The following is a 72,089-nucleotide window of genomic DNA, read 5'->3' as shown; positions in this document are numbered from 1 at the left end:
TCCTATAAGCTCTGTTATTTTTAGGGCCTAATTTTGCAAAAAAACAACGATTTCCAGTAATTGACTTATAGCTGAAACAACTGAATCTGACATTTTCAGTTCCTGTCCCAAGAACAGGGCTCTGTCAGCTGGAAGAAGCAGGTGCAATGATTTGTTGGGTAGAGGTCAGCCATGCCCGTCTCATAGTGCATATGGACATAACTTTACTCTCACAGGTTCAATATTTGACATGATGAGAATGGTTCAGAAAAAGTAAAAATTGCTACAGGTGAATGTGGAAACTGACAGTTTAATGTAATTGGTAGTAGATTGTCATTCAAGTGCAATTTGTATTGTTACTAACAGATTTGTGTACAAGGTTTGGGAAGGATTTGTGGCTCCTCCTTTGCCATCACGTGGATGTAGGAGAGGGGAATGAGAGGCTGGTCAACCAGATTAGCAAAGCCTTTTTATCTATGCACAGCAGATCTTTGAGCAGACCCAGACTACAGAAGCTGCTTGGAAATGTGGAGATGAGGATTCACCGGCCAATGCTTAGGCATTCTAGGGGAATTTTTGGAGTGGGGGATAACTGCGAACACCCAGACAGGCCACAAGCATCCAGAAGTAGCTTTCCTTGAAGGAAGCTAGAGCATATTACACATGAGCCAGCCTGGGAAACATGAGTCATATAGTCCCCCCAGCCTGACCTGCCCCCGGATAGCAGAACCCACACTGCTGGGCCACAGGGAGTAATTGTAGGTTCTCCATAAGGCACTTCTCTGCATTCAGCCAACTGAGAGGAGAGAAATATCATCAATCTTGATTTAAATAGAAAAATATCTTTCACAACTCCCTTTAGCAATTACCTAGATTCTTCTTAAAGATCACCAGTGACAGGTAATGTACTCTCTTTGGAATTTATACTATATTTAAGAGAATGGATTCAAGTCAGACTGCCTGGGTTCAAATACCAGTTACTCTACTCAACCAATGATCTGATCTTGATCAAATTATTTAACATCCTGGGTCTCAGTCCTTTCATCTATAAAATGATGGTAATAATATATAGCATAAGGTTGTGAAGATTTTATATATATATATGTATACATATATATACACACATATATATACACACACATATATTTAGTTAGAACATAATTAAGTTATATATATAACTTTATATATAACTTATATGTATGTAACTTAGAGAAACCTAGCACCATACAAGTGTCATTCTTAGTACTATTATTGCAATTATTTTTATTAGAATGACCAAATCAAAGATCATCCAAATCAGAACACATGGTCTGACCAGAAACTTCATTCCGTTTCTTGGTTGAACTGAGAAGTTAAGTTGGATATCAAAATATTTGTAAAAAACATTTGTTGCCTTTACCCACCTCCTCATCTCCTATTCTTTCTTCCATTCATTCTTTTGGAAACTAGCAGTTTCTCTCTGGAGGGCTGTATTCTCTGCTCTCAGAATAAGTACTTCAAATGCTTCAAGTAGGGATAACACTGTCTCCATCTCCAGGAGTGGGCATGTGATTCAGTGCTGGCCAATCAAAGGCATACATTCCCCTGACCATGTGGTTTGTTCAGACTTCGGCATGAAACATTGTCAGAGCCAGTGGGGAAGGAGTGTTTTGCCAGGTCAGCAGGAAGAAGCACAGGTGCGTTCATTGTACGAGTTGGACCTGGGGGGATTTTGGAGCTGCTGGTAGCCATTTGGCAGCATATAATGCCTAAGGAAAAATCCGTGGCATATATTTGTTATTCTTTTTGGCCACTGAGCACCTTCGAACAACTTTCCTATGTTGATGAATTCCCCAACTGATGAGAACATGTTTGTCTGTAAAAGCTAGATTCTTACCTTTGAGTCTTTCTTACTCCAGTATATGTGTGTTCTAGGATTTGCTATCAGACCCACTCTTGTCAGACTTTTAATCAGAAGCCAATGAGGTAAATAAGGACTTTATTCTCGGGAGGCAGTAGCAGCTTTATCCCATTTCTAGAAGCACAAATAGCAATGATTCTAGCAGGAACATCCAGTGCCTGAAACTAGAACTGTTGGGACCAGTTATACTGGCAATGGTATCTCCAGTGAGTTGGTTTTTAACCTGATTTGCAGTTGAGTTACTGGATACAAGTTCCCGAATTTCATTCTCAAATCTTTCCAAAGGTAGTGTGAGCTAGCTAAAATATTTCAGTAAATTTAGTTTTCTGCTTAAACTATCCATAGTTGGTTTCTGTTGTTTGCATTTAGGAACAATAAGTAACAGAATTAAAGCAGAGAAGAGCAGATTCAGGAGGTGGAAAGAGACCAGGTCCTAGAGATCTCTTATGGGTTCTCAGATCCAGCCACACCTGAAGCCAGAACTCCTTGCTTCTTCATTTATATGAAGTGATGAATTCTCATTTTCTTCAAGCCAATTTGAGTTGGATTTTTGAAGCTTGCCTTCAAATACAGATACTCCTCCACTTACAAGGGGGTTATATCTCGATAACCCCCTTGTAAGTGGGAAATATTGTAAGTAAAGTTCAACTTATGGTATTTTCCACTTACAATGGGTTTATCCAGAGGTAACCACATCATAAGTTAAGGAGTGTACTGAAGGCATATGGTTTTGGCACCATTGTAAAGTAGAAAAATCTAAGTTGAACCTTCATAAATTGGAGACCATCTATAATCTCAATTGTTGTCACCCTTATCTATTATTATGTCCTGTACATGTTTTTTAATGATTTTGACATAAAAGTTAAAATGAATAATACATTTTTAAAAACCCATTTAATTCTCTCAGAGGCTATTTATTTCTGTGATCCAAGATTTTTTTTTTTTTTTTTAAACAGGCCAGGCATCTGTTTAATGTTTAATATCAGATGAAGCCAGAAAAGAATTTGACAGTATTAATTTCATTTTTATCCTTGCAAAATTTTTATTGTTTTAGCTTTTTAAAAAATTTAACATATTTAATTGTGGAAAGTGAAATTAAATGTATGATTTCTCTAATTGATTTCTAAAGTTTTATTAACCCATAAACAAGCTAGATACTAATTATTTATATTTAAGCTTTAAACTTCACATGGTTGCATACACTTTTTGTAATAATCTGCCTACATTGTATTATAAAAATAGAAATTACACATTCAGTCAAATGAATGTTTTCCTTCTAGTGGAAGTGTTTGTAGAGTACATATTGTAATTTACTGAAATGTATGACATCAAATTCCTTTTTCTGTCATTATAATTTCTGGCACATGCATTTCACATAAATGTTGGTCAAAGGATGTTTCTAGCACCCCTCCCACCCCAAAAGTTGTTGCTTCTCAACGTTTGTGAAACAAAATTATATGCCTTTCTTTTTCAGAGCTGGGTCATATGGGCAAGTGAGTTTACTCATTGGCATGTGATTTGGACTTTCATCAAACCAGCTAACCAAGATGAAAATGTCAACTTATTTGAATGAACACGTCTGTGTTACTTAAAAAAAAAAAAAAAAGCATGTTGGCATAACATACACAAACACGATATTGGATTTATTTTTATTCTTTGGACTTAAAAATGTAGTCGATTCTTATCATTACAAAAGAAAAGATGAATATTTTTAAAAAGAGTGAAATTATAGAAACATTCAAAAGGAAAAAAGTATCCAGAATATTACTATCAGACATAACCATTGTTATTTTGGAATATTATCTTTAAATCTTTTAACTAGACATATATTTTAATATTCCTTTTCATTTTTGAGATAATTATGTCCACATAGTTTTATATAATGCTTTTTCATTAACTTCATGATAAAATAGTTGTAAAGCATTAATTTGGCATCATCTGCAATTTGGATGAGATTATTCCATTGCATGACATTGTTACATTGTTTGTGAACATGAGAATTTATACAATTATGGAATTATAATTTTAATTTTATAATAATCATACGTCTAGAATAAAGTCTTAATTTTTATAATCAAATTATATGTTTGGCTTAAAATACGTTCTAATTTCACTAAATTTTGCAGATTACCATGAGTGGTATATAAAAATGGTAGCATTAGCTTTATTTGTGGGTAGGGAGTTGGCGGGGGGTGGTGCCCGTATGATAGAATACACACTACACAGTCAACAGACTTGAGCGTCTAAAGCCTGGCTCCCTTCAAAAGCAATGAACTCTGTGATCTTGGCCAAGTGACCCTGAGTTTTAATTTCTTTAGCTGACAGTTAGGGGGTGAAATTAGATCAGGGGTTCCCAAGCTATAGTCTGTGGATCAGTGTTCATTTTAGACAAAGTTCTATCCAGTCTGTGATAAAAGGGAAAACAAGTCAGTAAGTTTATCAGATAACAAAACTTATTTAAATTTTTTTTTCTCTCTTTTTCACCCCCTAAGGTTATAGCCTTCTCAGGAACCTTAGATTATGACCCCTTCTGACTCTAAAATTCTGAAGCTATAAAGTAAGGTCTTAGGGACTCGAGAAGTAAAATATCAACTTAGTTAGAGGGTCAGAAAGACAAAACAAAACATAAAATATGTCATGAAGACAGAGAAAGAAGTTATTTGTGGTGTTTTAGCAATTTTGAATTTTTAATGTTATCTGGTGCTCTGTAAAGACAATAGAGGCAAGTTGACTGCAGTTATAGAATGCAACTTCCTGTTCTGCTGGTGAAACTTCAGCCTCAATTCCTGGCAGAGGTTAACATTTAACACGACCTTAGTTGGGCCTTCCAATTTTTCTCATGGTTAGATAGAGAGAGATTATTTAAATCAGCTTCACTAGTCTCATTTTACATTTTAATCTGATAAAACAGGGTGACCAGAAAGCCAGATCCGATGGAAGGAGGAAGGGGACGTTTGCTTTTCCTTCTCATTTCCATTAGCTTTATGTCCTTATATCTCTAGAGCACATAAAGCTAGGGAAATATGGGTTTTCTTACATAGTTGGTTTTAAAATACTGCTTTGCAACTCACTATGTGTAAAAACCAGTCAGTAGTGCATTGATAGATGACTCTTTAGTGAGTTTGGAAGTGAAATTATAGCTGTGAGGACACATTTGCAGGCAAATGCTGGGGTGTGTTTAAAAAGCTGTATGCCCAGGGTTCAAATCAGGGCTCTGGTGGCTGCATTTGGGTAGATGAGTCATTCATCTGTCGTGACCTCTGGAGTTATCCTCATTCAGACAGGTTTCAGATTCATTCACGTAGACATGATATGTGTATGTCTTGAGGATAATAATCAAGAGCTTCCCCCTTTATCATGAATTACAGAAAGGATTTATAAACCTTAAGTAGAGTTTGAAATATTTTTCCAAACCAAAATAATATATTTACTTTTATCTACAAACTGTGTTTTTGTAGTCTTCCAAATATTTCCCTCTAATTGCTTTTGTGCTGAGTTCTTCACTTTGATTGATGTGATTCAATTCTGTATGGAAGGCATAGCTCATTATTAAAGATCTGGAAATATACTGATAAAATATAATTGATTCTTATTTTAAAGTTTCACGTTTTATTTTCTCATTCATTAGGAGTAACTTCTTATACAGCTTCTGTTTTTGCAGATGCATAACATAAATAGGTTTCAATTTCCTAGTTTCTCTCTTTTTAAATGTGGGCGACAGAAGATGTGAATTTAATTCCTTCTGGTCCCTCATTCTGTCCAGGGTTTCCATTCATGTGGTTGTTCATAAGCATTATAGGCACACTTGGCTTTTGGGCATAAATTTATTCCCTACTCAACAATAGAAATGATTTTTCTCTGAACTGGAACTGTGGAATCGATGGCTCTGGTTAAATGATGTCTTTGTCTGAGTCTCACTTTTTAATGTTTACCTCAGTTGCTTTTCCATTAACTCTAAGTTGCAGGGCACCTTTGTTCAAGGGCACTTTTGTAGAGGTAAACAAAGTTGGCTGCAGGGCACACAGACAGAAGTGATATCAAAGAGAGTCACATGTCTGGTGCTCCAGCTGCTACAGCATTCAGGAGGCAAATTCCAAGAATGGGTCAATTTTATCAGTGTTTAAGAGAATAAAGAAATGTTAGAAGACTCCCAGAACCTGGCCCCACATCTATTTTCAATCTGCTTTGTTCATGGCAAAGGGCATTCTAAAAAACAGGCAAGACAAGCGGTGAAGCAATCAGCTATAAATAGTAGAGCCTCTGTTTGTTTGAAGACAGTGTGTTCTGTTAAGGACTGCGAATATTTGGGTTCTTGCAAAGAACTGTGTCTAATTTTACTCAAATTTGCAAGTATAGATGAGAAAATCAAAGAAAAAAGTGCCCAAGAGAACATAGCACATCATACCGGTGTTTAATGTTCTGTTTCATTTTGGCTTTTTGTTCTAGTCACAGGGCGGAAAATTTCCACTTTGCCTAGATTGTCTGCTGTTGCAGGGCTGCTCCACAAACTCCATTCACTTTACGGAGCATCTGCCACATGCCAGAAACGAAGGCATGAGCATCAGAAACACAAAAGAAACATTCCCACCCATAGCCTTGCAGAGGAGAAAGGCAAGAGAACTGAGAATTCTAACTTACAATCCCACGTGCTGAGTGCTACAAAGAGGGTGATGTGGAAAGAAAGGTGAGGACTTAGGGTAACTAACTCATCCTGGTTTGTCTGGCAGTTTTCTGGTTTTAACACTGAAAGTCTTGTGTTCTGGGAACCCCCTTAGTCCCAAGCAAACCCAGACAGTTGTATTAGTGAGGTACTCAGTGGGAATTGCTGGAGGGCGTAATGGGATTGGGGAGGGAATAGGATGTTAGAAAATTTCCCAGAAAAGAAGAAATGTTTAAGCTGCATCTGAAAGGCTGAGGTAGAAAAAGATAGGTGTGCTAGTCAGAATAATGGCTCCCGAAAATAAGCAGGGACTAATCATTAGAGCCTGTGAATGTTATCTTATATCACAAAAGGGATTTTGCAAATGTGATTAAATTAAGATCTTGAGACAGAGTGTTCTGGATTATCTGGGTGGGCTTCTCTGTAAACATAAATGTTCTTATAAAAAGGAGATAATCCTGCTAACAGAGAAGCAGACAGTGGAAGAGGTGACAATGGAAGCAGGAGGTCAGAGGAAGGGGTCACCAGCCCTGGAATGGGGTCACCAGCCCTGGAATGCCCGTGGTCTCCAGAAGGTAGGAAAGGCAAGGAAATAGATTCTCCCCCAGAGCAGCCAGAAGGAGCTGGCCTTGCAACACCTTGACTTTAGCTGAGTGAAACTGATTTCTGGTTTCTGGACTGTAGATGATAAGAAAATAAGTGAGTTGCTGGGGTTTTTTTGTTTTGTTTTTTTTTTTTTTTTTTTGAGATGGAGTCTTGCTCTGTCGCCCAGGCTGGAGTGCAGTGGTGTGATCTCCATTCTCCTGCCTCAGCCTCCTGAGTAGCTGGGACTACAGGTGCCCGCCACCACGCCCTGCTGATTTCTTGTACTTTTAGTAGAGACGGGGTTTCACCTTGTTAGCCAGGATGGTCTTGATCTTCTGACCTCATGATCCACCCGCCTCAGCCTCCCAAAGTGCTAGGATTACAGGCGTGAGCCACAGCGCCTGGCCGTAAGTGCTGTTTTAAGCCACTAAGCTTGCAGTGATTTGTGTCAGCAGCAACAGGAGATGAATACAGGAGGGAATGCGGGGAAGGCAATCTAGGCAGGAGGCTAGCATGACAAAACCTGTAAGAGGGCAAGGGATGTTCAGGATACCACAGGCAGTCAGGGTGTCTGCAGTGAAGCATGCATGGAAACACAGTAGGAGAGGAAGCTCCGGAGAAACGCAGAGGCTGGGCTGTGAAAGAGTTTTTCCTCCATATTGAAGACAATGAAGACATACTCAATGCTTTAAAGCAGGGCCATAATGTGATTATATTTCATTTTGGAAAAGTCTTTTTGGTAACAGGATGGGAAAGTAGATAATTGTGAGGAGGAAGTAGATTCAAAGAAGCAGAGAAATCCACTTAGATTTGATTGATTGGAATGATTACATTGTCCAGGCAAGAAAAGATAGGACTCCTGATGGCCAAAGGGGACGAAGAACAGGGCAGTTTCTAGAGATTCTTAGGAGGTGGATTATACAGGACTTGGTGTCCACCAAGTGAGGCAAAGAAAAGGTTGAAATTTTCATTTGGGTGCTTTGGAGGATGGGGCTGTCAATGCAGAGATGGGAATACAGGAGGAGCAGTGTGTATACAGGCTGTGGGTAGGAACGATGGATTAGCTTTCAGGATTACAGAGGAATGAAATGCTTTCAAATGAGTGCATCTTTGTTCCATTCAAAAATTGAATGCCACTGATAATCATCGGGCACCTCTCAAGATGTGAAAGATTAAAATTACATTTTAAAAGCCTAAGTTACAGGCCAAAAGTGATGGCTCACACCTGTAATCCCAGCACTTTGGAAAGCCGAGGTGGGAGGCTTGCTTGAGGCTAGGGAGTGTGAGCAAGACCCCATCTAAGTTATGGTATTACATTACAAAAATACCACGATTTCTGTACTTAAAAATACCATAGAATACTAAAAACAGGTATTCTAGTCACCATTATTTCATTTTTGACTTTTGGAAACACACTTCTATTTCAAGGTTCTACTTTTCCCTTTTCCTCCACTGGAATAAAAATATCCTGTATTGTAGATATTTTTATATTTATCTTATTTCTTCATTTAGGGAGATAAGCTTCTGAAAACCAGGACCACGTTACATTCAACTTTGTGTCCTCACAACCTAGTACAGGATCTGCACATAGTTGTGCTTAATCAATATTTGTTGAATTCAACTATTTACTATTGTTCTTCCTCATAGTAGAGCTGACTTTACATTTCCCAATGCCTTATCATGTCTTTCTCATCACATCTAGTTGCTGAAGTCACTTGGATATAAAGGCATAAGGCACACCTTTGGTCATGATGAGAATAAAAATCCAGTTTGGTGACATACCAAGGCTCCTTTATGAATTTTCCACTGTTGTCAGGTTCTTTTCAAAGTGATAAAAATTTCCACACATTAAAGAAAAATTTGACCAAGAATTTTTCTTTCATCTCTTTAGGACTCTTCCCATGAACCACAGAGAAAAACTATAGCAGTAGATAAGATAATGCATAGCTTTCCTTAAAGATGATTTATAAGTACAGGGTGGAGTGGTTCGGTAAGTAGTTATTTTGTACAAGTGTCAATAAAGAATGTGTCTTTTTGCTTGGGGCTGTTAGAGGTAGAATTGTTGGTTGAACTATTGCAGAATGTGCCCTTATTTGGAAATAGGGTCTTGTTTGTTTTTTGTTTTGAGACAGAGTTTTGCTCTTCTTACCCAGGCTGGAGTGCAATGGCACGATTTCGGCTCACTGCAACCTCCACCTCCAGGGTCCGAGGGATTCTACTGCCTCAGTCTCCCAAGTAGCTGGGATTACAGGTATACCACCACGCCTGGCTAATTTTATATTTTTAGTAGGACGGGGTTTCTCCATGATGGTCAGGCTGGTCTCAAACTCCCAACCTCAGGTGATCCGCCCGCCTCAGCATCCCAAAGTGCTGGGATTACATGCATGAGCCACCGCACCCGGCATGGAAATAGAGTCTTTACTCAGAGGTAATCAATGTAAAACGAGGTCACTAAGAATAGCCCTAATCTAATATGACTAGTGTCTTTGTAAAAAGGAGAAATTTGGACACAGAGCCTGATGCACAGAGGGAAGATGATCTGTGAACTTGGAGGATGGGAATGATGCACCTCTAAGCTAAGGAGCACCAAACATTGCCAGAGAACCACTGGAGTCTAGGAAAAGCCAAGGGAAGATGCTTCTTCTGCAGGTTTCTGAGGGAGTATGACCCCGCCGACTCTTGAGTTTGGACTTCTAGCCTCCAGAATTGAGAGACAGATATTTCTGTTATTTAGTCGTTATCCAATTTGTGGCACTTTTGGTGATAGCTCTATCTAGCACACTCATATGGGGGATCATAGACTGTATACCAGCACCTCATTCTACCACGTTTTTGTTTTTTTTTTTTTTGACTTGAAATATCTTAGAATAAAAGCATATGTTGACAGTTCCAAATTCAAAGAAAGTTAGCAAAGTTTAAATATTTCTGTTTAGGACAGGAAAAGAATCAGTTTGGCTGTTAAACGAATCAACATTGAAAAATAGTGAAAATTTTTGCTAAACAGAACTGGCAATCATGCCAGTAGAGCCTATCATTGCTCTATTCATACCTGGGGGAAATTTTCTAGATATGACTGGCAGCCATGAGATGCCATCACAGAATAGAGATGGGATTTTATTTTTTATGTAAGGTGCAGAGACTGACAATCTTAATAATCACTTAAACTAAGATTGCTTATGGTCATTTGTGTAAGAAGTACTATATTTCCATTTCACTATACACCTCACATTTGCAGCTAGTTATCTAATATGTCTTTCCTGCAATTTTGAAGATGTCAAGATGTTAAGGACCATGTGCGACTTGTTCCTGGCTGTATCCCTGTGCCAGTGGGTGTCCCAGCCATCAGTGGTTGTGAGAGGAAGGAACAGAGGCAAAGAGGATGGGAGAGAGCAGAAGAGAAGAATCAAATTTGGTTTTATTCTTCATTTAAAATCTTCACATTTTTCCATCACAATATATGGCAGTATTTCAATCTAATTCTTTTCAAAAATAATATTGTGCCATATTTAAAAATTTGGTTTTATTTTTTCTGAAGTAAAGATATTTTTATTTTCTCAGAATGGGATTAAGAGCCTATGATATGATTGTTCCATTAGAATATTAGTTATTTATAATATTACATTTTCTATTTTATTTTTTGAGCATTATATTTCAATCTCTATTCTCTCTCGGCCAACTATCTTGTAAATGTCCCCACAAGGGAGATGTTATAGATAAATAATTGTGAGAAAAAATAATTGTAAACAAATCCCTATGGGTCTATAGGCACTTTGTCATATTAAAGGAAAAGGGCACAGGGATATATTTCAATTTGAGAATCAGGTTACCTGTTTGCATTCTGCCACCCTGAATAAAGGTGCTTTGACACTGAATAAAGCTCTTAAGCACAGTTTTATTCTTTGGAATAAAAACTTCCCAACAAACATTTTGCATTGATTACTTCATAACCATCTTTAAATGTTATGAACATCTGGGAATAAAAAATTCTGTCTGATTGCAAAGTGCTATATTGCTTGTGTTTCTGTATAAAACTCATTCAGGAGATTGTTTCTTCTCAGCATTAAAAAAATAAAGCCAGCATCAGCATTCTGCAAAAGGACTAGGCACAGTGGCTGGTCCTTCCCGGCACTTTGGAAGAATGAGGCAGGCAGCTCACTTGAGCCCAGGAGTTCAAGACTAGTCTGGGAAACATGGCAAACCCTGTCTCTACAAAAAATACAAGAATTAGCTGCTATGGTGGCATGCACCTGTAGTACCAGCTACTTGGGAGACTGAGGCTGGAGAGTCACCTGAGTCCAGGAGGTCAAGGCTGCAATGAGCCAAAATGTAGACCTTTAAAATGATGACTTTCTCGTTTGAATCAGTCTTCAGGGAAGACTATGCATTCATTTAAATTAGGTTAATAGTGTTTAAAACATGGCTGAAACTTCTCTTTTCAATTGCAGTCAAAGCTGTTTCTCATTCTTTGAATATCCTCTTTGATGGCAAGTTTTTATACTCATAATATTTAAATTAAATATTTAATTTGATATTAAAAATGGCTAAAATGCCAGGCGTGGTGGCTTATGACTGTAATCCCAGCACTCTGGAAGGCCAAGGCCAGAGGATCACTTGAGTTCAAGGCCAGCCTGGCCAACATGGTGAAACCCTGTCTCTACTAAAAATACAAAAATTAGCTGAGCATGGTGGTGCATGCTTGCAATCTCGGCTACTTGGGAGGCTGAGGCATGAGAATCGCTTGAACCCGGGAGGCAGAGGTTGCAGTTAGCTGAGATGGCATCATTGCACTCCAGTCTGGGCAACAGCATGAGATTCTGTCTTGGGCGGGAGGGGGGGGGGGGGTGGAAAGGGCTAAAAGTCACTGTAACCAAATATAACTAATGAGGTGTCACTATAAAATGACACTTTCTGGTATGCTCATGTAATAGCTCTGAATGTTACTTCCAAAAGTTGTTTCAGAAACAGTTAGGCAGGATCAACATATTGAGATTAAAGGTAAAATCGCCCATGGTTATCCTCTGGAAATAAAACATTTACTTACACTTCTATATCATGATGTATTAGTAAGATAAAATCTTATTGCTATATGGTTATAACTCTTGTTCATGACAGATGATGTGAAACTCAGGAACAAAATGAGAAAAATGTGCTCTAGTGAAAGTCTAAGGGTGCTCTTCATCTCCAGGCCTGCAACATACAACAAATAAATTCCCTTCTGTTCCTATGAACGGAAGAGGTGGTTTGGGATAAACATAATCAGAGTCTTAGAAAAGCAGGCATATGTATGTGCGTGTTTCTTCCTTTGAGGTTGAGGTGAGCTCACAAGAGAAAACATGCCTCATACCATTGATACTGTAGTCTCTAGCTCTAGGGTTGCCCTGGGATTTCCATAGACTTCAAAATGCTCAAGGCATCTGGGGGATTGATTGTTTTGTGCACTGGCGGTCAGCAGTCTGCTCTCGTAGACTGGAAAATGGACTGAGTGCTCCTTTCCATGCCTGGCCAGTAACAGCACCACTTGCATTCCTGTCCTGTGGGAAAGCGTATGTGAGTACCTCATAGCCTAGAGGCCTAGAGCAATGTAGCAGTTGCATCTGATCATGTAACCTCACTGAAGCTGTCGTGTGTAGTCCAGTCTCAGTTTGGTGTTCTGTCCAAGGAGCACAGTTCTTAACCGAACATATTTGAAAAGTTAATATGTTCATTGTATAATTTGCAATGCATTAAAGTGAATACTTATGGCCCTTCTGGAATATTTCTGGGATCCCTGTTCTTTCACACCTTATACTCTTTGACACGACTTATAGATTCTCATTTGCCAACTGCAATTCCCTCTCTCCTGCTAGGCCCTTCCATTCCTCTTGCCTCTTGGGTTCTGCAGTATTCTGTTTGTTCTCCAATTCTGCATCACAAAAGATTAGAAAAGAGTTTTGCAGAGATAAGCTGACTTTAGGGAAAGTGAATAGAAATTGGCCTGATAAACTGGAAGTCAATGGACATACCAATAATTGTTATTGTGTTTAGTTTGTAATTTTAGCTTACAAATTCTAGTGTCTGTGCTGAGCTCCCATTGTGACTCGATATGTTCTTTCTATTTCCTACAATGTCCTAGCTACCCCATCCTCACAGTATTTTTTGGCTGTGATTGTTGTTTATATGATATCCTTTTAATTCTCCTGCATCTCTGACCTCTCTCTATTTCACTGCATTGTCGACTTCTTGCCTCATAATTTAGTTTGTCTCCTCAGATTCAAGCCACATGTCCTCTGCCTTGTCTTGCATTGTCTGATTGCAGGGGTAGGGACAAAAGCGAAAGATAAGACAAGGGCAGAGGAGAGGCAGGGACACAATAAAGGAAGATGCCTCAATTTAGGCTGGGGAGAGTCTGCATGCAAGGCAGGCAGGTGTTGATGCAGAGATCAGGAGGCGAGGATGGAAGATTTGCCTCTAGGGAAGATACTCTAAGAGCTCTGCTGCGGTTTCCCAGAGCAGTTTTTAAAAAAGGATCCTGAAACTGACTTGAAGAATGGATGCATCATTGGAATAATCACATAGCCTTTCAAGGATTCTACTTTGAAGGTGTCAACACCATTGAAAGCTAGACATTTTGCTGTATTTCAGAGAAGAATCACTTCTGTGACTTTATAGCCATATCTCCTACATCTGTGCTATTGTTCTTCATATCTGAAATAGAGGTTGATAGTCATCACTAATGATGCAGATGGAGCATTGTTTTTTTAAATATGTAGTATACCTGAGGCCAGGCGTGGTGGTTCATGCCTGTAATCCCAGCACCGTGGGAGGCCGAGGCAGGTGGATCACTTGAGGCCAGGAGTTCGAGACCAGCCTGGCCAACATGGCAAAACCCTGTCCCTACTAAAAATATAAAAATTAGCCGAGTGTGGTGGCACACCCCTCTAGTCCCAGCTACTCAGGAGGCTGAGGCAGTAGAATCGCTTGAACCCAGGAAGCAGAGGTTGCAGTGAGCTGAGATCGCACCAGTGCACTCCAGCCTGAGGGGGTGACAGAGCAAGACTCTGTCTCAAAAAAACAAACAAACAAAAACAAAAACAAACAACAAAAAACGACAACCAAAAAAAAACTGTATACCTGAAAGATTAGATAAGGAGCCAAGGCACTAACACATTTCCGAAATATATTATTTTCTTTAATAACTAGGGAACTTAAATTCTCTAGACTTTACTTTTTCATGCCGGCTATTAAGGGTCCTAGTTTCGTGCCCTAGTGAAAAAATTTGGGGGTCCTTCAGCAAGAGTCAAAAGGCTAAAATAGGCAACAAAAGAGCTTTCATATGGACAGTTCTCAGGAACCTGAAAAAGCAAGCCCTCATCTCTTCAGCCCTGTCTCTCACTGTTTCTCAGAAACAACATCTCATTTTTTGGTCTTTACTTTCACATCTGAAGCAAATATCTTTTGACTGCCTTTTACCCACTCAAATCTCTCCATACTTTAAGGTCCAGATCAAGTCTAAACTCTCCCAAGACTCATGTTGACTGCTCCAGTTCACAGTAATAGGTTCTCTGAACTCCTATGGAAGATTTCGATTTTTTCATCAATTCTACTCATCCTAGAGTTGTGCCATGGGTGTCAGTTTTGTCTTGGTAATCAACCATATGATAGCGATTTCTGAGGAATGGGATTATTGTGCACCTTTTGTATTCTCTGCCCATTTAAACCTACTCAACACATTAGATAATGAGTCTTCAGTCAATACTAGCCAACTATAGTTAATCAACAAATAAAATACCATCCCAGAGCCCAAGATAAAAGAATGTTCTTTGGTAATAAGGAGTTGATAAGGGTCAAAATCTTGGGAGAGCTATTCAAGATCTGAGCTAGGAAAAGCTAAATATATTGTGGAGTTAATGTAAGTCATACCTCAGACAGGAAACATAAACCACAGTTATTTTTTAGAAAGATTTCTTCCACATAAGCTCCATGTTGAGAAATTGTTGCACCTAATTATTGGTTAACCTGCTTTTCAACAAGAAAACAAATTTGATACCTGCAGAGAATCAATCATGAAAGATTTTACTTCATGAGATTTGGGACTTTCAGCAAGCTCATTTTGTGAAGTTCATTTTCCTCATGAGGAAAACAGAATCCCTTGGTTCAACCACCTGGTCTCTTGACACTGCATGCACAAAGTGTAAATGTGGGAAGACATAGTACATCAGGCAGAATTGGAAGGTGAAAAGACCAGGAGAAGCTCTGCAAATTTCTAATTTGACCCAATTTTTCTTACACAGTGATAACTGCTGCCCAGATTTAAGATTGAACTAAACCTCAAGCTGTTAAGACATTACATTTACTCATAAAAATGATCGAATGGAATATTTATCAGCTTAATGGGTATTGTGTGAAGTTAAACACAAAACAGACAAAGATCTAGAATGCAACAGTCATCAATACAGGGCAAGGAGACAAAAAAATAAGGTTTAATTAACACCAAAATTAAGACTGTATAGTATGCACAAACAAAGTGTTGAAAGTGTTTTACGAATCATTGGCTTAAACATATCTGCATGGAAGAGCTGGGAAAAAGCATTGCTCTTTTTTCTGTTTCTTTAAAGGGGAGCCTCTGAGACACAGGGATCATTTTTGTTTTGGTAGGTGGAGTTCACTAACCAAAATGACAACAAACTCTGGGAAATGGGCACTTACTCCATGGCATCTGTTCAAACCTCCTAAAACCAGCCATGTTTTCCTGTCTGATGTATAAGCCACCCAGGCACAAATTAAAAGCAGATGCTCCATGGTTTTTTGAGGATATTTATAGCTCAGAGTCTATACTTTCTGGTAATCTGTATACAGCAGAACATTCTGAAGAGATAGTGAACATTTTGCAATAATGAATACCCAATTCTAGTAGATTTCAATTTCTCTGTTTTGGAATTATTCTACATATCTTCTTTCCTCAGCGGGAAAAAGTATCTTTGCAAAAGGAACTTGAGGTATTTTCCATACTACATATGCCCTAATTACACAATCACAAGATTTGATATGTGAACTAAAAGCAAGAAGGATGGTTTTATTTTTATGTCCTGAACTCCCTCTCTTGTTAAATTCATGCATTTTGGTTTAGTCTGTTCTTCAGAGCAATCACTTGAAATATGAAACACAGCAACATTTATAAATTAGAATGGAAAACATTACGGTTTCTATCGGAGGAAATAAACATTGAAGGAAGTAAATCTATTCTACCAAGATGTATTGTGTGTTATGTGCATAGAGCAGGTACTATGGAGATTAAACAAAGAAGCACAATTGTTGTTCTTTGGCTTCAATGAACTTGAAATTGTTGTGGAGAGAGTGATTCAGTGCAGAAAACTGAATTTAATAATAGAAAATAATACAGCAGGTGTTGACTACATGTATACAGAAAATGATAATCCTGGGCAGAGATTTTAATATACCCTGAAATAGTCGCCTTTGATATTAAACACAGAGTAGTCTCATAATTCAGGAATGAATTATGGAACAATGGACAATGAAAGAGAATTAACTGACTGAGAAAATGCCCATATCTTAAAAGGGCTAATGCCCTGAACTAAGAGCCATGAACACAGGAGGAATGAGATCCCATAGAGAGGTGATGTGCTCACTACAGTGGGTCCAACTTATTTGTCTTCTGAAGTTCCCTTTCTACAAAATAATACTTGTCCCCTATTTTTTGAAGCTTTATTTCTAGGTAACACTTCTACCCTTGAATAGATTCTTCTATCTCCTCCTTTCCTTCCCTAAACCCTACTTCCCTCCAGGAAGCACTTCCTACCAAAGGAGAGATGGTAATGAGACCATCTCTACCGACAAGTGACTGATTGAAATAAGCTTGCCCTTAACTGGCTTCACTCACCACTACGCAAAACGCTCTCTCCACTTTTCTTGAACACAATACCACTTTGGAAGTAGTTCGTGGTTTTTCTGTTTAGTTGTCTTTCCACTTTTCTGTCAGTATTAGTGTTTCCAATGAGACAATCGTGAGCTCTTTCTAATTTTTAACATGGTATCCATTAAATGGATTAATGCTTCAAGTGATGATTGAGGTTATGAATAAATATTGTGCCTTAGAAGTTTAAAATGGAAGTTTTATTTTAACATTTGTAAGTCTTAGCAGGGCTTATTGAGAAAGTGTCCAACCCTAAAGTAAAATACAAGTGTTGTCTTTCTGCAAAATGAGATGTTTCAAAAATTTTCTCTTCAGCAACTCAACTCAGAATTTTTGAATATGTTAATGAAAATGATTCAGGAGAAGTAAAAAATTGGGTAAAGCAGGGGAATGGAGGGGAGTGATGGAACCTCGAAGCATTCTACAGACACATTTGTGACAGCAGAATCATAAAACTACCTGCAAATTACCTACAGACTTCAGTGATCACCAAAGCCTCTACGCTTAAACATGTCCATTCTGTTTCTTCTTGTCAGAAAATTAAGCCTCCATGGAAATCAGGGCAAAAGTTGCTCCTGTACCCTCTCCGTCACTCTCCATTTTTTTTTTCTTTTTTTTTGAGACAGAGTCTTGCTCTGTTGCCCAGGCTGGAGTGCAGTGGCTCTATCTGGGCTCACAGCAAGCTCCACCTCCTGGCTTCACGCCATTCTCCTGCCTCAGCCTCCCAAGTAGCTGGGACCACAGGCACCCGCCACCACGCCAGGCTAATTTTTTGTATTTTTAGTAGAGACGGGGTTTCACCGTGTAAGCCAGGATGGTCTCGATCTCCTGACCTCATGGTCTACCCGCCTCAGCCTCCCAAAATGCTGGGATTACAGGCATGAGCCACCACAACCGACCCCTCACTCTCCATTTCTTATTGGTCAACAAAATGTACCTCAGAGAGGTCCACAGAAAGGATAGCTCCTGAGGTAGCTGACCCCCTTTATTTATTTATTTATTTATTTATATTTTTGGTTTTGAGACAGGGTCTCACTCTGTTGCCCAGGCAGGAGTGCAGTGGCGTGACCTCAGCTCACTGCAGCCACAATCTCGTGGGCTCAAGCAATCCTCTCACCTCAGCCTCCCAAGTAGCTGGGAATACAGGCACATGCCACCACATTTGGCTAATTTTTGTATTTTTTGTAGAGACAGGGTTTCGTCATGTTGCCCAGGCTGGTCTGGAACTCCTGGGCTCAAGCAATCCACCTGCTTCGGCCTCCCAAAGTGCTAGGATTGCAGGCACGAGCCATTGTACCTGGTCCACCTTTTAGTTTTACTGGACTGTAAAATGATATGAGGAATTTCTTTATCTGAACTTATTTTTCCACTGGGTTTTATCTGTTGGAAGTTACTAGTAAGAAATCCCCACCAACCAAAAAAAGGAAAAGATTTGCTCTTTGTGTGGGAATTGCTTAGGCTATGGATTCAAGTTTGTGTATTTATAGCCTGTCTTTTGCTTCTTCTGAGTTATTTGGCCATAGACAACTTACTTAACTTTATCTAGCTTCAGTTTATTTATCTGTGAAATAGAAATAAAATAATAAAATAAGGAATCATTTTATTAACCATAGACACTGAACTCCAGCCTTACTCTCTTATTCTTTTTATAACTTGTTACTTGTCTTTGGAAAGTATGGATTACCCTGGTACAGCTTAGAAGCTAGTGTTAGGGAGCCCTGCTTTCCTTAGGTGATCAGGTCCTAAAGATGAAGTTGATAAGGGGTCTTAGGACGCACAGATGGTGTCAGTGTGAATTACTAAGCACTACCTTCTGTCCATTGCCCAGTGGAGAACCCTTCTAGTCAGAGAAAAACAAGGATGCTCAAAGATGCCCGTTTCACAATATGAATTCATCTTGGATGTTGGTAGCTCTGTCGTGTGAGTCTGTGACACTGTTGTCATGTGTTACTGATCATACCACAGTAATAGTACCTCTGGGTCCACCATTCTGCCTTTATAGAGTTTTCTCTCTTATTTGGAATAATGTATCAACGAAAGATCTCTAGGTTAATAACCTTGAGTCTTTTCTTTGTCTATCAAAACTTCAAATCTACAAGAATGATAGTATTCTCTTAAACATACTGGTAATAGTAGTTGTTGATATATAATAATAGCAGTGCTATAAGTAGCTGAGAATTATGTTTCCCTCACTTTGTCAGATCCAGTGCTTTGTATAGGTTAATTCTTTTATTCCTTGTGACTCTCTCTGAAGAAGGTACTATTTTAGCCACCATTTATAGGCGAGGAAACTGTGGCACAGATTGGTTAGCAATGTACCCAAGTCATCCAGCTAGTAAGTGGAAGCTAGTAAGCTAGGAACTGGGATTTGAATCCAGGATATCTGGTCCCCAAGTTTTTACTCTTAGCCTCTAAGATGTATCACTTCTTTGTTAATAATGATACATACTATTTATTGTATGTTTATTTTGTGCATGTCACTGTTTTAAGTAGTTTGTATGCAATATTTTATCTGTTCTTTGTAACTATCTTGTGAGGGAGGTTTCTGCTTCAATTTTTCAGATGAGAAAACTAAGGCTAAAAAAAGTGAAATATTCTAACCAAAGTCACACAGCCAGGAAGTAGGAGAGCCAGCATTCCTCAAAGCCCCTAAGCTTAACCTATGAGCAAAATTGTCCTAGGTATATGGTGCTAGTTTCTTCCAAATTGAGTGGAAAATTCCATTTAAGTCATTTATGTTTTTTTTTTAATAACCTTTCCTTAAAGTCATGTCAGGAACATGTCTTTAAAATTATCTGAGGTAAACACTTTTTTTGAAATTCACATATTTATAATTGGTGGGAAAATACTTTCTGGGTAGGGAGGGATTGGTATGTTCACAAACAAACATTTGGGGCATGTGTGGAGAATTGTGAGCTATGTATTTTGACTGGAGACTGTGGAGGGTGATAAATGTTGAAATTAGGCAAGAAATAAGCCTGGAGAGGTGGGATGTGGCCAAGTCATGTAGGGTCTTGAAAGTCTCGTTTGGAGTCATAATGCGCTCCACTGACAGTGAGGGACCCGTTGAGCTCTGTGCAGGACCGGGGTTCCAGCCGACTGAGGGAGATTCCTGGGATAGTGGTGTGAAAGCCAGGTGGAAGCAGAGAAGCAGAAGTAGAAAGATTAGGTAAAAGGTTATTGCATAGTTTTTGTAAATCCACCAAAAGACATGCAAGAATGTTTATGGCATCTCATTCATAATAGCAGCTTTTTTCATAAAATCCAGAAAATAGAAAAATTATATAGTGATAAGAAAGAACAAACTGCTGCTATATACAACAATAGGAATGAGTTCCACAAATATAAGACTGAGGGAAAGAAGCCAGACACAAAAAAAGTAGGTGCTACAGTCCAGTGACGAGAAGGTCAAGAAACAAGATTTGTTTCAGGGGAAACAAATGTATGGCTAGAGAAGGCAGAACAATTACCTCTGTGAGGACAGATGGTGCATATTGACTGGGAAGGAACATGAGTGTTCTGGATGTTGGATGTGTTTTATCTTTTGATGGTGGTGGGATTACATGGTTTTCATACACACAACACACATACATAGATACATGTATACCTATGTAGATATGTAAAAATTCAGTGAGTTGCATATTATGATTTGTACACCATGCAGTGCATCGTGTACATATACCTGAATAGGAAGATTTTTTTAAAAATTACTGTATAGTTCCATCAATTCTATTAATAATTGTAGAAACTTCCCACTGGAGAATTTCCTTTTATTTTTCTCTAACTGAGAAAAGAGAACATATTTCTTCGTCTCCTACTCTAACCCAGATTTTTTCCTGGTTGGTTGGGTGACCTCTCTGTGATTCACTGAATCAGTGGCAAGAGTGGCGGCTTCAGCGAGAGGTGAAGAAAGAGGAGAAGGCTTCAGAGGTAATTGAGGAGAGGGGAGGAAATGAGTCAACTTCCCCTGGGTGTGAAGTGTAAGTTGCCTCACACAGCGGAGGGTGGCCCTCTTCCTCTCAGAATTTCAACATACCTTCCCTGTTTTCATTCTCCTACACCAATGCCACTGTTTCTTATGAATGAAAATCAGGCAGGTCGCTGTGAGTCACCCATTTTCACATAAAATCACAAAGGACTAATTTTTTTAAACTGAAAGCTAATTGGTGATTTATATGCAGAGCATACAAAGGGTTTGTAGTAATTAGACCGTATGAATGCTTATGAATGTGTAACTGGAAAGCAAGCTGATTTTCTCACAGAATTATGTATATGGAAATTTACGGTTCCGAAATGAGTACATGCTTTTCTAAACAAGCTGGTGTAAGCCAGACAGAGAATCCTATGAGTAAAGACAGCCAATGAGTGTTTTTGGAGAATAGTTGGTATAGGGTAGAACACATATCAGGGAGAGCGATTAAGGCAGAAAAATTCATTTTGAATAAGATCATGGTTGACTTTGAATGTCAGATGAAAGATTTTCTAAGTAGTTTAATAGGTAACTGGAAACCATTACAGACTTAAGAATAGGGCATAGGATTGAGCTCAGGACAGAAAAATACTTCAGGAAAAAAGAACTTAATAGCCTGAGAATTGTCTGGATGCTGGCAGAAAGTGAAAATGTGTTAATTTTAGAATGGTTTAAAAGGAAAAAATAAGCCCTTTAAAAATAATTCTAAATAATAATTTAATCTTGATATTCTTATCTTGACTTGCTTAGTGTGTTTCATCTGAGTAAACTGCTACTTGGATTACCATCTGAATGTCTAATATGATAATGAGTAAATGGTAAACTTTGAGGTTTGCATTTATCTTGGTGAGTATTGGGAATATGGCAATGTGGTGGATATATATTGACTTGCTGTATATGAAATTATGAATAGTTCTACTTTAAAAAATCCCTTCACAAAATCAAAGCCTTTTGGAGGTAACAATACTATGGAATAACATTAATATTTATTTTTATTTATGTATTTATTATTTTTTTTTATTTTACTTTAAGTTCTGGGATACATGTGCAGAATGTGCAGGTTTGTTACATAGGTATACATGTGCCATGATGGTTTGCTGCGCCTATTGACCCGTCCATCGTCTAAGTTCCCTCCCCTTGCCCCCCAGCCCCCACAGGCCCTGGTATGTGTTGTTCCCCTCCCTGTGTCCATGTGTTCTCATTGTTCAACTCCCACTTATGGGTGAGAATGTGTGGTGTTTGGTTTTCTGTTCCTGTGTTAATTTGCTGAGGATGATGGCTTCCAGCTTTGTCCATGTCCCTGCAAAGGGCATGATCTCATTCCTTTTTATGGCTGCATAGTATTCCACGGTGTACATGTACAACATTTTCTTTATCCAGTCTATTATTGATGGGCATTTTGGTTGGTTCCATGTTTTTGCTATTGTAAATAGCGCTGCAATAAACATATGCGTGCATGTGTCTTAATAGTAGAATGATTTATATTCCTTTGGGTATATACCCAGTGATGGGATTGCTGGGTCAAATGGTATTTCTGGTTCTAGATACTTGAGGAATCTCCATACTGTCTTCCACAATGGTTGAACTAATTTACATTCCCACCAACAGTGTAAACGCGTTCCTATTTCTCCACAGCCTCACCAGCATCTATTGTTTCTTGACTTTTTAATAATTGCCATTCTGACTGGCATGAGATGGTATCTCATTGCGGTTTTGATCTGCATTTCTCTAATGATCAGTGATGTTCAGCTTTTTTTCATATGCTTGTTGGCCATGTAAATGTCTTCTTTTGAGAAGTGTCTATTCATATCCTTTGGCCACTTTTTGATGCAGTTGTTTGTTTTTTCTTGTAGATTTGTTTAAGTTTCTTGTAAATTTTGGATATTAGACCTTTGTTGGATGGGTAGATTGCAAAAATTTTCTCCCATTCTGTAGGTTGCCTGTTTACTCTGATGATAGTTTCTTTTGCTGTGCAGAAGCTCTTCAGTTTAATTAGATACGTTTCTCAATTTTGGCTTTTGTTGCCATTGCTTTTGGTGTTTTAGACATGAAGTCCTTGCCCATGCCTATGTCCTGAATGGTATTGCCTAGGTTTTCTTCTAGGGTTTTTATGGTTTTGGGTTTTACATTTAAGTCTTTAATCCATCTTTTTTTTTTTGCATAAGAACGGCATATTCTTTATTTTGCATTCTTTAATTTCAGAATGAAATTAAATGAAGAAAATAAAATAAACCACAATACACAACATCCAGTCCTGCTGTCAAGAGTAGAGAGGGAATGGGGCTTGACACCCTTAGTTTCCTGCCTTCAACACAAGGACAGGAGAGGGAAAAAAAACACTAGACACCAGCAGCCAGGTGGGACAGGGGCACTCGAGGCTGCAGTGGGAGCCATGGGGACACTATACAAGGGCACAAGTTTTCCAACTATGAACTCCTAACCTAATCGACTTCTTCCATGCGAGACACATCCTCATCACCCTCAAGAGGGGGGATCTCATCAGGAACTGCATCACTGGGTTCCTCTGCTGCCACTTCATCTTCATCAATACCTAGACCTAGCTTGATCATGTGGTAGATGTGGTTGGAGTGGGTCTGGGGATCCTCAAGGGAAAAGCCCGAAGATAGCAGGGCGGTTTCAAATAGCAGCACCACCAGGTCCTTAACTGCCTTATCATTCTTGCCGGCCTCAGCCTCCTGCCACAGTGTCTCCATGATGGGGTGGTCGGGGTTGATCTCCAGGTGCTTTTTGGCCATCATATAGCCCATGGTGGAGTTGTCCCGAAGTGCCTGGGCTTTCATGATCCGCTCCATATTGGCTGTCCAGCCGTAGGTGCTGGTCACAATGCAGCAGGGTGAAGACACAAGTCTATTGGAGATTGTCACCTTCTCAACCTTCTTATCTAAGATTTCTTTCATGAGCTTGCAGAGGTTCTCAAACTTTGCCTTGCTTTCTTCCATCTTCTTCTTCTCCTCCTCATCCTCAGGCAGCTCCAGACCCTCCTTGGTAACTGAGACCAGGCTTTTCCCATCAAACTCCTTGAGCTGCTGCACACAGTACTCGTCAATGAGCTCAGTCATATATACCACCTCGAAGCCCCGTTTCCGCACTCGCTCCACAAAAGCTGAGTTGGCCACCTGCTCTTTGCTCTCACCAGTGATGTAATAGATGGACTGCTGTGTCTCCTTCATGTGAGAAACATACTCTGACAGAGATGTCCTCTCATCTCCAGACTGGGAGGTGTGATAGCGCAGCAGCTAAGACAGGCGGCAGCGGTTAGTGGAGTCTTCGTGGATTCCAAGCTTGAGATTTTTAGAAAATGCCTCATAGAATTTCTTATAATCTCCTTGTCTTCTGCCAGCTCAGAGAAGAGCTCAAGGCACTTCTTAACAATGTTTTTGCGAATGACTTTCCAGATTTTCTCTGCTGGAGCATTTCTCGGGAGATGTTCAGGGGCAGATCCTCAGAGTCAACCACACCATGGATAAAATTGAGATACTCTGGTATCAACTCATCACGGCTGTCCATGATGAACACACGGCGGACATACAGTTTGATGTTGTTCTTTTTCTTCTTGTTCTCAAAAAGGTCAAAGGGAGCCCGACGAGGACTGAATAGCAATGCCCTGAATTCCAACTGACCTTCTACAGAAAAGTGCTTGACTGCCAAGTGGTCTTCCCAGTCACTGGTGAGGCTCTTATAGAATTCTCCATACTCCTCTTGGGTGATGTCATCATGGTTTCTGGTCCAAATAGGCTTGGTCTTGTTTAGTTCTTCCTAGTCAATGTATTTCTCTTTGATCTTCTTAGTTTTCTTCTTCTTATCCTTACCGCTGTCATCCTCCTCATCTGAACCCACATCTTCAATCTTGGGCTTTTCTTCGTCATCTTTATCTTCCTCTTCTTTCTCACCTTTCTCTTCCTCTGCCTCATCATCACTAATTTCCTTCTCTTGTTTCTTCTCCAAATAAAGGGTGATGGGATAGCCTATGAACTGAGAATGCTTCTTCACTACTTCTTTGACCCGCCTGTCTTCTAAGTACTCTGTCTGATCTTCTTTAAGATGGAGGATCACTTTGGTACCCCTGCCAATGGGCTCACAATGGTCCGCACGCACAGTGAAGGAACCTCCAGCAGAAGACTCCCAAGCATACTGTTCATCATCGTTGTGCTTTGTGATCACAACCACTTTCTCTGCCACCAGGTAGGCAGAATAAAAGCCAATACCAAACTGCCCAATCATGGAGATGTCTGCACCAGCCTGAAGAGCCTCCATGCATGCTTTAGTACCAGACTTGGCAATGGTTCTCAAATTATTTATGAGATCAGCTTTGGTCATGCCAATGCCTGTGTCTACCAAAGCCAAGGTATGTTCCTGAGGGTTGGGGATGATGTTAATTTTCAGCTCTTTACCACTGTCCAACTTCGAAGGGTCTGTCAGGCTCTTATAGCGAATCTTGTCCAAGGCATCAGAAGCATTAGAGATCAACTCCTGAAGGAAAATCTCCTTGTTGGAATAGAAGGTATTGATGATGAGGGATATGAGTTGGGCAATTTCTGCCTGAAAGGCAAAAGTCTCCACCTCCTCCTCTCCATGGTGCACTTCCTCAGGCATCTTGAAAAGAAAAGGCTTACACGTACTGGAGAGCAACGTGGGCTTGCTTTCTGATACCCAGGCAGCACCAACGCTGTGCTGGAGTGACTTGAGAGCATCTTTAATCCATCTTGAGTTAATTTTTGTATAAGGTGTAAGGAAGGGGTCCAGTTTCCGTTTTCTGCATATGGCTAGCCAGTTTTCCCAGCATCATTTATTGAATAGGAGATCTTTTCCCTGTTGCTTGTTTTTATCAGGTTTGTTGAAGATCAGATGGTTGTAGATGTGTGGTATTATTTCTGAGGTCTCTGCTCCATTCTATTGGTCTTTGTCTGTTTTGGTGCCAGTACCACACTGTTTTGGTTACTGCATTATTGTAGTATAGTTTGAAGTCAGGTAGCATGATGCCTCCAGCTTTGTTCTTTTTGGTTAGGATTGTCTTGGCTATACATGACCTTCTTTGATTCCAAATGAAATTTAAAGTAGTTCTTTTCTAATTCTGTGAAGAATGTCAATGGTAGTTTGATGAGAATAGCATCAAATCTATAAATTACTTTGGGCAGCATGGTCATTTTCACAATATTCATTCTTCCTATCCATGAGGATGGAATGTTTTTCCATTTGTTTGTGTTCACTCTTATTTTATTGAGCAGTGGTTCATGTTTCTCCTTGAAGAGGTCCTTCACATCCCATCTTAGCTGTATTCTTAGGTATTTTATTTTCTTGGTAGTGATTGTGTATAGGAGTGTGTTCATGATTTGGCTCTCTGCTTGTTTATTGTTGATGTGAGGAATGCTTTTGATTTTTGCACATTGATTTTGTATCCTGAGACTTTGCTGAAGTTGCTTATCAGCTTAAGGAGTTTTTGGGCTCAGATGGTGGGGTTTTCTAAATATAGGATCATGTCATCTGCAAACAGAGACAATTTCACTTCCTCTCTTCCTATTTGAATACTCTTTATTTATCTTGCCTGATTGCCCTGGCCAGAACTTCCAATACTATGTTGAATAGGAGTGGTGAGAGAGGACATCTGTGTCTTGTACCAGTTTTCAGAGGGAATGCTTCCAGCTTTTGTCAATTAAATATTATATTGGCTGTGGGTTTGTCATAGGTAGTTCTTATTATTTTGAGATATGTTCCATCAATACCTAGTTTATTGAAAGTTTTTAACCTGAAGAGATGTTGAATTTTATCAAAGGCCTTTTCTGCATCTATTGAGAAAATCATGTGGTTTTTGTCTTTGCTTCTGTTTATGTGATGGATTACATTTATTGATTTGCATATGTTGAACCAGCTTTGTATCCTAGGGATGCAGCTGACTTGATTGTGGTGGATAAGTTTTTTAATGTGCTGCTGGATTTGGTTTGCCAGTATTGTATTGAGGATTTTCACATCAATATTCATCAGGGATATTGGCCTGAAGTTTTCTTTTTTTGTTGTGTCTCTGGTAGGTTTTGGTATCAGGATGATGCTGGCTTCATAAAATGAGTTAGGGAGGAGTCCTTCCTTTTCAATTGTTTGGAATCATTTCAGGAGGAATGGTACCAGCTCTTTATACCACTGGTAGAATTCAGCTGTGAATCCATCTGGTCCTGTGCTTTTTGTGGTTGGTAGGCTATTAATTAATGCCTCCATTTCAGAACTTGTTATTGATCTATTCAGGTATTTGACTTCTTCCTGGTTTAGTGTTGCGGGAAGTCAGTGACCCCGAATGGAGGGACTGGCTGAAGCCATGGCAGAAGAACATAAATTGTGAAGATTTCATGGATATTTATTAGTTCCCCCAAATTAATACTTTTATAATTTCTTATGCCTGTCTTTACTGCAATCTCTGAACATAAATTGTGAAGAGTTCATGGACATTTATCACTTCCCCAGTTAATACTCTTGTGATTTCCTATGCCTGCCTTTAATCTCTTAATCCCATCATCTTCGTAAGCTGAGGATGTATGTCACTTCAGGACCCTGTGATGATTGCGTTAACTGCACAAATTGTTTAAACAATATGAAATCTGGGCACCTTGAAAAAGAACAGGATAACAGCGATGTTCAGGGAACAAGGGAGATAACCATTAGGTCTGGCTGCCTGAGAGCTGGGCAGAACAGAACCATATTTCTCTTCTTTCAAAAGCAAATAGGAGAAATATCGCTGAATTCTTTTTCTCAGCAAAGAGAATGCCTTCCTAGGGGAAGGTCTCTGAAATGGCTGCTCTGGGAATGTCTGTCTTTTACGGTTGTAGGTAAGGGATGAAATAAGCCCTGGTCTCCCGTAGCGCTCCCAGGCTTATTAGGACAAGGAAATTCCTGCCTAATAAACTTTGGTGAGACCGGTTGTCCGCTCTCAAACCCTGTCTCCTGATAAGATGTTATCAATGACAGTGCGTGCCCGAAACTTCATTAGCAATTTTAATTTCACCCGGGTCCTGTGACCTCACCCTGCCTCCATTTGCCATGTAATATTTTATTACCTTCTGAAGCATGTGATCTCTGTGACCCACACCCTATTTGTACACTCCCTCCCCTTTGAAAATCACTATTAAAAACTTGCTGGTTTTGTGGCTTGGGGGGCATCACGGAACCTGCCGACACGTAATGTCTCCCCTGACACCCAGCTTTACAATTTCTCTCTTTTCTGCTCTTTGCCTTTATTTCTCAGACCGGCAGACACTTAGGGAAATAGAAAAGAACCTACGTGAAATAACGTTGAATTATCGGGGGCGGGTTCCCCCGATAGTTTAGTTTTGGGAGGTTGTATGTGTCCAGGAATTTATCCATTTCTTCTAGATTTTCTAGTTCATTTGCATAGAGGTGTTTATAGTATTCTCTGATGGTAGCTTGTATTTCTGTGGGATCAGTAGTGATATTCAATTTATCATTTTTTATTGTGTCTATTTGATTCTTCTCTCTTTTCTTCTTTATTAGCCTGGCTAGCAGTCTATCTATTTTGTTAATTTTTTCAAAAAAAAAAAAACAGCTTCTGGATTCATTGCTTTTTTGGAGGGTTTTTATATCTCTATCTCCTTCAATTCTGCTCTGATCTTAGTTATTAATAATTTTTAATTTGATGGGATAAATTGTAAGTCAGGAGTTACACATGCGCAGAACAGGAAGGAAATGAAAACGTATTGAGTGACGGTTACATGTTACATGTTACAGTATTAGCTCATTTAATCCTGAGAACAGTACTGTAGGGAAAGAATTATTATGCCCATCTCACAGATAAGGAGTTAAACAGACTTGGCCCTTCATTATTTTCAACTGTGTGATCCTAGGTAAGTGATTTAACCTTTTTAGACCTCAGTTTCCTCATTGGCTAAAATGGAGACAGTAAAGTATGCAGGTCCTAGGGGTATTGTCTGGATTAAATTCAATAACAGACATTAAAGTTTTAGCCCAGCACCTGCCTTATGACAGTTTATACATACTGGCTTGCTATGTGCCAGGTACTGGCTGAGAAACTTAAATTTATCATCTCATTAAATCTTCACACAAACGTTATGGTAGGCACTCAATTGTTATGTTGTTCTTCCAAGTAATAACAAGCTTTATTAATTATTTTACTGTGGCTCGGAGAGATTCTTACTCATCCAAGATCAATAAACTAACAAGTGGCAGAACTGATATTCCAATTTAGCTTTATTTGAGGGCAAAAGCCAGACACTTTTAGGAATATCTCACATTAGAAAATGATGGGAATACTCATAAATTACCTAAGCTATTTCATCTCCCTGTCTCTGATTTGGAGACCAATAAGAGAATAAGCCACTGCTAGGTACAGGATCACATTTTAAAAATCATAACATATTTAAAAAATGGAGAAAAATGAAAATGTGATATGGATAGAAAGAATGTGTGTATGAAAACAATCAAGGTTGTAGCTGGAAGACGGCCTACAATATCAGTGATACTTGAGCATCTATGATTGTGCCTAGTCTTTCAGTATGGCATTAAAATAAAGTGCATATTAACATGAGTGCATATGCCTGAGCATTGAGAATCTATGCAACATTATGTCTCATGTCTCATTAGACAGGAGACAAAGTGAGGCACATGAGAACATACAATCACTTTACTAGTTTTAAATTCCACACCTAAGTTATAAACCAGATTTCTGCAACTATATGCATGTGACACAATTATAAATATATAGGCAGCATCTAATGTACTTTTATTAGGTACCCCTGTGAATAAATCCACTATTTTTGGATGGAGACTTCTGCTTAGGGTGGAGGCATGAGGAAGAGAACCTTGATGATGAAAGAGCAAGAGATGTTTGCTCAATTACCACTGGGTTCATTTTAGAATTTAGGAGTTTATTTTCCTAATGTGGTTTGCAAATTTAGGGACAGATGTGAACTTTGCTAGATGAGATTTTGAAGACTATCTTGGGGAAGGATTGAGCCAGGAGAAGAAATATGAACTTGGCATCTGACAAGGAATTTGAAAGAAAATAGAAATGTTTAGTGGGTTTTATTGTTTTATTTTCTGTGTGGCATATGTGTTTCTGTCACCCATGAAATTGTCATCCAAATTTGCCTTTTGGGAGCTAATGCTTGAAAGAGTAATTGTTGTCTGTGTGTTTTTGTTTGGTTTGGTGGAAGGATAAAGAGGGCCCTACTTTAAGGTGGGGGAGAACACACTCACCTACGTATGACTACTTTTTCCAGCCTGCAAAAGCCATAGCCTTGAACCTGTTGTACTCTCAGTTTATAACTCTTTTCCGTAAATAATTATTTCTGTTTATACAAGACCTTTCCACCTCTGAGAATATGATACAATTTCCCTGAGCAGGTTAGTACAAGTTAGGCAAAGTGTTGGGTCAGAAAACAAGTGACAACAAAACGTGGCATTATGATGAACTTAAATTGACCCTGATTGGATCTGGTGTATGTGGCCTCTTGGAGTGAATTCTGTCTTCATTTGGTACATGGACTGAAAGTTTGTGGGGCCCTTGTACTGTCCATATCTTTTTTAATTGGGAATCTCTGTACTGGTAACTGGAAACAAGTTTTACTCCTTTTTGGTGATTCCTCCTGCAGACATCAATTAAACTTGACTATAACACTAGCTTGCTTAGTTAAAGCAAGAAGAAAATTCCTTTGCTCTTGTACTCTCTGCTGGGGCCTCTGGTGGATGCTGAATGCCCTGTTGACCTCTGACAAAATCTGCAGCTGGTGAATTTGTTACCTATTCTCTCGGTTGGGTCGGGCCCAGTGGTCCTCCTCTGCTGCCTTAACCCTACCTGGGGTTGCTGGCATTGTAGGCCCCTCACATCTCTGCCATGTCATCCATGCAGCCTTAATCCAGCCTGCCTGCTTTATGACCTCATTCACCATGGCTGTCCCTCAGCAAGATTTCCACCCCTCTGGTCAGCTCTCTTCTGTGCCTTCTCTGGGGCACATTGGAGTTTCTGGATTTCTCTCTCGCACTTGAGAGCTTGGAGAGGAGAACAAGTGCTAATCTGACTGTCTGTCTGCCTAATCACAGCACACTACTGTGTCTCTGTTATATCCTGGGGAGCATCTTTTTGGATGTTATGTTTCCTTGTGAAGCTTGATCTCTTCTTGACTGTTCCCTGGAAAGCCAGGCAATTATTCCTTCTGCTCTAGGAAATGCCCAACCCTGTCATGAAATTTATCTGGGTTTTCTATCTCTTTGCCTCTTGGGCTCAAGTTCAGGGAAGTCTGACTGTACATTTCTGTCTTCATGTATCCTTGTTCCTCTCCCCCGAGCTTTCCTCCTTCCCTCCTTCCTCCACCCGCTACACGCAACTTCACATTTCATCTCCCTTACTCCAGCTTTATTCTTGGCTTTATTCCATGGTGTATGGGGAGAGGGGTGGAAATAAAAGGATGTACTAACAAAAGAACATCAATTAGAAAACATTTAGCAAACACAGTGTACTTATTTCATGTTCAAAGCACATGAGAGAACTGAAAGATAAGAAAGGACAAGTTCATCATTCTCACAGACCTTACGAAAGTCTAGTTGGAAGATGTGCCCAGTGAACACTAAGAAAGACAAATGAGGGTAGACCATACAATAGAAATGGGCAATGTTTTGAGAGATTTGGAGAGGGAGATGCCTAATGGAGGGTGAGAGTGGAGAATTTTTGAGGGAAGAAAGGAGAAGTCATAGACAGAAGGTGGAGAGAAACGGGTTGGACAAGGCAGAAAGAAAGGCGCGGTGACATGGTAGAATGACAGTGTAACCTTCTGTGCTGTGCAGTCATGTGTGGCAGGAGACACATCTGGAAGTCTGATCAGGTCTCAGGCTCTCTGGCCTCTGTATCACCGTCTTATCAGAAGAGAAAATGTAGGCAAATCTTTACCAACCCGATCATACTTTCTCTGCTAATCTCTTATCTCTAAGTAAATTGTTTGCTTGTCCAATTAAAAATTCCCACCCCAAACTTGCATAGTTGGATAGTTAGAACTTTCTCTTCTGACTCATGAGGGAGAGAGAAATTATAACTTAGTTTACTTTTATAGAGCTATTTGTGGGACTGTCTGGTTTGCCTGTGAATAATGGTTCTTTTCTTTCTTCGTTTCTCACCAGCCAGTGTGGTTTGTGATTTAATAGCCAGGCAGAACACTAAAATTAATACTTGGTAATATTTTAAGCCCAAATGAGGACAAGAGAGGGGGAAATTTTAAGTTATTAGTTTTTTTGTGTGGGAGCTTACTGTCTCCTTTGGAAAGCATTTAGGCCAGGCAGAACCTCACCATTAGTTTTTTGTTTTTGTTTTTTTCAAATGAGCGTGAAAAAGGAAATGTCCCTGTTCCTGCTTTATTTTTCCTTTAAACACAAATCAATTCCTAGATGAGAAGATAGGGTTTAAAACCCAGTTCCTGGCACAATGAAGTGATGGCTTGCAGAGATCAATTTACTTAAAAAAAAAAAGACACAATTCTGCTTCTTTTGTGAGTAAAGTTTTTTTGTGTGTGTCAATGGAAGAGAGATATGTTCTTTTTTTGTGTGTGTGTAGGTATTGGGGAGTTCAGGTAAAGAAAGAGTGTAAAAAATAAGACTTACGTAAGATACCTAAGCAGGTGCACTTTACCAGAATAAGATTTGTGGCCACCTTATTTTCCCTTTTTCTTTAATGCCTTTGAAGGAAGCTAATTTTTTTTTTTTCCTAAAAGAAAACAATTCTTCCTCTTGCAATAGTAGAACCAAGAAGAAATGGACACTTGACCACTCTTTGCTTTGGGGAGGAGCATTTATTTTTTCTAGTGTCTGCTAGGAAATATTCAGATAATACAGAATATGCATTTTGGAAAGACGTGGGCCTGCACATATTTCCCATTATTGCCTCTGATGATGTACTATGTACAATCATGCTAATGGACTTGTCATAAAATTGAATAAATGATTGTAAGGAAGATTTATTTTTTGTTATTTGTTTAGATTTGCTTTTCATTTCTACTGTTAAAATCCTTGATAGAATTTGGATCTGTGTCCCCACTCAAATATTATGTTGATTTGTAATCCCCAATGTTAGAGGGCCTGGTGGGAGGTTAACTGGATGATGGGGATGGATTTCCTTCCTGGCACTGTTGTTATGATAGTGAGTGAGTTTTTGTGAGATCTGGTTATTCAAAAGTGTGTTGCAGCCAGGCACGGTGGCTCACGACTGTAATCCCAGCACTTTGGGAGGCCAAGGCAGGTGGATCACCTGAGGTCAGGAGTTCGAGACCAGCCTGGCCAACATGGTGAAACCCCATCTCTACTAAAAATACAAAAAGTAGCTGGGTATGGTGGCAGGCACCTGTAATCACAGCTACTCAGGAGGCTGAGGCAGGGGAATTGCTGGAACCTGGAAGGCGGAGGTTGCAGTGAGCTGAGATCATGCCATTGCACTCTGACACGGGCTGACAACAGGGTGACTCCATCTCAAAAAAAAAAAAAAAAAGAAAATTCGTGTTGCACCCCCCGCCTCAACCTCTGGGTTCTGCTCCTTTCATGTAAGAGGCCTGCTACTGCTTTGCTTCCTGTCATGATTGTATGTTTCCTGAGACCTCCCCAGCCATGCTTCCTGTACAGCCTGCAGAACCATGAGCCAATTAAACCTCTTTTTCTTATAAATTACCCAGTCTCAGGTATTTCTTTATAGCAGTGTGAGAGCAGACTAATACAATCCTCCATCACTTAATATACGTTACTTGATTTCATCCTAGCAGCAATACAAAGCTTGGTATGATTGGTCTCATGCTGTTGATGAAACCGAGGTTCAGAGTAGCTAAATGAAGGACAAAACTTGGATAGAATTCCAAGGCTTTTTAACTCTGAGCCACAAGAACTTCCTAGTTTCTGTATATCCTATTCTTCCCAAGACAACTATGTGTAGATAGTGGAGTCCTTAGTGACTATTAGTTCATAATAAAAATAATTTGGAATCATTTAAGGTAGGAAAAAAATAAGTAAATCTACCCAAGATGCCTCCAGGAGCCTCCTGTTTAATATTCAAATAGTCCAGGCTCCCATTAAACATGACTATGGGAATCTGGTAATTTTATCAGATTCTTTTATTCTTGGTATTTCTGCTCTGACTGTTGTTGGTTTCCTTGGCCACTTTCCATACGCATACTCATTCTCTTACTATCAGATCACCAACTTTTCAGTCTTTCCTTCCTCCCTTGCAGATTTCCTCAAATGTGGACAAGAGCCCCTAAGTTCTTTTTAGAAAAACGTTTCAGAAGGTTCACAAATTACAGAGGGAAATTATAATGCAGTAAGGAAAGAAAACCATGAAACTCCACACATAATATCAGTAGATACAAATTCAAGATATTTGTAACATCTGCCGGCCTCCCACCTTCATAGAGTCCAACTATTTCTAGGCTCCTTGAGGGTGGCAGGCCAGGTACCATTCCAGATAGGTGTTCCTCTCTCTATCCCTGGATTGCAGGTTCCCCACTCCCAAGGGGATATGCCAGTCTATGCCCACCCCTGAGTTACCATCCTTGACCTCATCTTAATGATTGCTGAGTTGCAGAGCTCCCACCAAATACTGCTTTCTACATGAAGACTTGGAGCTGGTTGCTCCTCATCCCCCAACCTCTTTCTCCAGCAGAAGGCTTGGCGTTCACTTGTGCTTAATCAAATGACTCATTCAGTTTTGTGCCAAATTCATCGTTTCCACAAAGAGAAAGTCTCCCACCTTCATAGAGCAAAAGAAAACTACTGATACATTTATGTATTTCTCTTGCTTTCTTTACAAGTATAGGAATATTAAGGTCCAGGCTCTAAGAACCTTAAACACAGTTGAAAGCCTATTTTTGTTTGTTACTCCTTTAGGCAAGTTTAATACCTTAGCTGTAATAGCTTATGAAATGTTCAGATTATTTTCTTTTACTTTTGAGTAGAAGAGATGATGCTTTACTACATTTAAGTAAAAAGCAAATTATGATGTGGGATAGGATGGGTCCGTGGGGAGATTTGAAATATTTGCTGTCAGTGGGTACTTCGCAGAGGTCTTGGAGCTCTACCACCTATGGAACACTGGAACTTTTCTGTTGAAATGTTATGTAAGTGATTGCTATTAGATATGTCTTCAGGATTTTGTTAAGAACTAGTTCACTTAGCTGGTTAGAACACTATGCTGTTTGTTTTGTTTGTTTGTTTCTTTTTGCCAGGCATGGTGGTGCACATCTGTGATCCCAGCTTCTCAGGCACAACAATCACATGAACCCAGGAGGCGGAGGTTGCAGTGAGCCAAGACTGCACCACTGTACTTCAGCCTGGGTGACAGAGAGAGACACTGTCTCAAAAAAAAATTCTATTATTATTTTTTCCATCTATCTAACCAGGTGAAAAAAAAATTTTTTTTAATTTCCTTCCTTCCTTTCCTTCCTTCCTTCCTTCCTTCCTTCCTTCCTTCCTTCCTCCCTCCTCTCTCTTTTTCTTTCTTCCTTTCTTTCTCTCCTTTCCTTCTTTCTTTCTTTCTTCCTTTTTTTTTTGTGGAGACAAGTCTTGTTTTGTTGCCCAGGCTGGTCTCAAACTCCTGGCCTCAAGTAATCCTCCTGCCTTGGCCTCCCAAAGTGCTGGGGATTACAGGTGTGAGCCACCTCCTGGCCCTCTATTTTTATTTATTTTTTCTTCAACTTTTAAGTTCTGGGGTACATGTGCAGGATGTACAGGTTTGTTACATTGGTAAACGTGTACCATGGTGGTTTGCTGCACAGATCATCCGATCAGCCCATCTCCCAGGTGTTAAGTCCAGCACTCACTAGCTATTCTTCCTGAAGCTCTCCCTCCTCCCAACAGTGTGTGTTGTTCCCCACCATGTGTCCATGGGTTCTCACTGTAGATCACTACACTCTTAAAACAAATGTTCAAATGACATTTGGATGAGTAAGCTTAATTCTATGAATAGGCCACAGATTCTCCTTTTAAAATTTAAATTAAAAAATTATGCTAATACTATAGTTAGACTTCCTGAATTCAAACCAATTGTTTACTGTGTGACCTTGAATAAGTTACCTAATCTTTCTGTGCTAATTGACTGTAATATTGATAATATCTGCCTCATAGAATTGTTGACAAAGATTAAATGGAATTTTAAGTGTAAGGCCTTAGCCCAGTGCTTGATACACAATGCGTGTTCAATCAATGTTGACTATGATTATTAGTGTTAGTAATACTAGTAGTCGTTTTACCTAATAGGGGTCAATAAAAATGCAACTGTTGGGTAATCAATGATGTCACATACAGCAGAGTTAAGGTTTGAGTCTCTGGAGCCAATTGTTGGTTCTGCTACTTGCAAGTTGTTTGGCTTATGTAAACTACCTAGCTTCTCTAAGTCTCAGTTTCCTAATTTTGCAAAATGGGGATGATAATGATACCTACCTCACAGTGTGTTTTGATGATTCAATGAGGTAATCCATGTAAAGAACTTGATGTAATGCAAGGTATAGAGTAAGCCTTCTATTCATTTTATCCTTCTGTTGTTATTATCACTGTCTGACTTTTACTACTCTGAATAGTGACAATATCCTGAAAAGATTGCGTCTTCCAGGATATAGGGAAACATCTAAAAGTGTGCAGGGCTGAAGAACACTGGCAGGTCAAGAAGTCAAGGAAAGGGTATCTAATTAAAATTCTCAGAAAAATATTTTGCTGTAACCAAAAATGACAAGTATAGGCCAAAGACAAATTCTTGTGGAAGGTACCAGGGGAACTCTTCTAAATGTTCACACAAATAGTCAAGGATGTGGCGTATTGCCTCACCTGAAGGAAGGGTTTCCCTCCCCTCCAGGACTCCAGTTAGCTCTGTGTCATAGCCGTGTCACCCCCACCCCTTTCCTGCCCAATGCCACTTCCCGAGCTAGTGAGATTTTCCTCTGACAGCTCCTAGGGATGCAATGACATTGTTGTTTTATAGCTTCACTAGGAGGAATGTGATGTGAAAAATAACTCCAGCTCAGGAAATTGGAGATTTGGCTTTTGGCCCTGATGTATCAGTTGACCTTGGGCAAGTCATTAATGTTTTGCTGTTTCAGTTCCATTAAGTGTAAAGTAGAATGAATAATGTCTACCCTTCCAAATGTGCAGGATCACTTTGAAGAATGAATATGTGCAGAAGCCATTGGAAAATTTCAAATACTTTTCCACATTTAAAATTGTATTATTTGCCTGGATAACATGGTTTAGTGTGACAAAAATAGCAGATGCTTGGAGATGGGAAGAAGACCTGAGATCTAATTTCATCTCCGATATCTGCTGACTTCATGACCTTAGGTAAATCCCTTACTTTTTCTAAATCTCAGTTTCCTCACTGGTGAAATAAATGTGATAATGATTATCTCATAAGACGTTCGTAAGTATTAAATGAAATGAAACTTCTATGAAATGCTGATTTTGATTTTTCTCTAATGAAAATATTTATGTTTTTTGTACTTTCTTCTCTTTATCATTTGGTTTATTAAAATATGTGTAGGTGTGACATGGAGTATTCCTTATTCTTTTTCCAGAACTATATACATGTGTGTGTCTACACACAAACATATATATACATATATATAAACACATCATAGACATAAAAATATATTTATAAAACTGCTTTATGGATCTTGAGATTTATAATTTATGTATATATACTTATTAATATAGAAAGATTATTTAAATGTATATGTGTGTGATGTGTGTATTTGTATATGTGTATGAAATATCATACAGACATGACATATGATATATCTCACAATACAATATTTATGAATTTCTTTGGGTTTATCCCATATAGGGTTTAATCAGCTTCTTGATTCTGTAGTTCTATGTCTTTTGCCAAATGTGGGTTTTGTTTTTTTGTTTTTGCTTTAAATAAATACCTTAAAATCTGTTTATTAACACTAGTTATGGGAAGAGAGATCTTCTTAGAAGCAGATTTTAAGCTATTAATTTGTGATGATAATTATGATGATTGGAAATATTAAAAAATTAGATTTTATATAATTCTGATTTTACTATTATTCATGATATCTCTCCCCAACCCCTTCCAACTGATCTATACTTCTGTGATCTTGTTTTATAAATCTTCCCAAATCTTGGGATACCCAAATACCCAGATCTTCAGAAATATATCCATTTAAGAATGGTAAAAATATAACTACTAATAATGCAAGGGAGAAATACCAAAATGAAAATTCTTTTTTTCCTTCCTTCCACCCACCTACCTTCCATTCATCTTTCCAGCCTTCTTTCCTTTCTCTCATTCATCCTTCTATCTTTCCACCCATCCTACAAACATTTACTTAGGACCTACCGTATATCAAAGAAACAGAGCTGAACAAGATAGACACAGGCCTTGTCCTCAGGGCATTTACAGCATCTGCATGGAAGCAGAGGCATCCAGCAAACCTCAAGACTAGAAAGATATTCAAGAGTTCTTGTGACACAGAATACACACATACTCGGGGCCTCTTCTTGTTGTGCCAGAAACTGGGCAGTTATGAAACCAGCCAACTTCAAGAGTACCAGGCTGTACTTCAGAGTACACAGTGGAAAAATTTAGTGTGACAATTACAGACAACTCATGTTAATGCCAGGAGATCTGGATTCAATTCTGAATTTCTAGAAAGAGATGAACCCTACATACAAAAGGCACATATTAAGTGCTCATTTAAAAAAAAAAAACTATTATTTTTGTGAAAGACTCAACAGAATACTCAATATTGTTGTGTTGCTTGATTTTAGTTGGCAAATTTGTATGGCTATTGACATTAGTTTTTAAAGAATACATAGTAAAAAATAATAGTACTACTGAAGATGGTAGCCAAGCTTGGAGATCTTCTAGGCATTCAGAAACGGAACAGTTCTTCAGTACTACCTGTGAACATTAACACAGCTCTTGGCTGTTACAATTTATATATTCTCCACATGGTATGACTTCTTAGAAAATGAATGACCATAATGGAAGCCAATATATTTTAACCAAATGCCAAATTTGTTTTTTTTTTAAGCCATTATTTGTCTCTCCTCTCCTTCTGAGATTTCAGCGACACACATTTAGATCTTTTTTAATAGTCTCACTCTTCCCCATGGTGCACCCCCCTTTTTTTCTATTTTCTTTCCGTGATTCAGAATGAGTAATTTATATTGTTATATTTTCTAGTTCACTATTTTCTCTGTCTCCTCTATCCTGTTGTTGGGCTCATTCACCAAGGTTTTTATCTTGAAAATCTTATTTATCTTGAATAACCAAGGGTTATTGTATTTTTCAGTTCTAACATTTCATTTGGGTCTCCTTTATATCTTTATTTCTTTGTTGCAGCTTTCTATCTTCTTAAAATGTGTTTCAAGTGTGTTGGTAATTGTTCATTGAAGCATTTTTATCATGGCTGCTTTAAAATCTTTGTTAGATAATTGTAACATCTCTATCATCTCTATGTTGGCATGTATTGATTGTGTTTTTACTTTCAGCTTGAAAGCTTGTTTCTTGGTATGATGAGTGAATTTTTATTGAAAACTGGACATTTTCATATTATTTTATGAGACTGAGACTTTTTCAAACTTTCTGTTTTAATTGGCATTTTTGATAGTTTAATTGTTTTTTGTTTTGTTTTAACAGAGAAAACCTCTGCTCCTTACTGCCTGGTGGAGGTGTAAGCCCAGATTCCCCATGTGGCCTCCATTGGACATTATGTATAAAGCATAAGAAGACTCTGATAGGTGTTGGGGCTCCTCCTTAGTGCTGGACAGTCTGGCTCCCCATGTGGTCTCCACTGACACCACGGGTCAGTGGCATCATTACCACTGGGCAGTGGTGAAAGTCTTAACTCTCCACCAGGCCTCCTCTGAAGCCACCCCCGTAGGGCAGGGGAGGAGTGCCTCATTACTGCTGGGTGAGGGTAGTCCAAGTCCAGGCACCCTACACAACCTCCACTGACACCATGAGAAGGGGTGTGCTGGGCTCTTTACATGCTGATGAATGAAAGTCCTGGATCCCTACTTAGTCTTCTTTGACCACACCTAGTGAAGGGAACGTGTTATCTGGTGACACCTCTCTCCAGGGTGCAAGTCTTGGCTCTCCACGGAGCCTTTGTTGGTATTCATAGGAAGAGGGTGACAGTTGTTCTCTGGTATTTAATTGGAGTAAGCAGTTATTGGCAAAAGTTTTCCGTCAGCCGGATGTGGTGGCTTACACCTGTAATCCCAGCACTTTGGGAAGCCAACTGGGGAGAATCACTTGAGCCTAGGAGTTTGAGACCAACCTGAGCAACATAGTGAGACCTCATCTCTACAAAAAAAAAAAAAAAAAATTAAAAATTAGCCGGGCATCGTGGTGAGCACATGTTTGTACCAGCTACTGAGGAGGCTGAGGTGGGAGGGTCACTTGAGCCTGAAAGATTGAGGCTGCAGTAAGCGATGATCACACCACTGCACTCCAGTCTGCGTGACAGAGCAAGACCTTGTCTCAGGAAAAAAAAAAAAAAAATCTGTCTTGCTAGATATCCCCTTTCCTCATCCTTAGTTGAGAGAGCAGACTTTCGTTGGGAGTTACGAGTTATGAGTCTGTGCTTGTCTGCATTTCTGGGTTGCTGGCTTTTTCAACTACAAGTCTGGTATATGTAAGACAAAAAGAAAACGGAGGGAACTCATCACCATGTTGTGTCTCATATCCCAATTTCCCTAGCCTGTCTTCCTGATTCTCTCTGTCAGTCTCCTTATGTTTGTTTTATAGATAATGTGCAAGGTTCCTAGGTGTTGGTACTGGGAGGAGTGGGGAAAAGTACACTGACTCCACCTTCCCAGAAATGAATAGCCCATGCATTACTTTTTTCAAATAAAAGCTCCTTGAAAGTGTTCAAAAATACAGTTTACTCATCCATTCTATCCTTTTTTATTTAGTTTTTCCCTTGACCCAAAGTATTTCTAATATGATTGAGAGGAGGTTCCCAAGTCCAAAATGTGCTCTTAGGATGTTAATAAATACTGCAAATAAAAGGATAGGTAAGTTTGGGAAATGTTGTACTAAACAGTTTACTGCAGATTTTTAGAGTGCTTTTTATATGTTAATATGTGTTATAACATTTCCAGGTAGTAGATTTTAGACCAGTGGAATACAACAATGGATTTAGAAGGGCAGGCAGGCAGTAGTTTACAGAGTAAAGAGGTAGCTAGATTAATTATCATTTTTAAAATGTTTGGCTTCAAGATTGAAATAATGTTTTTGCCCCACCCAATGCATGAAAAAGTAAAAAACTAAATAAAAATTCTGTTGTTACACCAGAATTTACCATTTCTGTTTACATTCCATGGTCTTGTCCTTTGGAATATACATATTTATAACACATTCTGGGCTCTAACCTTAAGACTTCTAAATTAACTTTATACATACTTAATAAAATAGAGAAGTTGAAGGAGTAATATGATGATTAAATGGAAATTAAAGGTGCATATGGAAGTCACTCATGTTGTGTTTTCAATTAAAAAACAAACAAGAAGAAACAGTGAACGCTCTGCTAACCCTGTAGAGAGACACAACTTTAAGGCTTCTGATAAACGAATCAGTCTTGGCATTGGCTGCAGTAAAGAGTTAATTAATAAATAAGACTGGCCAGAAGTAACCCAATGTATTGTGTATTTAAAGCGCAGTTTCTTGTAGCGATATGTTTGAATAACTGGGCAAGGAAAATAATATGTTTTCTTTCCTCTGGTACAAGCTGGAGGGGGGTAGAAGATGCACAAAGTGGAAGAGGAAAAGAGGACCCTCTAAGGAAGGATGTGGTAAGATGGTGTAACCAAAGCAAATTCCATGTGAAGGAAATGACAAATTCTACATTGTCCACAAGAGCATCCATTTGTCTTGGCCAAAGATTACACGTTTGTGTTGGAGCACTATACATGCCCCTTTCTGAGTACAAAAACATTTCGAAAGCTAAAGAGAACTGTCAGTTCCTTCCACTAAATTACAGCTTTTGTTTGGCTTATGAACCCACTTGTAAGTATGTTTTCCATACCATCTGGCTCTTGTTCTTACTCTTGCCTAAAATCACAGGCAGAGGGCTTGGAAGTGAGCCTCCAGTAATTTAGTGAACTTGTGGCCATTGTGTAGGAGCATTCAAATTTTCTAAAACCATCCTCTTTAAGTGGATCTTAGCAGTTAGTAAGAAATATTCTATGACATCTTAATGCAAACTTTTTCTGTTTTTAAATGTTTGATTATGGAAAATTTCAAACATATAGAAAATATAGAGCATAGAACAATGGACTTCCATATACCTTGCAAGCAGCTTCAACAATCATCAGCTTTAGTACAATCTTGTTGCTTTCATTTCTGGACCTACCTGAACTCCCACCCAGGTTATTTTGAAGCATATCCTAAACATTGTAGCATTTCATTTATTAATAGTTCATTATGTATTTCTAAAAGGTAAGGGCTTTTTAAATAAATACAATGCCATTATCACACCTGAAAATAATAATGCCCTGAATTAACCAATCAATGTTAAATTTCTCTAATTATCTTATATTTTATTTTTACTGTTTGTTTGAATCAAGATCCAAAGACAGTTTGATCCTTGAACAACACAACTTGAACTGTGTGGGTCCACTTATACATGGATTTCCTTCTTCCTCTACCACTCTGGAGATAGCAAGACCAACCCTTCCTTTTCCTTCTCCTCAACCTACTCAACATGAAGATGATGATCCACTTTTTTAATGATGATCCACTTCAAGTTAATGAACAAGAAATATATTTTACCTTCCTTATGATTTTCTTAATAACATTTTATTTTCTCTAGCTTACTTTATTGTAAGAGTACCGTATATAATACATATAACATACAAAATATGTGTTAATCAATTGACAAGGTTTCCAGTCAATAATAGGCTATTAGTAGTTACATTTCGGGGCAGTTAAAAGGTATGCATGAGTATTTGGCTGAACTGGGAGTTGCCACACTTAATCCCCATGTTGTTCAAGGGTTAACTGGGCTAAGATAATTCCTCTGTAAATCTCTTTTAATCTATAGGTTCTCTCTCTCTTCTTTCTGGTTTTGCAGTTTGTTGAAGAAATGGGTCATTTGTCAGATTTTTCTGATTGTGTCTTAGTAATACTGTCAAAAGGTCAAATTTAGATAAGACGTTTTGTGCATGACTATTTCATAGGTGGTTTTGTATAGATTCATCAAGAGGTACGTGATGTCTGGCTGTCTCTCTTTTGTGAGTTTAAGAGGCATTGATGACAGTTGTCTAGAGCTATTAATTCATTAGAGTTGCAGAATGGTCATATTATATTTAGCTCATTGACTTTCATCTCCCTTTGGCAATAGAATGGCTTACACTCTGTTCTTCCTTGTCCTAACAAGAATCAGGGCCCTATTCATATTTGACTAGTCCCTAAGGAATTCTCAAATTTTCACAAATCTTCAAATACAATTTTGAATTCATTCAAGATTTTTACCAAGAAGTTTCCTGACACTTCTACATGGGTTTAGAATTATTGTTATGGAATATAAGAACCAAAGTATTGTATTTCTTTTTAATATGTGATGCATTAATATTTTTAATTCAACTATTATTGTAAGCAGAAAAACAATGTAAAGGTTATTGGTTGGAGAAAGAGTTGAAATTTCTTAAAAATATTTATTTGGCAATCTCTCAATATCAAAAATGCAGAAATCTATATGAGCAAGAAATTCCACTTCTAAGAAATTTACTCCATAGACATATTTTTATAAATGTCCAAGAATATATAAACAAAATGTTTATTATAATACTATTTATAATTTTAAAAATAGGAAAAAGTAACTCCTCAATTTCCTTTAGCAGAAAACTGACTAAATAAATGATTTTATATTTGTATGATGACCTACTCTACAATTTTCACAAAGTATTAAGTAAATGTTTATGTACTCATATAGGGAGGTCACAGTCTATAAACTCTCAGCTTTTGTGGACAGGTAGGAAATGAAATTCTATTACTATGAATTGTATATAATTCTATAATTTTTATAAAAAGTATATTACTTTTTAGGCAAAAAGTAAAATATAATAAAAATAATCTATAGCTTTAGGTAAGATGGGGAAAAATTTTATGTGAGTTCAATATTTCTGTAAGGACATTTAATTCACATGCAAGATCTTATCACTAGCAATTGTTAAGTCATGAGGGATAGTCTCATTCTTAATGCTGAAGGCAATCAACCACTGACAATGGGCGGCAATTAGGAACTTTAGCTTCTTGGATCAATGATCCATGTCAATGAAAAGGAGCTGAAAACACTAGATATGATACTATGTAAGGGATACAGGGACCAATTAGTTCTAGCTAGGGAATGATTTGAGACTACCTGGCAGTGGCAGAGTTGGAAAGATGGGAGCTGGACTTTGATACATTGGGATAGGTGGGAGAGGTGAGACTGGCAGTCCAGACAAAGATGACAGGGATGTAAAGGTGTGCTTGGGTAAAGGTGTAAAGACTATTTTGGTTGGGGTGAAGGGTTTATGTAGGGGAGAAAGGCAGGAAAGGATAGAAAGCTACATCTGGACCTTGAAGCCTGGTGTGGGGATATGGATTTGTAGGCAATGAGAAGTCACTAAAAATGTGCAGGATTGATCAGTAAAGGAGAGACATACTGAACTGCATAGGGTCAGGGAAGACTAATCTGTAATATTTTAAAAGACTATGGGCTTGAAATCAAGAAGAGAAATCATCCCTTCTTATACTTTTAACTGAAGATTTTAATAACTGCCTGCCTCAGGAAAACAGTGAGAACACTTTGCCTTTTGCTTATTACACTAATTGGTTATTTTAATGAACTCAATTTTGTCACCCAGCACCTCTAGCTGTAATTTTTTCCACTGGAGCAAGAAGAAATATCAGCTGACCATTTTATTCATCAGAGTGGTGGTGTTAGCTTTCCACCTTCCTAATGAAATTCTTCAGTCAGCTGCGAAAATAGCAGGAAGCCAGTTATATTTAGCAAAGGAAAGAGCAACAAGTTGAAGCAATATGCAGGGAAGGGGAAAAATAGAAGCACCAAGTCTTATGATTAGTTCAACCAACAGTATTGCTTATGATTTTCCAGATTTTTGTAACTGGCAAAAGGAGTGTTTTTTTTTTTTTAATAAAAGTAAAGCCTACAGGTTCCTTCACTATTATGTCTAAATAAAATATTTTATTCATACAAGAAGCAGGGTATTTTTAGATTTCAAAGGAATGACAGAATAATGTACCTTTTGAAATAGACCAGTGGTAAGCATATCATACTGTTATTCAGTGCTTTCTTTCTGATTAAAAACACTGCAGAGCTAAAAATTGGCAGAATAACTATTCTCAGTCAACTTCTCACAAGACTTCAACTTTCTCATAATCCTGTATTAAATTATCTCCATTTCTGTGAATTCCAGAAACTTCGCCCAAGTTAATAGTTTTCAACCGTGGTCCACAACACTTAATGAGGCATGTAATATAAAATTTCCACTTACAAGGGCTGCCCTCTACATAAGTAGACAATGTCCAGTCCTAATGCATATCAGCTCTTCAGATTTTTTAAGTCACTGCCACTGTTCCTCTGGTCTTCTCTTCTACAAGGAAAGCAGCCTCACTGCCCTCATTCTTCTTCACTCTTAACTTTCCAGCCTATTGAGGTGCAGGTACAATCTAATCAGAGTATATATTTAATGGCCTATGATAATTTCTAGGCTTGTAATATCATTTCTCACCTTTGGTTCATATTGAGTTTATGGTCAACTCAACTTCCTAGACTTGAAATTAAAGGGCACCGTTGTAGCGTGTCTTCCTGTTTAATTAGAAGAACATTGTTCTGATGTCCTTCTAGGGAATCTGTTTTGTGAATATGAGACCTGTTGACCCTTCAACTCTTCTTTCACATTAGGCATGCACAGAAAAATGTTTGCTTAAACTTTCAAGGAAGTTATCTTTCTTTTGTATTTGTAATTTTACTCCAGTCTCTGAAGTAAATAAATTAAAAAAGAAAAGAATGGAAAGGCTTGGCCAGGCGTGGTGGTTCACGCCTGTAATCCCAGCACTTTGGGAGGCCGAGATGGGCAGATCATGAGGTCAGGAGTTAGAGACCAGCCTGACCAATATGATGAAACCCTGTCTCTACTAAAAATACAAAAATGAGCTGGGCATGGTGGCGTGTGCCTGTAGTCCCAGCTACTTGGGAGGCTGAGGCAGAAGAATCACTTGAACCTAGGAGGCAGAGGTTGCAGTGAGCCAAGATTGTGCCACTGCACTCCAGCCTGGGTGACAGAGCAAGATTCCATCTCAAAAAAAAGAAAAAAAAAAAAAAAGAATGGAAAGGCTCTATATTTACCCCAAGGCCAGTTAATTTCTTAGTTGACTCATTGACTAGCCAATACTATTGGCTTTCCAGCTCATACCTAGTTTGTCTAGGTATTAATACTTATAAGAATCTTTCAGAATCATTTCAGAAACACACGTATACTATATTTAACTGCAAGACATCCTCCCTAGCACTGGAGCTCTTATTTTTCTAAATCATTTCCTCTTTGGTGGGCTGCTATAGTTGTCAACTTCAGAAGTTCCCCGAAAACTTAATCAAAGGAGGATAAATCGAAAAATCAAATAATTCTTACTCACTAGCCCCATTCTCCCTATTACTCTTGTCAAGCCTCCGGATGTCACCAGGGGACAATTATTAATAGAAAATTATCTTCCTGGATAATATAAAACATAAATCTTTCTTTAAGATGTTTCTTTTCTTTAAATACCCTAGCACAAAGTGACAGCAAAATTTGGCAGGAAAAATTGGAATAAATCTTGAACCTTCTTATAATAGACTTAAATTATATTTGCGTACCATTGGTAATGCTAGTGTTCATTTTAATATGTAAACCTCTTACTTCCTTTGTGACATTTTTTCAGTGTTTACATAATTATAACTGGGTGTTTTGAAGTATCCATCAGGAAGGATTTGTGTCATATTTTCACATGTGTCTAAGCCCAAATCCTAAATTCACTACTACTATATTTAAAAAGGGAGGGAATTTTGTGGATCCTAAGGGAATGCCAGAGTGGCGTCCACAGACTATGCAGTATATAATTCTTCTCCAATGTATAAACAACAGAAGTCATCAGAATTTTCAAGTGCTTCATTGCCCTTTAATGTCCCAGGTCCAGTCAAGAGTTGCATTCATGATAAACTCAACATACTCAGTAACCCCTAACTCACTCTTCCCAGCAGGGCCTTATCCTGGCTTAGACCGGCTTGTGCTAGTGCTTTTTCACACAGGTGACTGTGAAGAGCAAGTGGTATCAAGTCTCAGATCTCATCCTAGAGAGCTCTCCCTGGTCATCTTCACTCTCAGCAATATCTGCTTTCCTTGAACAGTTGGCCTGGCACTGGCCAGTTAGCCGTACACTACTCTGTGTTACCTCTCATGTTGTCTCAAGATATCACTTGACTCACTGTGATGAAGAAGTGTACATGCCTTTGTTTTGGTTCCCCGAGATGTTAACTTCTTGAGCAACTTCACTCTGTTAGTCTCCCACAGTTTTTAGGTATTCAATGGATAATCATTGATTTTACTCTTTCTGGTATTATTTAGACCCTGTTTATTTTGCCAACAGCTCTATTATTATCATTTTTTAAATAAATAATTTCATTTTTAACTCTCTGTACAAATCATTTGTTTAAAGTGCTTTCATAAAATGCATTTTTCTTATAATACATGATTATATTCTTCCTTTCGGGAGTAATCTTGTTATACCTCTAAGTAGAACAATGTAAGTTTTGTGATCTAAAGAAACTTTTTCACTGTTTTCCTACATCAGTTTGGAATACTGATTCCTGATTTATAAAGGCAGAGCAAGTCAAGAGTGCTTGTTTTCATAAGACATTTTCACTCTAAGTGGCACTTTCAAAAACACCATGATCCTATGATTTTGGGTTCTCATATTTATTTTAAGTTACTCTTTGGGGAAAATCCATAGTGTAGTCATAAAATCAAGTCCTCTTCTAAGATAAATTTTGACTAGTGTTGGAGATATTAATTCAGTCACAAATAATTTCCCCTTTTTCTACTCCTCAACCTATTTTACATTATCCTTTCCCTTTACAAGTTATAAAAAAAAGATAATTGGTAGGCTGGGCGCAGTAGTGGCTCATGCTTGTAATCCCAGCACTTTGGGAGACTGAGGTGGGTGGATCACTTGAGGTCAGGAGTTCGAGACCAGCCTGGCCAACATGGTGAAACCCTGTCTCTACTAAAAATATATAATTTAACCAGGCATGGGGGTGCACACCTGTAATCCCACCTACTTGGGAGGCTGAAGCAGGAGAATAGCTTGAACCTGGGAGGTGGAGGTTGCAGTGAACCGAGATCGTGTCACTGCACTCCAGCCTGGGCAAAAAGAGCAAGACTCCATCTCAAAAAAAAAAAAAAAAATTGCAAAAGAAATTATTAGTTAAGATTTTCCTGCTTCTCTATGAAGGTTCACTACTTTGAGTCTCTGGAGTAAACTGACAGTAGACAGATTATTAGGGGAAAAGGCATACAGGTTTACTATGTGCATATGCATGGCAGCCTCATAAAATATGACTCAAAGAAGAATACGATGACTGAAGTTTTTATATCATACAGAGAGGAATAGGGGCTGGGGCTCCTGGAGGGTGAGGGTGACAAGCTATGAGAGAGTGAGGGGAAGAAATGCGCTAAAACCAAAGGTTTGTCTTATTATGTAGATGAAGTCTCTCAGGTAGCAGCTCTCTGAAGGATAGATTGTAGCCTGTGGTAAAAGTCTCTCTGAGCAACGTGTTAGACCTTTAGTCTCTTTTCCTGTGAGCTAACCTCCCCTGGCTGATGATTGTGTTCCTTGTAAAGGAACTTCTCATAGTCAGATAAGGGAAGATAAGAGAAAGCCCTCCCAGCATTTGCTACTCCCAGGTGCTGTTAGTTTGAAGTCCAAAACAGTGTATTTTGGGATATTGTTTTCTGAGCCCCCAAAAGTGAAATAAGAACATTAAATTAAAGAACATAGTTAAGAACAATATACAAGGTATTTACTAGATGCTATATAGTGAATACAAAGATATTAAAGATGCTCTTTGTCCTCTGAGTTTCCAGTCTCCAAGAATAGTTAATGTTAGTGGGGAGAGATATTGGGTATGAGTGGTGGGCTAGGGATTATGAAGAGGCAGAGTAGGGGTGCCTGAATGACCTCTTCTTATGAATTTTGGGGCATTAGGGAATGCCTTTATTCCGGGTCATCTTCCTGCCTGCTTTATATGATGCCTGAACTACTAGTAAGACTTAATTCTCATAGGGGAGTATTTTTCTTTTTTCTTTTTTAACGAGATGTTCTTTAAAATGCAAATAATTCCCAGAGGAGAAATACATCAGTTTTGTAGGATTAGTTCTTCATATATAAGAATTATGCCAGATTAGCTGTTTTTATTTCACAAATAGGGGTGAGATACTGAATGTTTAGGAGTTTACTGGGTGCAGGAGTAAGAATGAGTTTTAAATAAAGTGTTGAGGGGTACTAATTATCAAGGGGTAACAAGAGGAGAAGACAGAAGGTAAGAAGGAGAGCTATATTATGCCATTTTGCTTAAGACTAACACTGGCTACAGTGGTACACCCAAATGCCCAAATATATATATAGAAACGGAATAGAACTAGAATTCTCATGAAAAATACTTGCAGTTTGCTGGCGTTGCTCAGCTGTCAGTTCCTGCTCCTCTCTTCTTATCCTGCCTGTGTTGGAGACCATGCATTCTCAGCTGGGATGATACTGCTCCCAAGAAGGAGGACTGGTTCTTGAGGGGTGAAAAAATTATACTATTTTTATGTCTAAAACACAGATATACATATATCACATAAGCAAATATATGGTATATCCGTGGGAGGGAGTTACAAAGTCTTCTTAGGAAAGGCAATAATGAAAAGAAGGTTGAGAAACATTGATGTAGACCAGGTTAATTGGGAAGGAGAAAATCTGAGAAGAAGATACAGTTGGGGAAAAGTCACAAATAAAAGGCCAGATTTACTATGTATGGAAAAAAAATTAGGAGAGACAGAAAGGGGATAGTAAATCAGTAGGCTTCAGGGAAAACATTTATGGTTGGTGACAAGATAGATCTCAGGGAGTCATGGGGAGAGAAATTGAGTGCAAGAGGAAGGGGAAAGGAAATTTCAAAACATATATTACTGTGGATTGTTTATAGAATTCCCATTGACACTGGTCAAAGGAGGCAAGTAAGGATTAGAACTACACATGACTAGTTTTGACTTCTAAACTTCAGTGGTGGCATCAAAAAAGTCAATTCTTTGAGAAGAATAATCAGTGTTTTCTCAGTCTTATGTAAAATGCAACAACAAAAAAATGCAGCTATTATAGGCTCTTTAGTAGCCCTCCAATAATATAACTCCCTAAGCCCATATTATTTAGAAGCCACTACAGATGATTGTGTTCCTTTGAAAGCAGCACCTAGACACTGGGCTTCATGAACCCTCGACTTTATTTGGGTTATGGAGTTTATTTAATTACTCTAGAAGACATCTAAGCTGACTGGTCTATAGGGAGTGTTTCAGTTCTTAAGAGCTGCCTCAAAAGAATATTAACATTGTCCTTTGTGCATCTTTGAACACCCACCTACATGAATGCCACCAGTCTAGAAAAGTCCAAAGACTTGTGTCAGAATATCTACAAAGGAACCAGGCATCCTACATATTTCATTGGCCTTCCAAAGGAGCTATATCTTCTAATGATGGAGAGTAGAGAAATGATTTTTCAGATATCATGCTGCAAATTAATATCATTCTTGGGAAATAGGTGAGGTCTACCTTGTTCCATTCACCAGCTTGAAATAGCAGGAATATAAATCAGAGAAAATGGCTGAGGTGAGTCTCAATCATTTTAGAGGTTTATTTTGCCAAGGTTGAGGACAAGAAAAGGAACACAAAATCACAGGATCATCTGTGATCCATGCTTTTTCCAAGGAGGTTTGGGACTTCAATATTTAAAGGGGAAAGAATGGGCAGTAGGGAAAAGAGAAAGGAAAAAGGCAGCCAGGGGGAGGGTGTCAGGGGGAATAGATAAAAGGGGCAAGCTGTTGCATTCTTTTGAGGCTTTGATCATCAGTCACTGAATCCACATTTTACATGTGAAAGGAGGGGTTAGAGAAATAGTCAATTGTGCATTGCTCAGTGACTCTGCATTTTTACATGAGGTAAAGTAAACACAGAGGAAGAAGTCAAATACTATTTGTCTCAGGCAAGGGGAGGGATCACTTGCAGTCCTGTTCTTTGACCCTTACCTGTGAAGATAACCTGTTAGTTTCACATTGTCAGGGTGAAATTCAACAGAACTGTTTTAGGGTAAAGATCTTGAGGCCCACAGGAAATTCCTTCATAAGGAAATTGTGTGGGAGGCCTCCTGGGGAGGTAGGTGGCCTTCTATCTTTGTTGCTATTTAGGGATAAAATGGGAGGCAGTTCTGTGTGGTTCAGTTCCCAAGGTTGACTTTTCCTTTTGGCGTAGTGAGTTTGGGGTCCTCAGATTTTGATTTTTCTTCCACAGGATTCTCCCTGAAATGAACAACAATATGGTCCATTTCCCACTGTCAAGGATGTCCTCAAAAATCACTCATTGTATTGTGCATAAAGTCTTTTGGCTGCCAGAGAAAGTTTATTACACTGTACCAACGACAGTGAGGTTGTTTGTTAAATGGATTACAATACAAATAACTAAGTTATACTTTTCAAAAATAATGCAGACCGCATAGGTCAGAAAGGCATAGAGCTTTTGCATTAAATTAGGAGCACAAGTATTCCCATTCATTTAATAAGCAATCCCTTACCAATGATAAATGCCCAAATCACCAGAATCAATTATGTAAGTTAAAGGAACAAAACATGATTAGAACTTTCAAATGCAATTGAGTGCTTCCCTGCTACCCTTAAGTTGGCATCTGAGTGCTGGGAAGGTTTGAGGGAGAGAAGAGAGAAAAAGGAACAACATCACGGTCAAGGGCAGACAGGCACTTCCCAGAGGTAGTTTGGAAATAGTCCAAATTTTGTGGTTAAAAATAAACAAGGCTTTCTGTAAATTTCTTTTTCCCCATTGTAAGTTGTCTGACGTGATCATGACCTTGTTGGCAAATTCTGTTTTCATTGTGACTGGAAAACCTTTTACCTCAAGCTCACTTTGGGGAAAATTTAGTCCTTACGGTTCTAATTTCTTCCTTTACCAGTTTGCTGTCTTTTTTCTCCCCTGTCTGAGGAACTTCTTGGAAAGTTCAACTCATTTGTCTAAGGGTTTCTTCCTCAGGGTCATTCTGAAATTTCATTGTATTATATCAATCTCATTTGATATACTTAGGTTTAATCAATAGAGAATGATATTTACTGGGAGGGAAACAGCAATGACTAAAGCAAAATATAGTTGGTACAACCTGAATTCAGATGGTATCAACATGACTGGAGTAGTGACAGAAGAATTTTATGGAAGTAAAAAGAATACTTCATATCTTAAAACTTGATTTCATAGTATCCCCACTTTCTCCTAATACTGTTGAGTAGTTAATATCAATTAAAATAAAGTTTGTTTTATTTTGAAGCTCTTTCGAGAACTTCCAAAAGTATCTCAAAGTGATTTAAGAAAATCTGTGATGTGCTGTAACTAGAAATTAATGATTAGAAATACAGTAACTTCACTCAAAACCTCTCATTATTAGCATATACACTGGAGGTAGGTAGGAAAGTGTGTCAATGTCAAAAGTTACATTTAAAATTGACCGCAATTTTTTTGGGGGGGTGGGAGGAAGAGGTAAAATTTACAGATAGTCTCTACACATTGTTTTCTCATATTACGACGTATAGTTAAGCTTTATTCAGCGCATAATTGACACAGCCAGGTGGGAAGGTGTCCCCAGAGAATCTCCAACCAGCCTGCCCACTGGGAGGAGTGTGCACTGGGGTGGAACCACAGAAGTCTGTGCCATTTGCAGTGGGGAGGAGCCTGGCCCCTCCTCTTCCTGGGTGGAATGTGGGATTCAATCTGTGAGGTGGGAAGCTTATACTAGTAGGACTCTCACTCTGTTTTTTTTCTCCTTTTTGCCCAGTAAATCCCATTATTCTCACCCTTCAAATTGTCTGCAAGCCTACTTCTGTGGCCAAATGACAAGGACCCTGCCTTTAGCTGAATTAAGGAAAAGTCCCACAACGTGATTATAATAGTCCCAGACCTACTGAGATACAAAAGAACTAAGTGGTTTCCTGCCAGGGAGAAAATTACCACGGAAAAGGTAATGAGAGGTGACAGCCTCCTGGCAGACCTCGCTCGCTCTGGGCACCTCCTCGGCCTAGGCGCCCACTCTGGCTGCGCTTGAGGAGCCCTTCAGGCCACTTCTTGCGGGGCTTCCCCACCGTGGGAGCCCCTCTCTGGGCTGGCCGAGGCCGGAGCCGGCTCCCTCAGCTTGCGGGGAGATGTGGAGGGAGAGGCGCGGGTGGGAACCGGGCTGCGCGCGGTGCTTGCGGGCCAGCGCGAGTTCTGGGTGGGCGTGGGCTCGGAGGGCCCTGCACTCGGAGCAGCCGGCCAGTGCTGCCGGCCGGGTGAGTGAGGGGCTTAGCACCCAGGCCAGCAGCTGCAGAGGGTGCGCCGGGTCCCCCAGCAGTGCCGGCCCCGCAGCGCTGCGCTGGAATTCTTGCCGGGCCTCAGCTGCCTCCCGGCGGGGCAGGGCTCCGGACCTGCAGCGCGCCATGCCTGAGCCTCCCTCCCGCCCCCCACCACCGTGGGCTCCTGCGCGGCCCCACGAGCGCTACCCCCTGTTCCGCAGCGCCTGGTCCCATCCACAGCTCAAGGGCTGAGGAGTGCGGGCGGGCGCATGGTGCAGGACTGGCGGGCAGCTCCACCTGCTGTCTGGTGTGGAATCTGCTAGGTGAAGCCAGCTAGGCTCCTGAGTCTAGTGGGGACTTGGAGAACCTTTATGTCTAGCTAAGGGATTGTAAATACACCAATCAGCACTGTGTCTAGGTCAAGGTTTGTAAACACACCAATCAGCACCCTGTGTCTAGCTCAAGGTTTGTTAATGCACCAATCAGTGCTCTGTGTCTAGCTAATCCAGTGGGGACTTAGAGAACCTTTATGTCTAGCTAAGGGATTGTAAATACACCGATCAGCACTCTGTGTCTAGCTCAAGGTTTGTAAATGCACCAATCAGCACCCTGTGTCTAGCTCAAAGTTTGTAAATGCACCTATCAGTGCTCTGTGTCTAGCTAATCAAGTGGGGACTTGAAGAACTTTTGTGTCTAGCTCAGGGATTGTAAAAGCAACAATCAGCACCCTGTCAAAATGGACCAGTCAGCTCTCTGTAAAACAGATGAATCAGCTCTCTGTAAAATGGACTAATCAGCAGGATGTGGGTGGGACCAGATAAGGGAATAAAAGCAGGCTGCCCCAGCCAGCAGTGGCAACCCGCCTCGGGTCCCCTTCCACACGGTGGAAGCTTTGTTCTTTTGCTCTTTGCAATAAATCTTGCTGCAGCTCAGTCTTTGGGTCTGCACTGTCTTTATGAGTTGTAACACTCATTGCAAAGGTGTGCAGCTTCACTCCTGAGCCAGCGAGACCACGAACCCACCAGAAGGAAGAAACTCCGAATACATCCGAACATCAGAAGGAACAAACTCCGGACACGCGGACTTTACGAACTGTAACACTCACCGCAAGGGTCCACGGCTTCATTCTTGAAGTCAGTGAGACCAAGAACCCACCAATTCCGGACACAGTAAGACAGCACTCCTGTGGAACTGCTTCATGGAATTTAAGAAACTTGGTTTCAGAGCTGGTAGACTCCTTTAAATCACCAATGTGTTTTAGCAGAAACCTACAACACACTGAGAATATCAATGAACCTCAAGATGTTTAATAGCCAGTATTTTTGTGACTGTCCCTTGAATTAGACATGGTAGCCACAGGAAGCAAAGGAAGTGAGGTGGGGCAGAGAGTGGGTGGGGATGAGGCTAGTTTTGCCCCACTGTGTTTCCATGAAGTTTTGTATAAAGTGCACTTTATGGTGTTTGCTGAAACCCATCTGCAGGGGAAAGGTTTGTTTGAACTTGAGGTAAAATAAGCTACCAGCTCCTGCACTTCCTGGCCTGCCTCAATGAGCCAGCCAGGAAGGGGTTATCCCCAGGCACTTCTCTCCCTCTGACCCCACTGCAGAGGTACTGCTTGTGCTGCCCTAATGAATACACTCTTCCTTGCCTCCTGAATTTGCTCTTTTACCTAAACAGAAACAAATACTGAAAATATAAGATGTGTTATTGCAAAAAGAAGGAGTAAAGACAGAGTCTGTGACTTTCCCACACATCAGTGGAAGCTGGTGTTTTTTGAATGGAAGTCATCTCTGTATGGCTGGCTGTCACACAGAACCTCCCACACAGAAGGGACCCACACTGGGTTTCTTTCTCCTGTCTTACCATCCTGGGATTCTTACTGATTGTCTTTAAACTTACAGTTTATAACTGAAGTCTGATGGGACACTGGAGCATGGGCTTGAGCAGATGAAATATGTGGAAGCAAGGAAGGAGCTTTGTAGTTTAGTACTTAATAGCACTTCCCCCTGCTTTTTGAACAAGAGATGCTGCATTTTCATTGGTACTGGGCTTCACGAATTGTGTAACTAGTCCAGTCTCTCTGTGGATCTCTACTGTTTTTTATTCTACTAATAACAGCATACTTGTATTAGTCAGGGTTCTCCAGAGACACAGAACGAATAGAATATATACAGATATACAAGAAGAGACTTGTTATGGGAATTGGCTCATGTGATGATGGAGGTCAAGAAGCACCACTATATACTGAAGCCAGCTGGAGAACCAGGAAAACTGGTGGTGTAATTCAGTCCAAGACTCAAGGCTTGGGAACCTGGGGGGCTACTGGTGTAAGTTCTGGAGTCCAAAGGTCCAAAAACCAGGACCACCCATGTCCCAAGGCAGGGGAAGATGGATGGCCCATATCAAGCAGATAGAGAAAATTCACGCTTCCGCCACCTCTTTGTTCTCTTGAGGCCCTCAATGCATTGGATGGTGCCCACCTGCATTGATGAGGGTGATATTCTGTACTAAGTCTACTGATGGATTCAACGCTGATCTCTTTCAGAAACACCCTCAAGGACATACTCAAAATAATGTTTACAGGCTATCTGGGCATCCCTTAGCCCTGTTAAGTCAACACGTATAGTTAACTATCACAACATCTTTTTATTATTTTTGCCTATGAAGTGGTCATGTTAATCTGTTAAGCTTGTATTATGTTTTTCTGTAAATATTCTTGGGACTACTCTGTAGGCATCAGTTTATGAGACTCATGAAATAGTGTTAACTGTTAGTACTAATGGCACTGGAAATTCTAAAATCAAGACCACGTAAGAGAACGAAGATGTGACGGTGAAAATACACTTGCTGTGGATTCTGAAGGCATTTCTAAAAGATGTTCAGAAATGTAGCATATAACTTCCCAAGATGACAATTTCAAAGAGATTTCATTTGGATACCTAAGTATTGGTAATTAAAAAACCAGGTCAGGTGCAGTGGCTCACGCCTGTAATCCCAGCACTTTGGGAGGCAGAGGTGGGCAGATCACGTGAGGTCAGGAGTTCGAAACCAGCTTGGCCAACATGGTGAAACCCCATCTCTACTAAAAATACAAAAATTAACCAAGAGTGGTGGTGGGCACCTGTAATCCCAGCTACTTGGGAGGCTGACACAGGAGAATTGCTTGAACCAGGGAGGCGGAGGTTGCAGTGAGCTGAGATTGCGCTGCTGAACTCCAGCCTAGGCAACACAGCGAGCCTCCATCTCAAAAAAAAAAAAAAAAAAAAAAAATTAGTCTCAGTAGTATATAGTCATTACTAAAAAAAAAATGTGTAGAATTGAAGTAAAGCTGAAGTCTTGCTATCTGATACGATTTTACATCTTAAAAAGAATGGAAGTTCCTACAGACCTGCTTTGGGTTAATGATGTAGTTCAAGAGTGTGAAACCTCTAGCAACTAACATTATCAATTCAGGTTAACCTTAGCTCCAGAAAAAAGATCTGTATCCAGCTAATTAAAAATACACACACACACACACCACACATTGTATATATGTATGTATAAAATCACCTCTAATTATGAGGGCACAATTTGCTTAGGTGGCAGGATGAGCTACTGGAAATCAATTGTGGTTGAGCAATTTTTTCTGTCATGAACTTACTAGGACAGAATAAAAGCTGAATTGTGCTATGCTACCTACACCACCCGTCTCCCCCAAAAAAGGGGAAGACAGGAGTTTCTAAGAGTCAATGTTTATTAAACCTTATTGTGCTTAAGCAATATTTGAAAAGCCTTTTAAAATATGTAGACTTCTAGTGTGAACCTGGAAGAGCAGAGAACCTGGTTCTTTCAATCTGCAGTAAGACCCAGGTATTAATACATGTAATTACTGGAAATAGTGTTTTTATTCCCTTGCGTTTCCTCTGACCTCTCTGGTTGCTCCTCTTTGACTTTTTTTTTTTTTCTGCTGGTTTCTCCTCAGTTCTCTGACCTCTAAGCTTTAGTGTGATCAAGGGTTTGAACTTTTCGGTCTTCACTCACTCCCTTGATAATTTCAGCTATTCCTATGACTCCTAACCTATCCATATGATGCTGACTCTGAAATTTAGATCTCTAGCCTGATTGTTCCCTAAATCACAAAGATCAAGTGTCCATCTTCTTCTACAGCATTGCCTTTTGAATGTCTAATAGGCATTATCATAGTTTCAGGTGTTCAAAAGCAGACTCTAAGAAAGGATTCAATTACTAGCTCTTGTTATTGTTGTTGTTTGTTTTATTTTGATGGAGAGGGATATGAAGGTAAGGAAATGGGGAAGTGAGACAAATAAATAAAGAAATCCAACTAAGAACTTATTATCAAGCCAGCTACCACTGTGGGAACTTGAGTATATTCTTACTTTCCAGAATTCTGAGGACTAGTATAAAACACAACCTCCTAGTTCTCCTAGCCAAAAGGTAAGGGAACTTGGGGTATTTATACACCAAATCCTGCCAGTTACTGGCTGATGGCTGCTTCTGGAAGGCATTAATTCCCCAGCATTTCCAGGGATGTTGGTGGTAAAGTAGACTCCATTGGCAAAAGAGTCCTCCAGCAAGGATGTGAAGTTCTGGCATTGGGAGTTGGTTGGATGTGCATTGCAGTGGACGAGAGGACAGATGGGGGCATAAACCACTCTTGCATCAAGAGCTGCAAGTTTAATTTAGTCTTCTAATATTCATTAATTGCAATCCTGCTTCTCTCACAGGATTCCCAACCTCAAAAGCTGTTCAGGCTGAAAACTTGGGAGTCATTGTTGAGTCTTTCCTAGCTCTCACACCCCAGAGCCAATCCACCAGCAAATTCTGTTCACTTTACCTTCAAAACACATCCTGATCCCGAATACTTCCCTCCAAACCTACTGTTACTCCCAGCCACCCTCTCGTCTTGCCTAGATTGTCACCATAGCCTCCTAACCTGCCTTGCGGTTTCTGCCTCTGCCCCAGTTTTCACCCAGCAGCTGGGGGATCCTGTTAAAATGGAGGTCAGATGATGGCACTGCCTTGTTCGAAACAATCTGATGGCTTCCTATTCCACTCATCGTAAAAGCCAAACTATTTTCTATAACCTATTAAATCTTATATTTTGACACTCTCCCTGACCCCAACTCCATTATATCTCTAACCCCATCTCTTTCTACCCTGACTACCCTCTTTGTACCAGCCACACAAGTCATACTTGGTGTTCCTCAACATGCTAGGCACATGTCTGCCTCAGGGGCTTTGCATATGCTGTTCCCCCTGCTTGGAACATTTTTTTCATCTCCTATCATCTTGGGTGGCTTCCCTACTTTCTTTGAGGTTGTATTCGTAAGTCACGTGTTCATTTTGAGTTTTTGTTGCCACTCTACACAAAATATTTGCCCTCTCCACAAGTTCTTAGACTTTTTCTCCAACTTAGTATTTTCCTTAGCTTCTGTGGCTGTATTGTATAGTATATATTTTATTTAATATAACTTGTTTATTGCCAGTATTCACCATAAATGTAAACTCTTAAAGGCAGGAATTTTAGTTTATTTTGTTCATTGCAGTATCCTCAATGCCTAGTACCTTGTTGGCTCTCAGTAGATATTTGTTGAATAAATGAATTAAATTCATACTGTTATACTTTTTTTGAACTCATTCAAATCTGAACCATAAAGCAAATTAATTTATATGCAGGATCAGACTAAAGTTTAATAGAAGGCTCATTTATCCATTGAAAGAAAATTATTCAGTAGGAGTGTAGACAAAGATCGACATAAATTGGTATAATTTGCATGACTGGCGCACTCTTTTAAGGGTGAGGAAAAAATGGCTGCAATGTTTCCCCTCCTCTCACCATACCTTTAGTTGGTTAGGTCATTGTTGCTTAAGTAGTTGTATGTTTCAGGGCTTATCTTTGTGATTTGTTTTTGCCAGTGGGTCATTAGCAACTGTTATGCCCAGACCATTAGTTCCCCAAAGAAGACCACCAGAGTCCAGAGTCAAAGCCAAGCGGCAAGGATCTTTACTACAAGTTCGAACCTGGTCCCTCCATTCCACAGCATACAAGAGGGCCCTGAACAATGCGAGTGTTTGCTTTTTATAGCCTGAAAGTTACAGGGGAACAAAGGAATTCTTTTGGTTCCCGCTCTTTCAGTAAAACTTTGAACGGCTGTCTCCTTATCGGAGACTTTCCTGGTGGTGTTTGTACTGGGCTCAGGAAGTTTGAGAGATATATGGCGATATGTGGTGAGATGAGAGGATGGGATGTGTTTGTACTGGGCTTGTTTGTTTTGAGCCCGGAGCTGAGGAATGTGCCCGGCTCCTTTCACAACCATGAGGCAAGCAGGGCATTGGAAAGTACTTACATATGAGACTGTCACAAGACTGAGCCTGAGCTAGCCTGCTGGAGGATGAAGGTCATGAGCAAGAGAACTGAGGCAACAGCCTGCTGAACACCAGGCATGTGAGTGAGGGAGTGAGGCTATACGTGACCAGCCAGCTGAGCACAGATACGTGAGAGAGCCCAGGTGAGATCAGCTGAACAGTCCAGTCTGGAAGAACCTCCTAGCCAAGCCAAAGGCCTACAAGCTAAATAAAGTCCTTTTTGTTTCAAGCCCCTAAGTTTTCGGATGGTTTAATGATATCTATGAATGTATTTCCCAGATAGTTCACACTTTGTTTTCATGTTTTCCAATTTTCCTTTTAGTTTCTCTCATTTGTTGTATTTATTATAAGTCCTTAGAGGAGCTTCTACACAAGTGTCCACTACCCTAATTTCAACACAAATATTTAAGTATGAAGTCCTACAACGGTAAGATTTGGTGTATTATTTCTCCCCATCTAAATCACATGATTTGACCTTTCCTAGAGGTAATAAATTATCATGAATAAAGAAGTCTGGCTTAGTGTATTCCAAATATGTAACCTATAAAATGTGTTTTAATTCTTTAGCCTGCTTGTTTTAATAGAGATGCTTGGTACTACATTGTTGTGAATGACCTAAGTCAATTAAGCTATTCACAATTATCAGGTTGTTCTGATAAGCATTGGCACATCCAGTAGTGAGGAGTGGCGGGGAACTGTGGGATTCTTTTCCCATGGCTTTGCTCCCATGGTGGTATCCAACAGTGAAAACAAGTCTCAGACCGAATGCTACCACATGTTCAAGCATTTATTAGCAAACAGACAAAAACAGCCAAGAGCCTGTTCCTTCAGGCACAACAAAGTCTCCACTCTGACCTCTTAGGCTCTCCAACAAGCACCCTGCATGAAAGGTTCACTCTTAGGCAAATGTAATAACATTCTGATGACAGGTTCAGCTAACCTTCTGATTGGGTCAGGAAATAGAATCCTTCATTATTTCAGAGATCAGATGACCTTACTCTAGAGGAATTCAGCTAATGGATGCATCAGATTCTCTCACTCTGTTCATTCAGAAAGGAGAAACCTGCATGATCTTTCTAGCTTGCTGTAGGTTTCTGTAGGATTATTGGTTTATCCTGTCTGCAGTTCACCCACCTATTTAAATCTGTAGGTTTTTGTCTTTTGCCAATTTGGAAAGCTTTCAGCCATTATTTCTTCAAGTGCTTTTTCAGCCCTGCCCTTTTTTCCCTCTCCTTCTAGAACTCCAATGACGCAAGTGTTAGATCCATAGGTCCCTGAAGCTCTGCTCTTGTGTTTTTGTTTTTATGTTTGTTTTTACAGGCTATTTTTTTCTGTGTTCAGGTTGAAAAATTGTTCTGTCTTCTAGTGGACTGATTTTTTCCTCTGTTCCCTCCATTCTTTTAATGAGCCCATCCACTGAGTTTTTCAAAATTTCCATTATTGTCTTTTTCATGTCTAACATTTCCATCTGGTTCTTCTTTAGATCCTCTCTTTCTTTGCTGAAACTTTCTACTTTTTCATTTGTTTGAAGTGCATTTATAAATTTCTCATTGAAGCATTTCTATGATGACTGCTTTACAATAATTTGTTAGGAAATTCTAACATCTCTGCTGACTCAGTGTTGGCATCTATTGATTGCCTTTGTTCATTCAGTTTGAGATCTTCCTGTTTCTTTGAATGATGAGTGATTTTCAGTTGAATCCTGGGTACTTTCATATTATAAGACTCTGGGTATTATTTAACTTCTATTTTTGCTTCCTATGACACCACTTTAGAAGGGTAGAGATAGACGCCCAGGTTGGCCTCCCTTGACATCCCTGTGTGTGTGTGTGTGCATGTGTGTTGGGGGCTCCTCATTACTACAGGAAAGGGTGGAAGTTCTGGCTCCCCACATGGTCTCCGGTGCCACCATAGGAAGGTGGCATTGTTACTGCTAAGCAGTGGTAAAAATCTTGACTCTCCACTAGACCTCCTGAGCCCGCCCCTCAGCAGGAAGTTGCCGAGTGGGAGTGGAGTCCAAGCTGTCCTCATGGTCTCCACTGATACCACAGGAACTGCTTGTTACAGGCTGGCTGGAATGAGAGTACCAGCTCTCTTCTCAGCCTTCTGTGATACCACCCCGGAGGTGGTGGTGGTGGTGGTGGTGACGGGGCTGAGGCACCTCGTGGCGGCGTCTCCAGGTTGGAAGTCTGGGCTCCCCACTCAGCCTTGGCTTGTGTGGGTGGGGTTGGGGCCACAGTTTTCTCTGCGGTGTTTGGCTAGCGTAGAGTGGTTATTGTCTAAAAGTGTTCAGCGTTGCTGGACTGCCCCTTTCCTGTTCCTTTGGCTAGAGTGTGCAGGCTTTTTTTTTGTCTGTATTTGGTGTTTCTGGGTTGCCAGCATCTGGAGCTCCAAGTCTGGGATATATGAGACCAAAAAAAGCCCGGGAAGCTTAATGCCTTGTCATTCCTTGAGTCTTAAGGTCCCTGACCCATCTTTTTAATTCTCTCCACCTTTCAGAGTTTTCTTGGGTCTGTTTTACATGTGTCCAGGGATTGCAGTTGTAATTTGGTTGTAATCTATTTCACCTTTCCAAGAGTGAAAGTCACCTTTAGTTTTTTTTAAGTCTACATTATCACAGTTTTCTGTACTGCCACTATTCTTATTTCATTTTTTCTTTTTCTTTTTTTTTTAAAACAGAGCCTTGCTCTGTCATCCAGGCTGGAGTGCAGTGGCGCGATCTCGGCTCATTGCAACTTCTGCCTCCTAGTTTCAAGCGATTCTCCTGCCTCAGCCTCCTAAGTAGCTGGGACCGCAGGAGCATGCCACCACGCCCGGCTAATTTTTGTATTTTTTGTAGACAATGGGTTTCACCATGTTGCCCAGAATGGTCTCAAACTTCTGGACTCAAATGATCTGCCCATCTTGGCCTCCCAAAGTGCTGGGATTACAGTGTGAGTCACCATGCCCAGCCTGATTGCATTTTTGATCTTATTGCTGGTCTTGTAGGTTTAGGAAATGCTGTAGAGCTCAGCATATTGATATTAGCAAAGCATTTGACAAAATTCTTTTGTGAGCATATCTAGGCCAGTTAATAATAGAGCCATAGTCATTATTAACCGAACAGCTGCACCCAAAAAGTATTGATTAGTAGATCAGCATCAGGCTACAAGGGAGCCAACATCAATATGCTGCAGGCACTGTCCTAGCCTGCCCTCTGCCCTGTTCAAAATTTCTTCAAACTGGTGAATGAACACCCAGGAAGCACTTGCATCTCAAGAACTGGGAGTGATAGTTAATATTTAGGATCACAAAATCGAGATTGAAGAAACTTCAATAAAATAGCATTGTGAAATAGAGCATCATGCATGCTGGATCAGAAAATAAATGATACAATACTGTACAAAGAGCAGAGCTGGTCTAATATTGTTTTTTATGGAGTAAGCACATGAGCAAACAAAAACCAGAAGGAAGTTAGTACTTAAATAATTAGAAATTAAATAAGGAGAAAGGGAAACTAATATGAATTTAGCCTGTATTTAGCATAGGCATTTTGTAGATGTTAAGGAGTCTAACACAATCCTAGACTATATTAACAGGATTGAGTGGCCAGAATAAAGGGTAGACTATTACATGGTCTGCTGAGATGTTCAAACAATATGTGGAATATTGTGCCCAACCAACTGGAGGTAAGTGTGGTGAAAGAGCACATGAAACGTTATTGAAAAATGTTTAGTTTGATGAGGAGAAGTGTAGAAAACAGGAAACATGTAATGTGGAAAATGAATGCATCTTTCTGCCTAGCATCAAAAGTGTAAGGTAAGGTAATGAACTCCCTGTTAGTGTAAGTATGTAAACAGTGGCAAAATGACCAGCTATTAGGGATGAAACACAGTGAACCTGCCTTAGGTGAGCACTGGACGAGATGATCTCTAAGGTTTCTTCCAAGAATCTCTGCACCCGTGTAGAGCCAGTTAGAAAAAGAATGGCAACGTGTTAATGTCAGGGGGTTTAGCCTCACAAAACTAAGCACAGCTGATCTTGGCTTTAAGGAGATTCAGACATTAGTAAGAAAGAAAAGAGAATTTTTAAGACAAATTCCACTTTATTATCTAAGGAAACAGGAAATTCAGAGTTTTATAGGAGAGATGTATGCAAACAAAAACTAGATTAAGTTTCCAGAGGGGGCTGTTATTATTCAAACAAAAGAGCCCTTGTTTTTATTTATGGAGTTTAAAAGTAATAGGATACGGGCATTATGAAAGAGAGGCACCTGATTGTATGTTTGTTTTTTTTTTAAAAAACTTCCTTTAGGGAGACATTTCCAAATGTAATTGTGAATGAAAGTTAAAAACTCTCTTTGCTTTGTTTCAAAATGCTTTTCAAAAAGTGAGCGAGGTTGCCATCTAGTGACTATTTTCTCGTTTTCCATTTTAAAAGCTCCTTAATACGGGTTCTTATGGCAGTGTTGCTGAAACCTGGCTGTGTATTAGTGTCACCTGGAAGTTTCCTAAAATGCAGAATACTAGGACCCACCAAAGAATCAGAATCTTTGAGAATGAGCTCCAGGGTTGTGCTTTCTGATAAAGATCTTCAGATGACTCCACTGGACCTAGCCTGTCACCAGTGTTTGGAATTAACTGCCCTGGGGCATATTGTGTGCAGGTGGAAGTGTCACAGAGGCAAATTTATGTAAAGTGCAATATTCACCTAATTGCTCTAAGAGCCTACTTGCTCAGGTATATGAAACTTGATGTTGCATCTTTGTATCTCATATTTAAAATAGACTTGGTAATGCTAAAAATTTACCCTACTGTTGTACACAAAGATATATGACCAGTGATGTTTATTGTAACACTGTTTGAATAGTGATTAGCTAAAAATCATTTAAATGCCTATCAATAGGGATGTGGCTAAAAAAATGACAGTAAATCCAAGCAGCAAATTTTATGCAGCCATTTAAAAAGAATGGTTAAGCATCATATACAATTTTTATTTGTCAATCATACCTCAGTAAAGTTGAAAAAACACAAGAGTTTATAATAGAGAAAAACTGGGAAAATGCTAAATATTCTTCAATAGTAGACTGAACAAACTGTGGTAAATGTATATAATAAAATTTAAAAATGATTTAAAAATATTTGGTAATGTGATAAAAGAGCAAATTAAGAGCAGAAAAGAACACTAAAACAATATAATGTTTTCTTAGAATATATGTCAGTATATAGTTAGAAAAAGAACTGGGAGGAAAAATGTGATGAAAGCGTAATTTTTTCTTGATATTTTCTTTTTTTGTAATTTTATATAATGGGTTTTTCATTTCTCTCATAATCAGAAAACTATAAACATTATTTTGAGAGAGAAAGATATGTGAATTGATTCAAAGCTTACTGTCACATGCTTTTAGTAAGTGTTAGATGAACAGGCCAGAGTAAGCTGAAATGAGGAAGCCAAAAGACCAGGTTGGAGACTCGTTTCTCTTGGCTACCGGTAGGCTCAGATGCTGGGGGGCTTTCACACTTGTACGTCCCTTCTTTATTCATCTGGCCCTGATGAATAACATGATGGTGCAACTGAGGGGCTCTTCTCTGGAAGGGCCTTTCATCAACCCGGATCTCTGTGGAAGACAGAGCACCAACACTGAACCAAGACAGAGGCAGATTTTGTAGAAGAACACTAGAAATTTATGGATCATTGCTTTTAAATTCTGCTAACTAAAGATTCTGTTAATAGGGAATGCTCTTCTAGAACTCACACTTTTGCGCAACATGAGGCAGCAAGCTCAGTCTCGAATCAGCATATTGTGACTTTTGCGCCCTTGTACTTTCAACTTTTGCCCCTTCTGTTCCTACTTTGTTTCCTTGTCACACTTTCTGTTCTGTCTTTTACAGAGACATGTAAACTTTGAATGGTTGTGATCATATCCTGTTAGGATGACCAGTTTGTACGTGACCGATGGCACACTACGGCTCTACAATCACCAGATTATTTTCCACAGAGTAGTGAGTTGGGGAAGTCACATATATGCACTGTGAATAGTTTCTGTTTTGCAAGAGCCTGTGTAAAGGTCCATTTTTAAATGCTGTCCTGTACATTCACTTGATTAATTAATTAATATTTATTTATTTATTTGAGACAAAGTCTCACTCTGTCACCCAGGCTGGAGTGCAGTGGCGCGATCTTGGCTCACTGCAGCCTCCACCTCCCAGGTTCAAGCAATTCTTGTGCCTCTGCCTCCTAAGTAGCTGGCATTATAGGCCTGTGCCACTAGGCCTGACTAATTTTTGTATTTTTCATAGGGATGGGGTTTCACCGTGTTGCCCAGGCTTGTCTCGAACTTCTGACCTCAGGTGATCTGCCCCACCTCGGCCTCCTAAAGTGCTGGGATTACAGGCTTGTGCCACCACTCCCAGCCTTGTACGTTCACGTTAAATGATATTTTTATTATTTGTTGATATAAGATAATCCACAAAGACAAGCTATTTTTCATCATAAACTGAAACATTCCTGCAATGGTAGGTTAATACAGGGGAAGTTCTGGACTAGCCATAGATTTGTGGGAGACCCAGGTGACTGATTTGAAGGTCACTGGGAAAGACATCCATATTAGTGATTTCAAACTTTGACTTGCATTAAAATCATTTGAGGGACCTGTTAAAAAAGGAAATCCCTGGACCCCGTTCATGGCCTTATATCACAAATATTACTCCATTCACTTATTAATGCAGTGTGTCTAAGATCTGCCCCAGCTGGCCTGCTCAGAATTACCTCTTGGCTAAATAGACAACTTTCTTTCTTCACATAGTATTATGTTGGTGCAAAAGTGATGACTGTTTTTGCCATTAAAAGTAATGGCAATTACTTTTGCACCAACCTAATACTTCTATCTTCCTGATGCTGTTTTAAGTAAAAATTATTTAAGATTGTTTGACTTCTATTATTAATCTGTTAACCTAACAATTATAAAAATCTACTTAAAATTCAAATCCAGCAAGAGTCACTTCTAAACATAGTGTCTATGTTACACTAAACCATATGCCTACAAATTGATAAAGTGTTATTCATTTAATGAAACAGATCCTCTTGTTCTTATTCTTGAAAGTCTAAACCATAGCTTCAGGTAGATTTTCTTGCAGCTTTTGTGTGAGTCCACTCATTGTTTTTGACATTATTCTCATTTGGATTTCTGGATTTGGATTGTATCGGTGTTTTGTTCTCTTTTCTTTCCAGACTTCCTCATTAACTTTTTTCTAACCATTTATCTGCCCCTTTCTCTTTCAGCCCCCAATTCCTGTCTTCCTGACATTCATCCAGACTCATCTATTTCTTCTCCTTTTCCTTTGGGCCGTCTAATACCATATTTTAATGCCTGTGACTGTAAGTATCATTCTCTTGAATAGCAGAGTTTACCTTCTCATACAGAAGTTGTTTTTGAAAGGTGGACTTCTGTAAAAGCATCATAACGTCTTTGAAACTTACGCTGTCTTGAGCTCCTACTTAGTTAAAGGCAGGCCCTAAAGACAGAGTGAGGAGATAACACAATGTTTATTCTGGACCACAGAGAAAGTCTGTTGAGCAACTTCCTCCTGGCTGGTCTTCTTCCTTCCAACTCCCCTGAACCCTACCTTGCTCACCACTCCTTCCCCGTCCGCTGGCTGGGGAGAGCTATCTTAAGCTCTAAACTACACATGGGATCACTTAAGGTCGCCACTGGGAAGCTCTTATGTACTAGTGAGACTTATTGTCTGCAGCCTCTCTACATGTGTAATACGTTAGGTCAAACAGATTTTACTATCTCCTGGCTCTTCCCTTCAGCTAGAGTTCATCTTCTCAGAACTCCTGTCTCACTTTACTTATTTTTCTATTATTTAACACATTCTGCCTTGTATCTTTCATATGACTTTCTCCCTACTTACTTATAGTTTTGATAAAGACCAAGAGCATCTCTTCTTTTGATCTCCAAAGAATTTTGTAAAAGATGGTCGTTCAATAAATACTTTTCAACTGAGCTAAATGTTATTTCAGACAAGGTCAGATATGTTACCCTGACTGGTAGACGTGCCAAGAACAGATTAATTAGTATTTTAAAATCAAGGTAAATATTTACAGGCAGAGAAGTCCAGGAAGGTGAGGTTTGAGGGAGTACCAGGGCTGCACGTAAATGACGGAACCCGAGCCTGCTCGCAGGACTGGTAAAGCGACCTTTTCTTTTTGAGCACAAGGTGGCAGGCTAGGTCAATTTCCATCGTCCTTTATAAGGCAGCTACGTGAGGCTGAAGTTTTTTGCCCAATTTCAGAAACAGATATCTATTTTTTTTTTTTAACTGAGGTTAGTGCAGCCTGATGGCTAAAACATGGTTTTGGATAAGGCATGGGCCTCACTCCTGACTACTGACTGTCCTTGTGGATCTCCGGTCCTTTGTGTTTGGACTAATTCCTCCACGTCTGCATCAAATAGCAATGCATTGTGGATGCCAACACACTTCTAGTTTCTGTTAACTGGATGAAAAAAATATGAACATTGTCAGTGTTTTGAAGAAATATCCATGAACACTGAAGCTTAGAGAGAGGAAACAAAATCGGACCAGAGAATTGAAATACGCGGTTTCTCCACTAGATAGCAGACTACGACAGGTGACTTTTGGAAGGGTCCATCTGTATTTACCCAAAGAAAGCATCCGTTTTTCTCCATCAGTTCATATTTTTCTTTTACCACGACAAGTGTTTTTATGTGATCAGACCATTCGCATGTAAAGCTCTGATATAAACCTGAAATATAAGTAGCAGTTTGATTTCAATTTATTAATCTGCAATTTAAATTCTGATAGAGTTTTTTTTACTTCATTAATTGCCTCCAGTTTTTTTTCCCCCAAATTGTCTTTTATTTTGTAAAAAGCAAATTACTAGGAATAGTTTATTCTGGAATTCTGATGGTAACATTGGGTGATATGTTCAGTCTTTCCCTTGATTCTGATCTGTTATTTCCAGAAGACAGGGAACAAATGAGGGAAAAAAAGATTCCTTGTTTTTAGATTCTACTTTGTATTCTTTCAACTATCTCTCTCTCTCTCTCTCTGTGTGCACTCATGAACACACATATACTCACACATATTCATATTATGTGGATGAATATACACACGATCTATGTACACGTGTGTATACATGTATGTCTATATATACACACAGTCATATGTATGTATATATTATGTACATTTATCTTTGCAATATATGGCAGTTTAGTGATTGTTTAAGAGTAAAGACTCTGGAACCAGACTCCTTGGGTATAAATCCTAGCTAAATAGCAAATACTTACAGATCTGTGTCTGTTTCTTCATCTGTAAAATGGGGGTAATAATGGTACCCATATTATAGAGTAGCTGTATAGATAAAAGGACTTCACAGAGCATGGCTCATGGTAACTATGCAAATCGTGTTAGCCATTACTATTTGTGTATGTTGAGAGTCTGATTTATTCAATAGCTTATATTGCCACTTTCATTTAGTAAATGAAGCACCCTCTATCTACCCAATGTGGGAGTTTAGATTTTTTGAAGGTGCCATAACATATTGACATTGACTTGACTTTGCTACATACATTATTCAACTTAATAATCTAGGTGCTGTCCAGAATGTCTCAGTCATGATTTCTGTTATTTGGGAACTTACGTGTTAAAGAGAAAATGTGTGCACTTTTCTTTCTCTATTCTCTACCTCTTTCTTTTCTTCTCTTGACCTTCCTCATTTGGAGGAATGTCAAGAATGGAGAGGTATATCAATTACAAATTCAATTCACCTACCAATAACAGCAGCAACAAAAATTCCAAATAGGCGCTTAAAAAGAGCATTCTTTTTCTCACAGGACAAAGGTTCTGGAGGCAGGAAGCTGATAATGGAGCTGGTTCAGTGGCTCCTCTAGGATTATTTTGTCCTTTCCTTCATAGCCACAACATGACTGCTCCTCCAGGCATCAGGTTCATGTCAAGCCAAGAAAAGGGCAAGAAAGGAGAAAGGGTGGTATACCAGCTATATAAATTCTTCTTATCAGGAGGGGCAAAAACTTTCCAGAGCTCTTCCCCCTTCCCTAACCGAGACTTAGGGCTAGTTTCCAGAACAGTGTCACAAAGCCATTATTAGCTGGAAAAACCTCTACACTGAAAGACAAGAGAAAGAAATATTCTGGAAATGACTTGGGATCAGCCAGTGAATGATATTTCTCAAATTAAGTTTTTGTCTTGGCTTTGCATTTGTGTTTCTCCTCAAATTCTCCCTCTTGCCCTCCCTCTACCCTACAGTCCTCTTTGTCTGGAAGGAGGTAGAACCAAGAAAAATGATAACATGGAGATTTGTTTCAGGAGCTAATATTTGCCATAGAATATGTGCAACATGTGCAACAGAGGAAAGAGTGGAAGAAGGTAGGAAGTAGGATCTCTATCAGCACAGAGGGAAGTCAGAGGGGAAAGGAAAGGCTGGCTCAAGCAGAGAGGGTGGAGGAGCACAGCTGAGATTTCCCCAGTGGATCAATTTCATAGGCACTCCCTGTGCTGGAGGCAGAACTAAGCTTGTTGCCTCTGAAATGAAGCACCACAGACAACAGAGTTTCTTATAGATTACTTAATACAAATTATCATCGAGAGATATTGTTTATTTTCATGTCTACAGAGCAAGCAACATAGAAGGCATGTGTGACATTCACCAACTATTTTTAAATGACACCTACTCAAATGTTACCTATTTCATAGATCTGTAATGATTTTTTTTGCTTAAAAACATTATAGCCTTTAATAGAATTTTATACTGTGACTATTAAGATAGCAAAAATTCCCCCAAGGAGACCAGGATTCTTGGCTCACTCAGTTCTTCACTCTGTCCTCTCTTCACCTGGTCAGCTGTCAGGTGGCTCTCCTCTACATCAACTCACAGGTGACGAGGTCTTCAGACTGTCACCCCGCTGGGAACTCCTGGTGGACTAGTCACCATCGCTCTCACTTGAACTGCCACTGTCAGATGACTCACTACTGTCATCCCTTCTACGGGAACTAAACCTCCTGTTGGAATGGGGTTGTCTACCCCAGGAGCCTTTCCCGTGTGGCATACCCTTATTCCGTGTAGAATTATTTTGTCTATGGGGTACATAATGATATTTTCTGCCATGTGTTATTATATTCTCATGACTGGGGCCATTAAAGGAATCCATTTCGGTTTTGATTTCATTATCAAGACCACGAGAAGGAATGGGCAGGCCCTGACTTTTGCCCTTACTAGGAAACCTTTGTTTTTCATTTAAGGTTGCTTGGTTCCTATTAGAATGATCTACACCCTTTCTGGTACTGCCTTTGCCATTTTTAGGAATTTCATTATAGTTGGTACTTTCAGTTGCATCACTACTGCCTTCTTTTCTTTTCTCTTTTGAGGGTGCAGGAGGGTAATGAAACTCAACCTTCCCTTGGTGAGCATTTTGGCTGCCAGCATCCACTCTGTTTCCTTCTCTTCCAGGGAGCTCCTTAAAATTGGTACTACCCATGATATCGTTGCTGCCCTCTACAAGGCTGACATCAACAGCATCTGCCTCTTTCACAGTTTCATCCCTAGTTCCAGTGGTATTTCCACCATTTTCTTCTCTCTCTGGGATCTCATTATAACCTGGCTTTTTTGTGTCAAGATGAGTACTCTCAGCTTCACTTGGGCCTGCAAACCCTGTTTGAATATCTTTGCCTTCTAGGTCAGGACCAGTAGCTTCTCCTTTACCAGGAATGTCCTTAAAAGGTTGGCCGTCCCCACTGAAAGGAGATATATCATTGTCCCCTCTCTCTTGAAGATCTGTATAACCGCTGCCTTCAAAATCACTGGGGATTTTTTTGACTTTTGAGAGATGTTTTAGGTAGTCAATGTTGTGTTGAATACGATGGGTGCTTTTGCTTTTTACTGGACTTTTCTGGGCTTGGGAATCTCTTTGAGCCTTCTTTTTATCCTTCGAGTGTGCTTTAGCATAACTCATACTTGCTGGGATTATGTTTAGAACATTCCTAGGTGTGTTCTCTTTGTTTTCTTCCCCCAGGAGTTTAATTGCAGTCACTGGCCTCATTATATGTTGC

General features: G+C 39.5%; 1 protein-coding gene and 1 pseudogene across 3 annotated transcripts in view; both read right to left on the bottom strand.

The window, feature by feature from the left end:
- Positions 1–23,359: 23,359 nt before the first annotated feature.
- On the bottom strand, positions 23,360–25,637 carry LOC101138188 (heat shock protein HSP 90-beta-like; annotated as a pseudogene).
- A 44,962-nt stretch (positions 25,638–70,599) lies between these two features.
- Positions 70,600–72,089, bottom strand: part of MEPE (matrix extracellular phosphoglycoprotein) — a 13,985-nt gene continuing 12,495 nt past the window's right edge. For all 3 annotated transcript variants that reach the window (XM_004039096.4, XM_055384626.2, XM_055384625.2), the window contains one exon: positions 70,600–72,089. This exon is cut by the window's right edge. In XM_004039096.4, the coding sequence (XP_004039144.2) occupies positions 70,964–72,089 (1,126 nt within the window). In that variant the 3' untranslated portion in view covers positions 70,600–70,963.

The sequence above is a fragment of the Gorilla gorilla genome, chromosome 3 (assembly GCF_029281585.2).
Source record: "Gorilla gorilla gorilla isolate KB3781 chromosome 3, NHGRI_mGorGor1-v2.1_pri, whole genome shotgun sequence".
Taxonomy (NCBI): domain Eukaryota; kingdom Metazoa; phylum Chordata; class Mammalia; order Primates; family Hominidae; genus Gorilla; species Gorilla gorilla.
Note: the sequence above shows the minus strand (reverse complement) of the source record. Positions and strands in the feature narration are given on the sequence as shown.